The sequence below is a fragment of the Dermacentor andersoni genome, chromosome 4 (genome assembly GCF_023375885.2).
Source record: "Dermacentor andersoni chromosome 4, qqDerAnde1_hic_scaffold, whole genome shotgun sequence".
Taxonomy (NCBI): domain Eukaryota; kingdom Metazoa; phylum Arthropoda; class Arachnida; order Ixodida; family Ixodidae; genus Dermacentor; species Dermacentor andersoni.
The window spans coordinates 180365774-180434975 of NC_092817.1; the positions used below are offsets into that span (position 1 = coordinate 180365774).

Consider the following 69202-nt stretch of genomic DNA (forward strand, 5'->3'; position numbering starts at 1 on the left):
CACGTTTCTCGTGACAAAGATCTGGTACGTGATGCAGGTCCTACAGTGCTCTCGGATTAATGTGCAGAAACTGCACCGCGTGTTCGCTGTATTCGTGTGGGCATCGAGCTGGGAGCGATGCAGCCGAGATAATCTCTTCCGACGCGTGAAGGATGGTGGTCTGGGGTTGGCGCACCTTTTCTTGCGTCAACTGGTGAATAGATTCTTCTTCTTTCGAGATACAAACGACCCATTTCTGCGCACGGTGATCCAAATGAGGCTTTCAAGATCACTTCCCGAGTTTGTAGTAGGTACCGAAATAATGCCAGGATCTGTCCGTGGGTTCTTTCGGGAAATAGTTGATAGTGTTTCTTTTTTGCGTGTTCGTTTTTCAAGTGAATATTTGTGGAATGCAAAACGGAAAAAGTTATACCGTGATTTGTGTGATAGTGTATTGCTTGTACCCATGTACAGAGCCGTGTACAGTGGAGGCCCAGGCCTAGACGTCTTGAAAAGGGTGAAGATGATGCCAGTTCAACCAGCCACGAAATCTTTCTTCTTTAAATTACATACCGGTACCTTATCTGTTAAAATTTTCCTGGAACAACGTGGGTTCTACATGCCGTGGGGAACCCACTGCCTCATTTGTAAAAAACCGGAAAGCATAGATCATGTCTTCATCCACTGTTGGGAGGGGGTTTTCTTCTGGGACGTGTTGCAAAGGACTTTGAAAAAGGAGTTACCGATAGATCCACACGGAATCAGGTTTCTGGCAGTTAATGATGACGAAGGATTCCCGTACGACCTTATCATGCTAACAGGCCTCCACTGTTTATGGCGCGCAAGAATGGCGGGCTACCATTGTGACCCGGATGCCCGACCGGCGCGTTTATACTTTCGAGAATGTATGCAAAAATATGTAGAAGTGCAGAAGTTGCAACAGCCTGTTCCTGAGTGGCTGCCGAGGGTTGAACCCCTGACAGCGCTCAAGGAATTTTAATACGACAATGTCATGCCACAGTAGCGGACGGCAACGAATGTGTATATTACTGTTTCTTGTTCCGTTTTTGTATTCATTATTTCCTTTTTGTCTTTTTCTTTCGTTTCTGTGTATATCATTTAAGGAATGTGTGTTGTGGTGACATGTCGAGGATTGGCAATAAAGAAAAAAAAAAAAAAAAGACCGGGGTTCGATTCCCCGAAGGGGAGTGTTTCTTTCTTCATTCTTGTTTGTAGGCGCACGCAGCCCCGCACTCGACACTCCCCCCCAGTAGCTGTATCTATATTTTTCCACTTGTGGGTAAGATTGCGTGAACGCTTTTGCATATTTTTTTTTTCAAATCGTCTATATACTGCTTTAGCTGGCACATGACATGTCTCCTCGTTAATATAGTGGCCAGTATCCCCGCCTGTCACGCGGGAGACCGGGGTTCAATTCCCCGATGGGGAGTGTTTCTTTCTTCATTCTTGTTTGTAGGCGCACGCAGCCCCGCACTCGACACTCCACCCCAGTAGCTGTATCTATATTTTTCCACTTGTGGGTAAGATTGCGTGAACGCTTTTGCATATTTATTTTTTTTTCGTATCGTTTATATACTGCTTTAGCTGGCACATCGCATGTCTCCTCGTTAGTATAGTGGCCAGTATCCCCGCCTGTCACGCGGGAGACCGGGGTTCGATTCCCCGACGGGGAGTGTTTCTTTCTTCATTCTTGTTTGTAGGCGCACGCAGCCCCGCACTCGACACTCCACCCCAGTAGCTGTATCTATATTTTTCCACTTGTGGGTAAGATTGCGTGAACGCTTTTGCATATTTTTTTTTTTCAAATCGTCTATATACTGCTTTAGCTGGCCCATCGCATATCTCCTCGTTAGTATAGTGGCCAGTATCCCCGCCTGTCACGCGGGAGACCGGGGTTCGATTCCCCGACGGGGAGAGTTTCTTTCTTCATTCTTGTTTGTAGGCGCACGCAGCCCCGCACTCGACACTCCACCCCAGTAGCTGTATCTATATTTTTCCACTTGTGGGTAAGATTGCGTGAACGCTTATGCATATTTATTTTTTTTTCGAATCGTTTGTTTACTGCTTTAGCTGGCACATCGCATGTCTCCTCGTTAGTATAGTGGCCAGTATCCCCGCCTGTAACGCGGGAGCCCGGGGTTCGATTCCCCGACGGGGAGTGTTTCTTTCTTGATTCTTGTTTGTAGGCGCACGCAGCCCCGCACTCGACACTCCACCCCAGTAGCTGTCTCTATTTTTTTCCACTTGTGGGTAAGATTGCGTGAACGCTTTTGCCTATGTTTTTTTTTTCAAATCGTGTATATACTGCTCTAGCTGGCACCTTTCATGTCTCCTCGTTAGTATAGTGGATTCCACTTCTGGCCACCGCAGTGAACGGTCGCGGAATGTTTTGCTCCGAAGGGGCGGTTACAGCGGCCCAGCAGGGCCGCGGTCTCAGGTTGAACGACACACCGAAGGATGACTACCAGGTTATTTTGCCGCAACTACCTACAGGATCGACTGTTACAACGACCGTTTTTTTGCACGGAGACGTGAAGGCGAGGCCCTACCGAGTCGAGTATTTCCGTGAGGCACTTGACTATCTGCAGCTGATGCCGGAAGTTGAGGCCCTCGGTGCCTATCAGATGAACCACGTCTGGGCCATCACTTTCAAGGACGAAACGGGCAAACAAAAGATTTTGTCTGCTCCAGCCTTCAGTGTAAAGGACCACCGATGCATGGTAATAGACCCTCGAAATCAAGACGTCAGGATGAAGCTGTATTGGCTTCTACATACGACTCCGGACGAAGAAGTCAGAGGCGCCCTGGCGCCTTTTGGCAAGGTCAGCGAAATTTCGAGGGGAAAGTGGCGCGTTGCAGGCTGCAACGACAAAGGCTCCCACACGCGCCTGGTGTCCTTACGACTGAAGGTAGGCGTTACCGTGGAAGACCTGCCTCATCAACTTCGCGTCGGGGAAGACCATGCGCTCGTGCACGTCCCAGGCAGACCCCCGCTCTGCCTCCGGTGCCATGGCACCAGTCACATACGGCGCGAGTGCCGAGTTCCGCGTTGCAAGCTCTGTCGTCGCTATGGCCACGACGAGAGTCAATGCGCGCGTAGCTACGCCAGTGTGACCGGAACTGGGCGAAGCCACACCGTCGATGAGCACCTCATGGACCAAGTCGACGCGGAAGGGACCGTCAGTGGAGGCGAGAAGCCGACAACGTCGGGTGCCACGCCTTCTGTCCCATCCGAAAACAAGGGACATATGAAAGCTGCGGCCAGTGACAATGGAAAGAACGACGTACCACAGAATACGCCAGAGGCTGAGAAAACCCCTAGCAACTGTGCTGCCATTAGCGAAACAGTCGAGACGGAAGAGAGCGGAAGCGCAATGGAGGGCATCAACTTGGAAGAAGGAAAGTCCAACCCTGGCGTCGCCGTCTCAAAGAGACCACGGGAAATTACCACCGAAGACGACAACCGCGAGAAGGTCAACGCCGGTGAACCGCCCCAAAAGGCAGGGTCCCACCGTAGGGCTCCCCTGAAGGTGAAGCCCAACGTGCCTCCAGACAGGAGGACGACACCGACAGGGCCTCCGCGTTAGCGGAGGGCACTGTACGGGGGATGACTTTACTGCTAGACTGGAGCGGGACGCGCAGCATGGAACGTCGCCATGCCTACCGACAAGGAAAACACCTCGGCTTCGCCATGCTTGACGAAGCACCCCGAATCAGTGCGAAATAACAGTGTAAGTGTGCGTCCTGTCAATTCGGCACAATCACCCAGCGGTCCGCTTGACCTTTCGCTTTCTATGAATTCAACGTCCTTATCGGCATTAAGAATAGGCACGCTAAATGTGCGCGGTCTCACGGCAAGAAAGCGGCAAGTGCAGTTAAGACGTCTGCTAAAAGAAAATACCATCGATATTCTAGCCTTACAGGAATCAAAAATAGACAGCGAGGAGCAGGCGGACCGCATGGTCCAAACTTACGCATTAGATTTCAACGTTTGTTTGCCATGCCGTTGGAAAGTCTGGCGGTTGTGCTATCTTTCTGAAACGAGGTGTCGGAATCGTTGAAGAGGGTGTTATCACCTCTGATGACGGACGCCTAGCATTGTGTGACTTTTATTTAAACCAAGTACAATGGCGAATAGTATGTGTGTACGCGCCGAACCAAATTACAGAAAGAAAAGTTTTTTTTGATTGTTAGCTGGCTTTCTAAAGTGTGACAGGCAAGTCATTTTGCTTGGCTATTTTAATTGTATTTGCATGCCCGAAGACTCAGTTAAGAATGAACCAGTACGGGACAAAAGTGCCCTACAGCTTAAGGCGTTGGTGGATGAATGTGGCCTTGTTGATGTAGGGGACATATTCCGTGGAAATCAAGTGCAATTTACCCACTTTCAGGGCGAAAGCCACGCAAGATTAGATCGCGTTTATATCTCTTCGAATGTTATGTCTATGTGTTGTAACTATGCTGTGAAACATGTTAGTTTTAGTGATCACAGCTTCGTGATGTTTGAAATAGGTAGAAAGCGCAAAGTCTCTGCATTCAACTGGGAACTGTGGAAATTAAATGAACAGCCCTTAACCGATGACACATTTGTCCAAATAGTACGCGAGAAATTGGAAAGAGTGTCCACGAGTCACACAAATTTCATCGAAGCTTGGGAACAATTCAAGTGCGAAGTTAAACTAAGTGCAATAGACAGATCATGCATACTACGACATAAAGAAAAACAAAAGGAAAAAGAACTACGGTGCACACTTGATTTCCTTTTGAATGCAGGGACTACAATACCGGGTTTGTTTAAAAGTGAAGTCGAAGATGTTAAAAGACAGATGGAACAGATGGAAGAAGAAAAATATAAAGGCGCTGTTATTAGAGCGCGTTCAGAGAGGCTTTGGTTAGGTGAACGACCAACTAAGAGGGCGATCGGTGAAGAAAAAGGATTTGCAACAAAAAACGAAATAAATGAAATTCGCTACCAAAACGAAGTCTCGACAGATAAGAGCGTCATTGAAACAGCATTTGTAGAGCGATACCGTAGTTTGCTCGGCAACGAAGTGCAAGTAAATGATATATTTATAAACGACTATGTTAAGCAAATGCCAAGGCTTGACGAGGATATTAAACTAGAGCTTGAAAGACAAATTACTAGAGATGAAATCAAACAAGCAATTGAAGATTTGAGCAAAGGAAAAACGCCTGGGCCAGATGGCCTCGGATCAGCGTTCTATAAAGTTTTTAAGGATGAAGTAGCAGAAATACTATACCATGTTATAGCAGAAGCCTACGATAGCAAACAAATGCCTCCATCGTTCAAACTAAGTCACGTAGTTCTAATTCCTAAAACCGATGAACCTTCCAAATTGCAGTCAGTAGAGTCTTATCGGCCCATAAGTTTGACAAATGTAGATTATAAGATCTTTATGAAAGTAGTAGCAAGAAGACTCCAGTCAGTAATTACAGCTATAGTTGGCCCGCATCAAACATGCGGGATTAAAGGACGAAGCATATTCACAAACATACATACCACCAGAAGCATACTAGAAGGTTGTGACACTTTTTCCGGAAAGATAGCAATGCTTCAACTAGATCTAGAGAAAGCTTTCGACAAAGTCGCACATGGCATACTGTTCGCAGTGCTAGAACAAGTTAACGTAGGCAGCGTAATAAGTGAAGGCGTGAAAATGGCATATAAAAACTGTACTACTAAGCTTATCATTAACAAAATGCTTAGCGAAGGAATCCCAGTAAGGTCTAGTGTGCGCCAAGGATGCCCAGCCTCAAGCCTGCTATTCGCCATATATCTTGAACCGTTCTGTTTAAAAATTCTGAACAACAAAACGATATGCGGCTATCGCTTCTTAACGCACGAAATTAAAATCCTCTCATACGCAGACGACATCGCAATCTTTTGCCGAACTCAAAAAAGCATCGAAAGTGCCATTAAGGAAGCAAAAACCTTTTGCAGCCTAACTGGAAGCGCCATTAGTTGACAAAAATGCCTAGGATTCTGGCACGGTGAATGGGACGAGAGGCCGACACAAATCGAAGGTATAAGGTTTACTGATACGCCGGGCAAATACCTTGGCATTCCTTTGGAACACTATCGCGGAAACAAAGACCAATGGGTGGGTGAAATTGACCGGGTTAAATCCCAAACAACAAAATGGGGCGGACGCGATTTCTCAATCTTTACACGTGCAACTGTGTGTAATATGTTCATCGTAACAAAAGTTTTCTATATGATGCAAGTGCTTTGCATGGCAAGGATGTCTGTGCAAAAGTTACGCAGACTGTTTGCTGTGTTTATCTGGGGGTCGAACTGGGAGCGTACTAGTCGCCTGAACTTATTTCAGTTGGTTAAAAGCGGAGGGCTAGGCTTATCGCATTTATTTCTTAAACAAGTTGTTACACGGTTCTTTTTCTTGAGGCAACAGAACGATGCTTTCCTGCAGAGTATTTGTCAAGCGTTATTGAGCCAGCCATTACCTGAATACATAGTGTCATCGTATTGTACTAATCATGTTCCATTGAAAGGGTTTATGAAAGAAGTCGTTGATGCTTTTCGTTTTTTGAAAAGCCACTTTTAGACTGAATATCTCTCGGCTGTAACAAAGAAAAAATTGTACAGAGACTTGCTTGATGTGATGTGTCCTGTGCCGATCTATCGTTCCTTATATGTACTAGGACGAGAACGTAATGTTTTGAGTCGCGTTAAAAAGATGCCTGTTAGAGCGTCGACCAAGACGTTTTTCTTCTTTCTTCACACCGGCACGCTCCCTGTAAAACCCTGGCTTAAAGAAAAAGGTATTTTTGTCCCTTGGAGTACTAACTGTACAATATGCAATAAGCCCGAAACCATCGAGCACGTATTTTTAGACTGTTCAGACTCTGTTTTTCTGTGGGACATTTTACAAAGGACACTCAAAAAGCACCTTCCACTTACACCTCACGGGATTCGATTTCTGCCGTTTGATCAGACAGGGGACGTGCCGTGTGATATCCTGATGTTGTTGACAATGCGCAGTGTATGGAAGACGCGAATGGATGTAAGACACGAGAATGTTAAATCACAACCGTCAAAAGTGTACTTCAGAGACGCTATTATGTACGTCCGCGACGTCTACAGGACACTTTCCGATCCTCCTGAATGGCTACCTGTGTTTGACCAGTTGCTAACCCAAGAGCCGTACTAACCTAACAACACGAGACAAAGTACGAGTCTCGTTTTTAGTACAACCTAAGTGTATGTATGTCGAATTCCACCAAGAATTCCTGTCCATTGTACGAGGAGAAATCCGGCAATAAAGAAAACAAAAAAAAAAAAACCTCGTTAGTATAGTGGCCAGTATCCCCGCCTGTCACGCGGGAGACCGGGGTTCGATTCCCCGACGGGGAGTGTTTCTTTTTTCCTTCTTGTTTGTAGGCGCACGTGGCGCCGCACTCGACACTCCTCCCCAGAAGCTGTCTATTTTTTTCCACTTGTGGGTAAGATTGCGCATACGCTTTTGTCTATTTTTTTTTTCAAATCGTGTATATACTGCTTTAGGTGGCACCTTTCATGTCTCCTCGTTAGTATAGTGGCCAGTATCCCCGCCTGTCACGCGGGAGACCGGGGTTCGATTCCCCGACGGGGAGTGTTTCTTTTTTCCTTCTTGTTTATAGGCGCACGTGGCGCCGCACTCGACACTCCTCCCCAGTAGCTGTCTATTTTTTTCCACTTGTGGGTAAGATTGCGCAAACGCTTTTGTCAATTTTTTTTTTTCAAATCGTGTATATACTGCTTTAGGTGGCACCTTTCATGTCTCCTCGTTAGTATAGTTCCCTTCCTGGACAGCTCCTGGGGAGGGTTCAAGGGGCTTTGCAGGAGTCTTCGCCACGTCGTTGTCCTCCCTGCTAGCTTCTTCGGGATCTGCGGCGTCCAACATGGGTGAGCCCTTGGCTGCAGCCCCGGAAACGATGCCAGAGACTGCAACATGCGACGCAGGCGTGAAGGCAGCAAGCGCGTCATCGTCACTGCCGCAAGAATTTGGCCAGGAAGCATCGGACGTCGAGATGCTTATGACCGGAAGCATCGCTGCAAAGCGTGCTCACGAAGACACTGGCAATACAGGAATAACTACTGCGTCAGGCACCGGCGAACCTCCAACGAAGGCATCGACTACGCGGTGGTCTATGCTTAAACCGAAGCCGAACGTGCCGTCTGGCAGTAGGGTGGCCCCTAAAACGCGTCCGCCCTAGCGGAGGACCCGTTCCAATAGCCTTCAACGATGACCACAAGAACCCCACAGCTTCGATGTGAGTAGGACGCTTGGCCAAGCAACCCCATGAGATGGCGTCTAACTTTAAATCTAGTCTACGCGTTGCGACATTGAATGTGCGAGGAATGTGTTCGCGCAGGCGGCAGTGCCAGATTAGTCGCATGCTTTTAGAGAATGACGTTGACCTTCTGGCTGTACAAGAAACAAAAATTGACAGTGAGAAGCAAACAGAACAGATGGTTCAAGTTTATCGATCTAGATACAGTGTATGTGTGTGCCATGCTGTTGGACGGTCAGGAGGCTGCGTCATTTTTATTCGCAATAGCATATCGGTTGTAGAAAAAGTGTCCACCTGCGAAAGTGGGAGACTTGTCGCATGTGATTTTATTTTTGCTGGTCTACTGTGGCGCGCTGTGTGTATCTACGCACCGAACAAAATTCATGAACGCGAAATTTGGTTTAAGTATGCTGAAAGACTTTTGAAATCAGAACGACATGTTGTGTTTCTTGGGGATTTCAACTGCGTCTGTACAGCTGAAGATAAAACGACGAGCCTCAAAGTACGCGATAGAAGCGCTGAGCTGTTGAACGCGATAGTAATTGAGAGAGAGCTTGAGGACATTGGTTATGCAATGGCGCGAGATGGCCAAGCACGGTATACGCACTTTCAAGGTAATTCCCATGCGAGGCTTGATAGAATATACGTACCGGCGAAGTTTGTACCACTGTATTTCTCTTATGAAACACAATATCTCAGTTTTAGCGATCATAGTTTGGTTTCGATTACGATTGGCGAAAAACGAAAGAGTGTCAAGTTTAATTGGTTCCTGTGGAAGTTCAATGAAAAACTGCTGCAAGATGAATTGTTTGTCACGAAAGCCAAGGAGTATCTTTCAAATGCCCTGCATACGGAAACCAACTGTTTCATTTCAGTGTGGGAGCAGTTTAAATGCGACATTAAAATTGCTGCCATCGATAGAGCATGCGTATTGCGTCACAAGGAAAGGCAACAAGAGAAACAGTTACACAGAGAACTGGTGTACATGTTAGGGGTAGAACATGAAGTGCCTGGAGCGTTTAAGAAAGAAATACGAGAGGTGAAAGCGAAACTCGAGTTGATCGACGAAGATAAGTAGCGCGGCGCTATGATAAGGGCGCGCACTGAAAAGTTGTGGCTGGGCGAAACGCCCACTAAGCGTGTGCTAAGTGAAGAAAAGAAGCATGCTGCAAATAAGGAGATAAATGAAATTCGATATTACAACAAAATTACACGAGAAAGCGAAGAGATAAAACATGCATTTATTGAATTTTATACCGAACTTCTTGGAGGAAGAATTTATGACCCCGAGTACTTCAAAGTCCACTTTCTAACTCTTATGCCAAGATTAGAGGACACGGTTAGAGAATCACTGGAATCTGAAATTACCGTGGCCGAAATTGAAGCGGCAATCGATGACTTGGGTAATGGCAAGTCACCTGGGCCAGATGGACTGGGTGCAGCCGTATACAAATTTTTTAAGGCAGAAATGGCAGTGGCTTTACACCGAGGGATCGCTGAATGCTATGAAAAAAAGCAAGCGCCTCTCTCGTTCAGGACAGCGCACATAGTAATGATCCCCAAAACTGACGATCCTGCAAAATTTCTTTCAGTTGAGTCCTACCGTCCCATTAGTTTGACCAATACAGACTATAAAATATACATGAAAATGTTAGCTAGAAGGCTCCGAAAGGTTATTAAGTCCCTCGTCGGCCCGCATCAAACCTGTGGAATTAAAGGTAGAACAATTTTTACAAACATACACATAGCAAGAAGTATTCTCGAATGTTGTGACGCAATGCATGACCGCGTAGCTATGATTCAGCTAGATTTACATAAAGCGTTCGACAAAGTTGTACACGAAGTTCTGTTTTTATTGCTGGAGCACGTAAATGTTGGATCTGTAATTACTGAAGGTGTTAAAACGGTGTATCATGATTGCACAGCCAAATTAGTGATCAACAAAGAATTAGGTATGTCAAATCCTGTGCGGTCGAGTGTGAAACAAGGATGTGCGTTGTCCCCTCTACTTTTTGCGATATACTTGGAGCCGTTTTGTTTACGTTTGTTTGCAACACCATGTATTGGAGGCTTAATCACTTTTTTCAGCAGTGAAGTTAGGGTCTTAGCGTACGCGGACGACATAGCCGTGTTTTGCACTGATGCTAGAAGCGTGCAGGAAGTTGTCAGTGTTGCTAAGGCGTTCTGCACAGCAACTGGTAGCGTGATCAGTTGGCCGAAATGCCTTGAATTTTGGCATGGCAACTGGCAGAGCACACTCGAGGTGTACTGTAATATGAATTGGACCGCCTCCCCCGGAAAGTACCTCGGTGCCCCGCTAAATAACTACCTCAATGCTGATGAATATTGGTCTGAGGAAAATAAACGCGTCAAAAATGCTACCGATAAATGGGGTGGCCATAACTTTTCAATGTTCGCAAGAGCTTCCGTTTGTAATATGTTCTTAATTGCAAAAGTGTTCTACGTGTTGCAAGTGATGGCCATGGCAAGAACTTCGGTTCAAAAAATCCACCGAGTGTTTGCGACCTTTATTTGGGGATCGCAATGGGAGCGCACAAGCCGGTGCAATTTGTTTCACAAGGTGAAAAATGGTGGGCTAGGGCTCTCACACCTGTTTTTCAAGCAGCTGGTAAGCAGATTCTTCTTTGTGTGGGACCAAACTGATGCGTTTTTGAGAACTTTGATCCAAGCACGATTGCATGATTATCTATCTGACTTTGTCGTGTCATCTGTTTCTTTCGGAGCTGGACCGCTCAGTCCTTATTTGCGTGAAGTGGTTACTTCTGTACGCCTGCTCAAGGCAAGGTTCTCATATGAATACTTGTGCGATGTCACGAAAAAGCGTTTGTATTCTGATATTCTCGATGTATTTTTACCATTACCGGTTTACCGAGCTGCCTACAGGCTAGGTCCTGAGCGCGATGTGCTAAAGCGCGTTAAAAGAATGCCAGTGAGACCCTCTGCTAAAACGTTCTTTTTTCAATTACATACCGACACTCTCCCTGTAAAGCCATGGTTACAAAGCAAAGGTCTTTTTGTACCTTGGTCGGTAAACTGCTTAATCTGTAATGAGCCAGAATCAATTGAGCATATTTTTATTGACTGCCATGACGCCGTTTTTCTGTGGGGGTCCTACAAAGAACACTTAAAAGAGAATTGCTGATAAGCCCTTTTGGAATCCGGTTTCTTCCACGTGCTGAAACAGGGGAAGCGCCGAGTGATATGCTAATGCTGCTTTGCATGCAGAGCGTATGGAAGACGAGAATGGACATCAGGCATTGTCATATACAGGCTCACTCAGCAAGACACTATTTTGTTGAGAGCATTATATACACACGCGACTTGTTCAGAGCACTATGTGAACCCCCGGAATGGCTTCCTGTACTAGACCGATTGGCTTCTGTGAAGCCCTTTTAAACACCTTACACTGGCTTTTTTTTTTCTTTATTTCCGAAGTTCACATGAGGAACAATAAGTCACAAACGATAAAGCACTTCAGCTACGCTTGAGCTGAGGCGAGCAAAGTTAAAATTTCTTCAAACACACTAAATCATCAAGAAGTGTTACCCACTGAGGTGGGTCATGCTGTGCCCGGATGCATTCCCGTAAGTAAGCAGCGCTTTCAATAAAGTTTTCACGTGCACTGCGCGTATTAACATCTGCATGCCTTACTTGCATTCGTGTTTTCCACAAGCTGTGGAGGCCAAGAAGCATGAACAAATCATATGGCACATCTTCGTGATCAACCGGTAAAAACCTGATACCATAAGGGTCTAGTGGTAACTCTTTCTTTATAGTTCTCTGTAGGACGTCCCAGTGGAATAACGCGTCCCAGCAGTCCAGAAAAACATGTTCGACTGTCTCTGGCCTCTTACATAAAATACAGTTCGTTGTCCAAGGGACAAAGATTCCCTTTTCTTGAAGCCACGTTTTGACAGGTAATGTATTAGAGTGTAACTTGAAAAAGAATGTTTTCACGCCTGGCCTAACTGGCATCTTCTTCACTCGCTTTAAAATATTCTGCCCTGGGCCTCCACGATAAGGCGCCCGGTACAATGGCACCGGCAGCATGATATCCACAAGATCTTTGTACAGCTTTTTCTTGGGAACACTGTACAAATAGTCTGGGGAAAAACGCACTTCTAACAACTTACAAGAAAGCACAACCTCGCGCAATAATCCGGTTACAGCACCGCACAAGTTTTCACCAGAGGACACTATCTTTCTTGGGAGTAGCCTCTGCAATCGGACCTGTATAACCGTTCTTAAGAAGGTGTCATTTTGATCACGAAAGAAAATAAAGCGTGATACCACTTGACGCAAAAACAAATGAACCAGTCCAAGGCCTCCACTCTTCACTGAAAGAAACAGGTTTGTTCTCCTCGTTTTTTCCCAGGTCGAAGTCGAAAGAAAGACGGCAAATATACGATGCAGTTTTTGAATAGAGGTCCGCGAAGCACACAGCACATTCATGAGGTACCATATTTTTGAAATTAGAAATACATTGCAGACAAAGGCACGTGAGAAAATTGACAGATTCCTTCCCTGCCATGCTCCCGCTTTCTCTCTCGCCCTTGACATCTCTTCGTTCCAAAGTGGGCTGGGATCGCGATAACATTCTAGGGGCACACCAAGGTATCGCGTTGGCATGGGAGACCATTGCAGCCGTGAGAAAAATTGTGGTGTAATATCCCATTCCCCGTGCCAAAATCCAGAACTTTTTTCCCAGTTTACTTGACATCCAGTCTGGTTACAAAATCTTTCCAGAATGTTTGTAACTTCACAAATGCTTTCTCTGTTCGTGCAAAATACCGCTATGTCGTCCGCATACGCAAGAAGTTTCACCTGAGCAGATTGCAGCTTGAAACCCGTGACGTAGTCACTGTTGATAATGGCCAGACATAAAGGCTCTAGATACGCTGCAAGAAGCAGGGGAGAGAGCGGACAACCTTGCCTCACCGAAGAACGCACTGTGAGGCACTCAGTAAGGTCACCATTAACTATAATGCGTGTCATACAATTTGCGCACGCCATATTTACTCCTTCTACTATTACACTACCCAGGTTAGCGTGCTCTAGAATGGAGAAAAGAATGTCATGTGAAACGCGGTCGAACGCTTTAGCCAAGTCCAGCTGTATCATAGCTACCTGGCTTCCAAGCGCGTCAACACATTCCAATACGGTTCTGGCCACATGTATATTTGTAGCAATGCTGCGTCCTCTGATGCCACAGGTTTGGTGTGGCCCTACTAATTTGTCGATTACACTCTGAAGTCGTTTGGCTAGTACTTTCATGTACACCTTGTAGTCGACATTAGTGAGGCTGATAGGTCTGTAGGAACCCACTATCATTCGTTTCTCCGGATCATCAGACTTGGGAATAAGTACAATGTGTGAAATACCAAAGGACAGTGGATCTTTTTTGCGTTCATAGGCTTCTGTCATCACTTGTAACAAGAACTGAGAAACATCATGTTTAAAGGTTTTATAGAAGGCAGCGTTCAGCCCATCTGGCCCCGGCGCTTTTCCAGACGGAAGATCATCTATTGCTTTCTCGATCTCTTCCAAAGTAATAGGCAATTCAAGACGCTCTTTTACATCATTGTCGAGTGTTGGCATTAGTCGGAGGAAATCCCCTTCAAACCCTTGCGCATGCTCGCGCCTATTGCCGAAAAGTTCAGCAAAGTATTCCGTAATAGCGCGCTGAATCTCACTAGGGTCGCTTGTAATGTGCCCCTCGTATCTTACTTGCCTGATTTCCTTCTGGAAAGCGTAACGCTTTTCATCTGATAGCGCCCGCTTTGTAAGCGCTTCGCCTGCCCACAAGTTATCGCTCCTTGAGCGTATTATTGCTGCTCTATACCTGTCAGTGTCAATTGTTTCGATCTGACACTTCACTTCTTTTATTTCTTTACTAAAATTTCCTGGCTTATTGGTTTCCATCCTAACCAAGCACTCAAGTTGTTCGCGAAGTTCCCTTTCTTTTTCTTTCTGTTTATACCGAATTGCGCTACTTTTTACTATAGCTTTAAGCTTCACTCTTTCTTTGAAACTTTCCCATTCAACGGCAAAGCAGTCCACTTGCTCAGCTAGTACCCCATCAAGATCACTTTTAATTTCCTTGACAAATCCTTCGTCGTCTAAAATTTTCTCATTTAGTTTCCAAAGGTACCAATTAAAGCGTGATTTCCTTCCCTTCGTTCCAAAAGTCGCGCTTACAAGGCAATGATCACTAAACGACACAGGTTTTACATCATAGGCTGTGCATAGTGGCACGAGATCAGCAGAAACATACAGCCTATCTAATCTTGCGTGACTGTCGCGTTGAAAGTGTGTGTAATCAGGCCGTGTTCCAGCCGAAAACACACTTCCAACGTCCTCCAATAAATAATTATACACAAATTCAGTCAACAGTTCCGCGCTCTTGTCCCTCACTGGTCTACACTTCACTCGGTCAGTAGCAGCACATACGCAGTTAAATTCTCCCAATACAAGCAACACCTTATCACAATTCAACTACGGCTCAATGGAATCAAAAAAACATTTACGTTCACTTTCGACATTGGGGGCATAAACACATACAACGCGCCAGTGTAGGTTTGAAAAAGAAAAATCAACAACAAAGAGGCGGCCACTTTCACATGCAAATACAGATTCCACACTTATACCTAATGTGTTGCGAATGAAGATAAGGCATCCACCCGATGTCCCAACGCAGTGACACACACACACTTCAAAGTTGGCGCGGAAAGGGGGCACCATGCGGTCAGCATGTTCTTGCGACTCTATCTTTGATTCTTGCACAGCTATTAGGTCAAGGTCATTATCAATAAGCAGGCGATTAAGCTGACATTGCCGCCTTCGTGCTCCCAGCCCTCTAACATTCAAAGTTGCTACACGCAATGGGGCTCTTAGCTCAACTACCATACGTTTACGTAATAAAAAGGGGCGCGATCCGCATGGTGCCTACCTCTGTCGACCATGTGATTTTCCCGACTGGAGTTCCCCAATGATGTACGGGGGGGTCTGTCTGGCCACCCAAAGGGTTGACTGGTGCTTGTCTCGAAGTGGTCTGAGGCACCTCCTCGTCGCATCCTCCACATTGCATGCGCGCAAACTCGAAAAGTCAGCCAAAAACACCGTGTCGGTCGATACACAACCGACGCTGACATTCCACAGAACACAGGAAAAAATTTACGGAGGCAGTTTACCTGCCTGCCGTGACTCGGCCAAAAGGTTTGGACGCGGCTTCAACGACGAACGTCGACTTCCTCTCGTTTTTGGAGGCGGCTCCCCACTGCTACTACCACCAGGCTGCAGGTTCTCACCGGCGCTTTCTTCGCGGGACCGTTTTCCAGCGGTTAGGGCAGCCGCTTCATCGTCGGCGTCCATGGCGTCGGCAATCCGAGGCTCCACGCGGTCCGGGGTTTTCAGTGAAGCTTTCGTATCGGCCACCGCACTGTGACCGCTGTCGCTTTCGGGGTCACGCTGCGCTAGCTGAGATGCCACCACTGCTGGAGACGTCAACGTTGTCGTTGTCTTCTGCTTAAACAGAGGCGTAAACGAAGGCCCATCTTTAGTCTCCGTTTTCCCAGTTGTCCTCGCTGCCTCTTCTGCGTCCGCCTCATCCATCAAATGCTCCGAGCCATCTTCACTGGTTCCAGGGCCGGCGATGCTTGCATAAGTACGGGGGCACTCACCGTCTTCGTGACCGAAACGTCGACAAAACCGCATCGCGGCACCTTACACTCCCGTCGAATGTGTCCCGTACCTCGGCAGCGAAGACATAACGGAGGCCTTCCAGGCACAACGACGAGTGCCAACTCACCCCCAACGTTAAGCTGGTGGGGCAAGTCGTCCAGTTTAACGCCAGCTTTCAATTTCAGCGTGACCATCCTGCTCGTTGAGCCTTTCTCTGACACGCCGTGCACACGCCAGCGCTCCCGGGCCACCTCGGAGACCTTTCCGTACGGTGCGAGCGCGACACGCTCGTCCTCGTCCGGCACGGTGTGAAGCAGCCAATGGAGCTTGAGACGTACGTCCTGGTTCGCCGGGTCAATAACCAAGCAGCGGCGTTCTTTGACGCGCAGCTCACCGACGCCTGCAATCTTCTTAACGGCATCCGCATCCTTCAGCGTGATGGCCCAGACGTGGCTCATCCGATACGCCCCCAGGGCCATAACATCAGAGAGCAGCGATTGCCTAGCCAACGCGTCTCGAAAATCTTCCTCCCGGTACGGGCGGGCCTTGATATCCGCGTGCAAAAAAACAGTATTTAAAACTAAACGCCCGGTTGGGAGACTTGGCAGAACAACCTGGTAGTCGTTTTCCATTTCCATAGCCCTGTTACCGCGGCCAGAACTGGCCGCTGAAGCCGCTCCAACGGAGCCCGTCATCATACGTCCGTCACGCTTGGTGGCCGGAAGCAGAATCCCGTTCAACACCTTACACTGGCCGAGCTGTGGCTGGTGTTTTTAGAATATGTACATGTCGTGTATTTGATCTTCTTGTTAGCGTTTGTGAAAAGGCAAAAAAGAAAAAAAAATCCTCGTTAGTATAGTGGCCAGTATCCCCGCCTGTCACGCGGGAGACCGGGGTTCGATTCCCCGACGGGGAGTGTTTCTTTTTTCCTTTTTGTTTGAAGGCGCACGCGACGCCGCACTCGACACTCCGCCCCAGTAGCTGTCTCTATTTTTTTCCACTTGTGGGTAAGATTGCGCGAACACTTTTGCCTATATTTTTTTTCAAATCGTGTATATACTGCTTTAGCTGGCACCTTTCATGTTTCTAGAAGAAGAAGAAGCCGTGTGGAACGGCTGTGCTCGAAAATGCTCTCTGCTGGAAACAGCGTATCGGCCCCAGGCCGAGGATCGTCGACCCCGTTTTTGAACGAAGATGCAAGTTACAAAGTTGTCCTCCCGCGTCTACCAACCGGTAACGACGTTTTGAATTCTATCTTTCTTCATGCGGACTTGAGTGGCAGACCATACCGTGCTCCTGACTTCCGAGACGCTCTGCTTGAGGTAGTGAATACTTCAGATATTGTAGGTGTCGGACAGTATCAAATGAGCCATGTATGGATGGTTACTTGTGCTAGTAGTGCGGCAAAACAAACTCTCGTCGCCTGTGGTGAGCTCCGTGTCAAAGGGCTGAAGTGCATGGTGATAGATCCGGAGACTAAAAACATCAAGCTTAAATTACTATGGCTTCCACCTCACCTTGAACCACGACGCGTTGAAGAGGCGTTCCAGAGCTATGGTCAGGTGAAGTCGGTGGAGAGAGAAGTATGGAGGTGCACTGGTATGGAACAGTGGGTGACAACAAACCGGGAGGTTTCCTTGGTGCTCAAGGACACTATCACCGTAAGCTCAATACCGCACATTATGTCCATTTATGGACACCAGTGCCTCGTACTTATCCCCGGTAGGCCTCCGCTGTGCCTTCGTTGCAAGCGTGTGGGACACGTTCGTCGACAATAAAGAACACCGAGATGCTTACAGTGCCACCGATTTGGCCACTCAGTGGACGCCTGCGTGTCCACATACGCCAATAAGCTTCGTTCTGGGCAATATAACGCAGACGAGCCACAACTGGACCATCTCATGGATTCTACAGAGGTAATAGACGCCACCGGAGAGACTACAGGTGGCATTAGGGACGAAGACCAGGAGTCCTTGAAGCCAATGCCAAGCAGTCACAACAGCTCAAGTAATACTAGCGAGGCTACAGACGAGGATGACTCAGTTTGCACACCTGGCCTAGCAAGCCTTAAAGAAAAGCCCCCTGATGACAAGGAAGAAGAGGAAGAGGCGATGGACATAAGTCAGACAAGGAAACGTCCGACACCACAAAACGACGAAGCAACAGCAAGTGCACTACAGGCGCCCGAGAAAGTGTCTCCTAGTGCTAAGCGACCTCCCTCACCTGGTAATAATGTGTCGCGCCGGTTTTATCAGTGTAGTCAGGAGAGTGCCACAAAGAAGTCCAAAGGGAGCAAGACCACAGATTTACCTGTGGCCAAGGGCGATGGAACACAAAAGCTTTAGGTGAGCAAAATGGCTACCGCCTTCACCCTCCCCTTATGTGTAGCGACACTCAACGTACGTGGGCTGAGGAATATAAGACGCCAGCAGCAGTTACTACACGTGCTTAGGCAGCATGAAGTTGATGTTGGTGCAGTGCAAGAGACAAAGATATCATCTGCTGGTGATTTCAACCTTGCGCTGCAAACTTTTCAACCTGATTACGAGGTGTGTATTAGCCAAGCATGTGGTGCTTCCGCTGGATGCTTTTTGTCAATCAGAAAGCAGTCAAATCATTCTTCATTGTCGCTACGTGTTGATGGGGAAGGCCGCCTTATATGCTGTGACCTCTCTTTTCATGGCCGTATTTGGCGGTTTATTTGCGTTTATGCTCCCTCAAAAGTTAGTGACAGGAGGGCTTTCTTCCTCTCACTTGCTCCGCTCCTAGATACTGACAGAGATTTGGTACTGTTGGGAGACTTCAACTGTGTTTGTGATTCCAGAGATCACTCATACCTAACTAATCGTTATGATGCGAGTGCTACTTTCCTGCATCAGTTAACGGAGGATCAGAGTCTAATAGACGTGGGAGCCTACACACCTTCTTGGGTGCGGTTCACGCACTTTCAAGGCGTCTCCCATGCTTGACTTGATCGTGTGTATGTTTCGACGAATCTCTGGTCTCACATCCACAACTACGCCGTGAAGCCTGTATTTATCACAGACCACTGTTTGGTAGCTGTTTCATGGGGTCCTAGAAAATTTCGCAAGTTTGCTCCAAACTGGGCACTGTGGAAACTTAATACACAACTTTTACGAGAGGAAAGTTTTGTAAACAAAGTGAAAGAATTATGGCTAGAAATAACACAATGTCAACAGCTTCCATTGTTTGCTCAATGGGAAATGTTCAAAAATAGAGTGAAAAATGAGGCGATTGCCATTTTATGTGAGCTGTCTCAAAGAAAAAAAGCTGAAAAGCATTACCTTCACGATCTACTGCACAAGCTGCACGCTTTCGAAAGCCAGGAACCAGGGTTGTATAGTGATGAAATAAATACAGTTCGCGCACAAATACAGAAATATGAGACGGAAGTGTACAAAGGAGCAATGGTGCGTTCACGCACAACTCGCTTCACAGAAGAGCAGCCCACAAAAAGGGCTCTCGGTGATGAAAAGCGATATGCGCTTTCCAAGCAAATATTGAAAATTGAGTCTGGTGGGTCTATATACACAGAAACGTCCCAAATAATAAACCTATTTGAAGCTCATTATAAAGATCTTTTCACTGCAATTAAGCCTCAGAATGGATACGAAGAAAACGCTTATCAGTTTATATCGCTTATGCCACACTTAGAAGAAGACGATCGCCTCAGCGTTGATGGGCCAATCACTCGAGAAGAAATTAATTTTGCCATCGAAACGCCGCAGAAGAACAAGACGCCTGGCCCTGACGGCCTTAGTGCTGAATTTTATATAAAATTTCAGGAATTCCTGTGTCCTTTTCTTGAGCAGCTTTTCGAGGAAGCCTATCAATATGGTGAGCTTCCTCCATCTTTCTATCAGTGCCACACAACCTTAATACCAAAGAGCACTGATGATGAAATAATAAAGAGGGTAAACGGATATAGGCCGATATCGTTGTGTAACGTGGATTACACAATATTTGCAAAAGTACTGACAAATAGATTGCAGACAGTCATTACTAAATTAGTAGGTGATCATCAAACATGCGGAATTCGAGGCCGCTCTATACAGACAAATGTTCATATCGCACGTTCAGTCCTTGAGTGCATAGAGGGTAGTACGGATCAAGTAGCTCTTCTCCAGATTGACCTCGCCAAAGCTTTTGATAAGGTTCAACACAAATTTTTGTTCCAACTCATGCGACATCTTCAGTTAGGGGATGTATTATACAATGGTATAGCACTTTGTTATAAACATTGCACTACAAAGTTAATTGTGAACCGTACCCTCTCAGATATAATACAGGTACAGTCATCCGTTCGTCAGGGTTGTCCACTCTCGCCTTTACTCTTCGCCATATACTTAGAACCGCTTTGCTTAAGCGTGCTTTGCGACTCGAGCATTAAAGGATACCGGTATGCCGATGAGGAAATTAAAGTGCTAGCTTATGCAGATGACATTGCCTTCTTTTGGGTCGATAAGCCAAGCATTGCCAAGGCAATAGACGCTACCCTGCGTTTCTGTGAGACTGCACGAGCTACTGTAAATTTTAACAAAAGTAGAGGCTTTTGGCTAGGCATGTGGGCGCTAACTCCCTCTGTATTCGCGAATACTCATTGGAATCAGTCTCCGTTGCGATATCTTGGAGTACCTCTCGATAACTTCCGTAATAGTGGACCTCATTGGACGTCCACGATAACCACTATTCGTCGAAAGGTGACAACCTGGCAGGGACGTGATCTCTCCATTTTTGCGAGAGCTAAGGCGTGCAATACATTTCTCGCTTCGAAGCTTCTTTATGTTCTGCAGGTCTTGCACTGCTCACGTGTCCATGTCCAGGCATTTCATAGAATATTTGCATGTTTTATTTGGCATTCATCATGGGAAGCCATGAAAAGGGACAACCTTTTTCTCCCGCTTGAAAAGGGAGGCCTGGGTCTTGTGCATTTGTTTGTGCGACAATTGGTCATGCGTTTATTTTACCTTAAAAATGTCCGTCATCCATTCCTTCTCGCAGTTAATCGAGCACGTCTTGCGTCACACCTCCCTTTTCTTTTGGTCACGACAAACTTTGCTCAAGAACTACCGTTATGGGGCTTCCTAAAGGAACTTGTCGACACATTTCATTTTTAAAAGCCAGATTCACCCTTGAATATTTGTTTACCGTTAATCGCACGTCGCTAAATGTAGCCCTCATAGATAACCTTTTCCCTGAACCTCTGTACCGAAAGCCGTATCAGTCTCTATTTGGTCAAGATGTTCTTTGCCGTGTCCGTAGAATGTGCATTGCGCCTGCAGCGAAAACGTTTTTCTTTAAGCTGCACACCTCCACACTGCCAGTTAAAACGTGGCTTCAGGAAAAAGGACTGTTCGTACCCTGGAATACAAATTGTAGACTTTGCAATCAACCCGAGACAATAGAGCATTGCTTTATACTTTGTCGTGACGCATTTCATTTTTGGGACATTCTAAAAAGAACTCTCAAAAAAGACTTTCCTCTCACATATTATGGTATCAGGTTCCTTCCTTTCAAAAAGTCAGCCAGTAATACACCATACGATTTGTTTATGTTATTAGGACTTTATTCATTATGGAGAAGTCGAATGATCGACAGACATGCCGAGCCACCTCGCTCGACAAGGTCTATCTTCAGTGAAGAGACTGCTCAAGTCCGTAGTGTGGTTGCTACATATGATCCCATACCTGAATGGATATCTCGTCTGGACGCTTGTGTTTGTTTGCCAGAATTTTGAACTGTTATTGGACTGCATGCTGTGTGTGAATTTGTTTTGTGTGTGTGTATATTCATATGTAATGTAACCGCATTGATTTGACACTACCAATATTTCCATGCAATAAAGAAACAAAAAACTCCTCGTTAGTATAGTGGCCAGTATCCCCGCCTGTCACGCGGAAGACCGGGGTTCGATTCCCCGACGGGGAGTGTTTCTTTTTTCCTTCTTGTTTGAAGGCGCACGCGACGCCGCACTCGACACTCCGCCCCAGTAGCTGTCTCTATTTTTTTCCACTTGTGGCTAAGATTGCGCGAACGCTTTTGCCTATATTTTTTCTTCCAATCATGTATATACTGCTTTAGCTGGCACCTTTCATGTCTCCTCGTTAGTATAGTGGCCAGTATCCCCGCCTGTCACGCGGGAGACCGGGGTTCGATTCCCCGACGGGGAGTGTTTCTTTTTTCCTTCTTGTTTGTAGGCGCACGCGGCGCCGCACTCGACACTCCGCCCCAGTAGCTGTCTCTATTTTTTTCCACTTGTGGCTAAGATTGCGCGAACGCTTTTGCCTATTTTTTTTCTTCCAATCGTGTATATACTGCTTTAGCTGGCACCTTTCATGTCTCCTCGTTAGTATAGTGGCCAGTATCCCCGCCTGTCACGCGGGGGACCGGGGTTCGATTCCCCGACGGGGAGTGTTTCTTTTTTCCTTCTTGTTTGTAGGCGCACGCGGCGCCGCACTCGACACTCCGCCCCAGTAGCTGTCTCTATTTTTTTCCACTTGTGGCTAAGATTGCGCGAACGCTTTTGCCTATATTTTTTCTTCCAATCGTGTATATACTGCTTTAGCTGGCACCTTTCATGTCTCCTCGTTAGTATAGTGGCCAGTATCCCCGCCTGTCACGCGGGAGACCGGGGTTCGATTCCCCGACGGGGAGTGTTTCTTTTTTCCTTCTTGTTTGTAGGCGCACGCGGCGCCGCACTCGACACTCCGCCCCAGTAGCTGTCTCTATTTTTTTCCACTTGTGGCTAAGATTGCGCGAACGCTTTTGCCTATTTTTTTTCTTCCAATCGTGTATATACTGCTTTAGCTGGCACCTTTCATGTCTCCTCGTTAGTATAGTGGCCAGTATCCCCGCCTGTCACGCGGGAGACCGGGGTTCGATTCCCCGACGGGGAGTGTTTCTTTTTTCCTTCTTGTTTGAAGGCGCACGCGACGCCGCACTCGACACTCCGCCCCAGTAGCTGTCTCTATTTTTTTCCACTTGTGGCTAAGATTGCGCGAACGCTTTTGCCTATTTTTTTTCTTCCAATCGTGTATATACTGCTTTAGCTGGCACCTTTCATGTCTCCTCGTTAGTATAGTGGCCAGTATCCCCGCCTGTCACGCGGGAGACCGGGGTTCGATTCCCCGAAGGGGAGTGTTTCTTTTTTCCTTCTTGTTTGTAGGCGCACGCGGCGCCGCACTCGACACTCCGCCCCAGTAGCTGTCTCTATTTTTTTCCACTTGTGGCTAAGATTGCGCGAACGCTTTTGCCTATTTTTTTTCTTCCAATCGTGTATATACTGCTTTAGCTGGCACCTTTCATGTCTCCTCGTTAGTATAGTGGCCAGTATCCCCGCCTGTCACGCGGGAGACCGGGGTTCGATTCCCCGACGGGGAGTGTTTCTTTTTTCCTTCTTGTTTGAAGGCGCACGCGACGCCGCACTCGACACTCCGCCCCAGTAGCTGTCTCTATTTTTTTCCACTTGTGGCTAAGATTGCGCGAACGCTTTTGCCTATTTTTTTTCTTCTAATCGTGTATATACTGCTTTAGCTGGCACCTTTCATGTCTCCTCGTTAGTATGGTGGCCAGTATCCCCGCCTGTCACGCGGGAGACCGGGGTTCGATTCCCTGACGAGGAGTGTTTCTTTTTTCCTTCTTGTTTGAAGGCGCACGCGGCGCCGCACTCGACACTCCGCCCCAGTAGCTGTCTCTATTTTTTTCCACTTGTGGCTAAGATTGCGCGAACGCTTTTGCCTATTTTTTTTCTTCCAATCGTGTATATACTGCTTTAGCTGGCACCTTTCATGTCTCCTCGTTAGTATACATTCCACTTCTGGCCACCACCGCGGACGGTCACGGAATGTTGTGCTCCGTAGGGGCGGTTCATGCGGCCCAGCCGGGCCGCGGTATCAGGCTTACGGAAACGTCTTCACAGGATTACCAGCTTGTTTTGCCGCATCTGCCATCAGGTATGACCGTGTGTAATACCGTGTTTTTGCACGGTGATTTAAAGGCCAGGCCCTATCGAGTCGAACATTTTCGCGATGCGCTTGACCGTCATAACTGTTGCCGGAGGTGGTGGCCCTCGGGGCCTACCAGATGAACCATGTCTGGGCTATAACATTCAAGGACGAAGTCGGAAAAAAGAAGCTGCTGTCAGCGAAGGCCTTTAGTGTCAAAGAACACCGCTGCGTCGCCATTGACCCTTGCAACCAGGATATTAGAATGAAGCTGTTCTGGCTGCTTCACACGACTCCCGACGAGGACGTCAGAGCAGCCTTGGCGCCGTTCGGAACCGTGACCGAAATTTCCAGGGAGCGGTGGCGAGTACCAGGGTGCGGTGACAAAGGTTCTCACACGCGTCTGGTATCGTTACAGCTGAAGGCTGGTATGACCATGGAAGACATCCCGCATCAGCTACGAGTATCAGAGGACCATGCGCTCGTGATTGTTCCAGGCAGAGCTCCGCTCTGCCTCCGATGCCGCGGCACCGGCCATATACGGCGCGAGTGCCGTGTGCCACGCTGTGGACTCTGTCGTCGTTTCGGCCACGACGAGACCCAGTGCGTGAAAAGCTACGCTAACGTGACCGGGTCTGGCCGGAGCGACGCGTTAGACGAGCACTTGATGGATCAAGCGGACGCGGAAGAGACTGCTGGAGCGGGCGGAGACCCACGAGGCACGGAAGAGAAGCCAGTGGTCATGGCAAGCGTCAAGTGCCAACCCAGAAAGGGCAGTAGCGAGGCAGTGGCCAAGAATGAAGTGCAAAGTGAACCGTCTGCAGAAAATTCTACGGTGCGTGAAAGTGAGGGGGACGCGGAGGCTGCCGAGGGCGTTCTGCGACAGGGCAACTCTGGCGCTGCCTTCATCGAAGAATCCGGCGAGAAAATGGACCAGGCCAGCGCCGTCTCAAAGAGACCTCGCGAAATACCCGATCAAGATGTCAGGCTTGAGCAAGATGACGGTGACAGCAGCGAAGGGCCACCCACGAAGGCTTCCTCTTTCCGGCGGTCTACACTCAAGCCCAAGCCGAACGTTCCGCTCGAGAGGAGGCCGACGCGAGAACATCCACCTGAGGGGCGCCAGACGCCGACCAATCCGCCAGGTGGTCGGCAGACGCCGACCGTCCCACCAGACGGGCGACAGACGCCGACTGTCCCACCAGATAAGCGGACAACGCCGACAGTTCCCCCGCGGTAGCGGGGTGCTGTTCGGTAGAAGGCTCCGTAAGGACTAGGTGCTGCGGAACCTTTAAGTGAATGATGAGTAGTGCATTTGGTAACGTCATGCCTTCGCCGTATGAGACGGAGCTTATGATGGTGTAGGGTTTTGTTTTTTGTAAGTTTGGCGGTCTTTGATCTCCGAAATGTATTGTAGTTTGTGCTTGCTCTTCTCTTTCAATGGCAAATAATCATGGAATAGCAATACGTATTGGCACGCTTAACGTACGAGGGCTAACGGCTAGACGGCGACAAGCACAATTAAGTCGCCTGATGCTGGAAAACGACATAGATATTCTTGCTGTTCAAGAACCTAAAATTGAAAGCGAAGAGCAAACGGACAAAATGGTTCAGGTTTTTAAATCCCGTTACAACACTTGTGTTTGTCATGGAGTAGGTAAGGCCGGTGGCTGTCTTTTATTTTTGCGTAATTCAATAGGTATTGTTGCGCAGAGTGTAATGTCGGCCCAAGATGGGCGATTGGTCCTATGTGATTTCTCTTTCAATAATATTGATTGGCGAGTTGTCTGTGTGTACGCTCCAAACAAAATTAGTGATAGGAAATTTTTTTTAACTTTGTTGAGTCACACCTGACGTGTGAAAGAAATGTTGTTCTTCTTGGTGACTTCAATTGTGTTTGCATGTCCGAAGATAGGGTGCCCAGTAAAATAATACGGGATAAAAGTGCGCATCAACTCTGCGCAATCGTGGCAGACTATGATTTAGTAGACGTTGGAAGTATATTAAGCGGTAACAGTGTTGTTTTTACTCATTTCCAAGGGCAGAGTCACGCTCGACTAGATCGTTTGTACGTATCAGCAAACCTTGCGCGAACGGTCAATAGCTACGCAGTAAAGCACGTGAGCTTCAGTGATCACAGCCTAGTAACGTGTACATTGGGCACGAAACATAGAGGGTCTCACTTTAACTGGGAACTGTGGAAAATGAACGAAACGATCTTAAGTGATGAATGGTTTGTCAAAACGGTAAAAGGAAAAATGGACGTAATGCAAATAGATGCTACAACAAATTGGGCTGAGCTGTGGGAGCAGTTTAAAATTGAAGTGAAAATGAGTGCGATCGAGAGGGCTTGTGTGATGCGTCATAAAGCTAAACAAAGAGAGAAAGAACTGCAAAGCATGCTCGATTATTTTCTAAACGCGGAGTGCACAATACCGGGATTGTTTTCGAAACAGATTAGAGAAATTAAACGCGAACTTGAAAGGGTGGACGCTCAAATTTACCAAGGAGCCGCGATAAGAGCACGATCCGAGAGGCTGTGGCTGGGAGAGGCGCCAACTAAGCGCGCGCTCAGTGACGAAAAGGGTTACGCATCCAAAAACATAATAAAAGAAATTTCTTTTAACAACACAATGTCAAAAGACCCAGAAGTAATTGAAAAAGCTTTCGTTGAACACTACCGAGCGTTGCTCGGTAGGCAGGTGCCCGTAACAGAAGAGTTTGTGAACACCTTTCTAACACTTCTGCCAAAATTACAAGAAGAAATAAAAGAGGGACTCGAGAGACCGATCTCTGCGAAAGAAATTACAGAAGCCATAGAAGACTTGGGTAAAGGAAAGGCGCCTGGACCAGACGGCCTAGGAGCAGCTTTCTATAAAACTTTCAAGGCCGAAATAAGCGAGATACTGCACTGTGTAATATCAGGAGCTCATGAAACTAAGCACTTCCCTCCATAATTCAGAAAAAGTCATGTTGTGCTTATACCGAAAACCACCGATACGGTAAAGCTGAAATCTGTCGCTGGATACAGGCCCATGAGTCTTACGAATTCGGATTATAAAATGTACATGAAGGTGCTCGGAAAAGGATGCAGTCAGTTATTAAATCCATAGTAGGCCCACACCAAACATGCGGTATTAGGAATAGAACAATATTGTCGAATATTCAAATCGCTAGGAGTATATTGGAATGCTGTGATGCGAACCTCGAATGTGTAGCAATGGTTCAGTTAGACCTAGAAAAAGCTTTTGACAGGGTTGGTCACAGCATACTTTTTGCCCTGCTAAAACACATTAACGTAGGCGAAGTGATTCAGGACGGAGTAGCCATGGCTTATGAGAACTGTTCCGCTTACCTTATAATCAATAAAAGACTAAGCGAAAATATACCAGTATTATCCAGTGTGCGCCAGGGGTGCCCTTTGTCGCCCTTACTTTTTGCGATTTTTCTTGAACCTTTCTGTTTGAAGGTACGAGAAAACGAAAACATTCGCGGCTACCGTCTTTTAACTCAGGAAGTAAAAATACTAGCTTACGCAGATGACATCGCACTTTTTTGCATTGACCAAGAGAGCATTCGGGAGGCAGTCAAGGATGCAAGAAAGTGTTGCAGTCTAACGGGGAGTGCCATAAGCTGGCCAAAAAGCTTAGGCTTCTGGCACGGTGAATGGGACAGCCGGCCTGCAGTGTTAGAAACAGTACCGTTCACAGATACGCCAACCAGTTATCTTGGGGTTCCTTTGGAATACTATCGCGATACCACGACGCAATGGACTGAACAAACTGAGCGGGCTAAAGCACAAACAACGAAGTGGGGAGGCAAGAATCTGTCAATATTCACGAGAGCCACTGTCTGCAATTTATTTCTTGTCGCTAAAGTGTTTTATATGTTGCAAGTTTTATGTATATCCCGAGTGTGTGTACAAAAGTTGCACAGGGTTTTTGCTACGTTCGTGTGGGGATCAGGATGGGAGCGCACGAGTCGTCTGAATCTGTTTCACGCTGTGCAGAAGCGAGGGTTGGGTTTGTCGCATTTATTTTTGAAACAAGTAGTGTCGCGTTTCATGTTCTTGCGCGACGAAAGCGATTGTTTTTTGCGGTGCGTTATCCAGACGCGATTAGGTGACGCACTGCCAGAATATGTTGTGACGTCGTATGGCATACGTCAAGTGGTTGTCCGAGGTTTTTTGTTTGAAGTGATAAGCTCTTTCCGTTTTCTAAAAGTACATTTTTCTTTGGAATACCTGAACACAGTCGCAAGAAAGCGATTATACCAAGATTTAGTTAATATCATGTGTCCAGTACCAATATACCGTGCAGTATATGCACTGGGGCGTGAGCAGAATGTCTTAAAAAGAGTTAAGAAAAGGCCTGTAAGAGCAACAACAAAAACTTTTTTTTTCATGCTACACACTGGCACGCTTCCTGTCAAGCCATGGCTGCAGGAGAAGGGGATCTTTGTACCCTGGAGTGTGAATTGCCAGATATGTCAGAAACCGGAGACAATGGAGCATATTTTTCTGGAGTGCAGGGACTCAGTCTTCCTTTGGGACATTTTACAAAGGACACTAAAAAAAGAATTTCCTTTAACACCTTTTGGAATCCGTTTTTTACCGTTTGAAGAGACAGAAGGCGTGCCATGTGATATGGTGATGTTACTCTGCATGCACAGCGTGTGGAAAACACGAATGGCGGTGCGTAATGAGGATGTTGACGCAAAACCGGCCAAAGAATATTTTGCTGAAAATGTATTGTACATTCGCGAAGCGTTCAAAGCGCTCAGCGAACCACCTGAGTGGTTAACAGCATTTGAACAGCTTGCAAACATTCAGCCTTTTTAAACCAAAATTAAACGACAAGGTACACCCGCACATTGAACTGTCTTTTTTGTTTTGTAATCGCAGCGGAGAATAGCTGTGAATCGTGTATTTGTTATAAAACAGGCAATAAAGGAAAAAAAAAATCCTCGTTAGTATAGTGGCCAGTATCCCCGCCTGTCACGCGGGAGACCGGGGTTCGATTCCCTGACGGGGAGTGTTTCTTTTTTCCTTCTTGTTTGAAGGCGCACGCGGCGCCGCACTCGACACTCCGCCCCAGTAGCTGTCTCTATTTTTTTCCACTTGTGGCTAAGATTGCGCGAACGCTTTTGCCTATTTTTTTTCTTGCAATCGTGTATATACTGCTTTAGCTGGCACCTTTCATGTCTCCTCGTTAGTATAGTGGCCAGTATCCCCGCCTGTCACGCGGGAGACCGGGGTTCGATTCCCCGACGGGGAGTGTTTCTTTTTTCCTTCGTGTTTGTAGGCGCACGCGGCGCCGCACTCGACACTCCGCCAAGTAGCTGTCTCTATTTTTTTCCACTTGTGGCTAAGATTGCGCGAACGCTTTTGCCTATTTTTTTTTCTTCCAATCGTGTATATACTGCTTTAGCTGGCACCTTTCATGTCTCCTCGTTAGTATAGTGGCCAGTATCCCCGCCTGTCACGCGGGAGACCGGGGTTCGATTCCCTGACGGGGAGTGTTTCTTTTTTCCTTCTTGTTTGTAGGCGCACGCGGCGCCGCACTCGACACTCCGCCCCAGTAGCTGTCTCTATTTTTTTCCACTTGTGGCTAAGATTGCGCGAACGCTTTTGCCTATTTTTTTTCTTCCAATCGTGTATATACTGCTTTAGCTGGCACCTTTCATGTCTCCTCGTTAGTATAGTGGCCAGTATCCCCGCCTGTCACGCGGGAGACCGGGGTTCGATTCCCCGACGGGGAGTGTTTCATTTTTCCTCCTTGTTTGAAGGCGCACGCGGCGCCGCACTCAACACTCCGCCCCAGTAGCTGTCTCTATTTTTTTCCACTTGTGGGTAAGATTGCGCGAACGCTTTTGCCTATTTCTTTTTTCAAATCGTGTATATACTGCTTTAGCTGGCACCTTTCATGTCTCCTCGTTAGTATAGTGGCCAGTATCCCCGCCTGTCACGCGGGAGACCGGGGTTCGATTCCCCGACGGGGAGTGTTTCTTTTTTCCTCGTTTGTAGGCGCAAGAAGCGCCGCACTTGACACTCCGCCCCAGTAGCTGTCTCTATTTTTTTCCACTTGTGGGTAAGATTGCGCGAACGCTTTTGCCTATTTTTGTCTTTTTCAAATAGTGTATATACTGCTTTAGCTGGCTCCTTTCATGTCTCCTCGTTAGTATACAGTCGAGACGCGTCTTGGCTACCGAAGTGGAAGGACGTGCTATCATGTGCTCCCTTGTAGGGGCGGTTTCAGCGGCCCGTGTGGGCCGTGGTATCAGGTGTACTGAAAAGCCGGCTGAAGACTACCAGGTTGTTCTGCCTCATCTGCCCACAGGTGCTTCTGTTTTAAACACCGTTTTTTTGCATGCCAATGTGAAAGCCACGCCATATCGAGTGGAGCATGTCCGAGATAGCCTTGCACGTGTTTCGTTGCTGCCGGAAGTGGTTGCCCTCGGGGCATACCAAATGAATCACCTGTGGGCAGTGACGTTTAAGGACGAGGAAGGCAAGAGGAAGATATTAGAAGCTGAAGCGTTCAACGTTAAAGACCACCGCTGCATGGTCGTCGACCCGCGCGACCGAGGTGTCCGACTGAAGCTATACTGGCTGCTTCATGGCGTACCGGACGAAGACGCGCGAGTGGCTTTGGCGCCGTTTGGAAAAGTGACGGAAATTAGCAGAGACAAGTGGAAGGTGAAGGGCTGCATTGAAAAAGGATCAACCACCCGCTCGGTGACGCTGAAATTAAATGTGGGCCTCACTGTGGACGACCTACCACACCAACTGCGTGTTGCTGAGGATATGGCGCTCGTCCTCGTTCCTGGCAGAGTGCCGCTCTGCCTCCGATGCCGTGGCATCGGACACATCCGGCGAGAGTGCCGCGTTCCACGATGTGGGGTCTGTCGTCGCTTCGGCCACGATGATTCCCAATGTGTGCGATCTTATGCCAGGGTTACAGGCCCACTCCAAAGGGACGTAGTGTCCGAACACATGATGGACGCCGCAGATGCCGAAGAAGCTAGCAGGGAGCACAACGACGTGGCGAAGACTCCTGCAAAGCCCCTTGAACCCTCCCCAGGAGCTGTCATGAAGCGAACCTGGGGGGTGAGCCCTTGGCTGCAGCCCCGGAAACGAAGCCAGAGACTGCAACATGCGACGCAGGCGTGAAGGCAGCAAGCGCGTCATCGTCACTGCTGCAAAAAGTCGGCCAGGAAGCAACGGACGTCGAGATGCTTATGACCGGAAGCATCACTGCAAGGCGTGCTCACGACGACACTGGCAATACAGGAATAACTACTGCGTCAGGCACCGGCGAACCTCCAACGAAGGCATCGACTACGCGGTGGTCTATGCTTAAACCGAAGCCGAACGTGCCGTCTGGCAGTAGGGTGGCCCCTAAAACGCGTCCGCCCTAGCGGAGGACCCGTTCCAATAGCCTTCAACGATGACCACAAGAACCCCACAGCTTCGATGTGAGTAGGACGCTTGGCCAAGCAACCCCATGAGATGGCGTCTAACTTTAAATCTAGTCTACGCGTTGCGACATTGAATGTGCGAGGAATGTGTTCGCGCAGGCGGCAGTGCCAGATTAGTCGCATGCTTTTAGAGAATGACGTTGACCTTCTGGCTGTACAAGATACAAAAATTGAGAGTGAGGAGCAAACAGAACAGATTGTTCAAGTTTTTCGATCTAGATACAGTGTATGTGTGTGCCATGCTGTTGGACGGTCAGGAGGCTGCGTCATTTTTATTCGCAATAGCATATCGGTTGTAGAAAAAGTGTCGACCTGCGAAAGTGGGAGACTTGTCGCATGTGATTTTATTTTTGCTGGACTACTGTGGCGCGCTGTGTGTATCTACGCACCGAACAAAATTCATGAACGCGAAATTATTTTTAAGTATGCTGAAGGATTTTTGAAAACAGAACGACATGTTGTGTTTCTTGGGGATTTCAACTGCGTCTGTACAGCTGAAGATAAAACGACGAGCCTCAAAGTACGCGATAGAAGCGCTGAGCTTTTGGACGCGATAGTAATTGAGAGAGAGCTTGAGGACATTGGTTATGCAATGACGCGGGATGGCCAAGCACCGTATACGCACTTTCAAGGTGATTCCCATGCGAGGCTTGATCGAATATACGTACCGGCGAAGTTTGTACCACTGTGTTCCTCTTATGAAACACAATATCTCAGTTTTAGCGATCATAGTTTCGTCTCGATTACGATTGGCGAAAAACGAAAGAGTGTCAAGTTTAATTGGTTCCTGTGGAAGTTCAATGAAAAACTGCTGCAAGATGAATTGTTTGTCACGAAAGCCAAGGAGTATCTTTCAAATGCCCTGCATACGGAAACCAACTGTTTCATATCAGTGTGGGAGCAGTTTAAATGCGACATTAAAATTGCTGCCATCGATAGAGCATGCGTATTGCGTCACAAGGAAAGGCAACAAGAGAAACAGTTACACAGTGAAATGGTGTACATGTTAGGGGTAGAACATGAAGTGCCTGGAGCGTTTAAAAAAGAAATACGAGAGGTGAAAGCGAAACTCGAGTTTATCGATGAAGGTAAGTACCGCGGCGCAATGATAAGGGCCCGCACTGAAAAGTTGTGGCTGGGCGAAACGCCCACTAAGCGTGTGCTAAGTGCAGAAAAGAAGCATGCTGCAAATAAGGAGATAAATGAAATTCGATATTACAACAAAATTACACGAGAAAGCGAAGAGATAAAACATGCATTTGTTGAATTTTAAACCGAACTTCTTGGAGGAAGAATTTATGACCCCGAGCACTTCAAAGCCCACTTTCTAACTCCTATGCCAAGATTAGAGGACACGGTTAGAGAATCACTGGAATCTGAAATTACCGTGGCCGAAATTGAAGCGGCAATCGATGGCTTGGGTAATGGCAAGTCACCTGTGCCAGATGGACTGGGTGCAGCCGTATACAAATTTTTTAAGGCAGAAATGGCAGTGGCTTTACACCGAGTGATCGCTGAATGCTATGAAAAAAGCAAGCGCCTCTCTCGTTCAGGACAGCGCACGTAGTAATGATCCCCAAAACTGACGATCCTGCAAAATTACTTTCAGTTGAGTCCTACTGTCCCATTAGTTTGAACAATACAGATTATAAGATACACATGAAAGTTTTAGCTAGAAGGCTCCAAAACGTTATTAAGTCCCTCGTTGACCCGCATCAAACCTGTGGCATTAAAGGTAGAACAATTTTTACAAACATATTCATAGCAAGAAGTATTCTGGAATGTGTTGACGCAATACATGACCGCGTAGCTATGATTCAGCTAGATTTATATAAAGCGTTCGACAAAGTTGTACATGAGGTTCTGTTTTTATTGCTGGAGCACGTAAATGTTGGATCTGTAATTACTGAAGGTGTTAAAATGGTGCATCATGATTGCACAGCCAAATTAGTGATCAACAAAGAATTAAGTATGTCAATTACTGTGCGGTCGAGTGTGAAACAAGGATGTGCATTGTCCCCTCTACTTTTTGCGATATAGTTGGAGCCGTTTTGTTTACGTTTGTTTGCAACACCATGTATTCGAGGCTTCACTTTTTTCAGCAGTGAAGTTAAGGTCTTAGCGTATGCGGACGACATAGCCGTGTTTTGCACTGATGCTAGAAGCGTGCAGGAAGTTGTCAGTGTTGCTAAGGCGTTCTGCGCAGCAACTGGTAGCGTGATCAGTTGGCCGAAATGCCTTGGATTTTGGCATGGCAACTGGCAGAGCACACCCGAGGTGTACTGTAATATGAATTGGACCGTCTCCCCCGGAAAGTACCTCGGTGTCCCCCTAAATAACTACCTCAATGCTGATGAATATTGGTCTGAGGAAAATAAACGCGTCAAAAATGCTACCGATAAATGGGGTGGCCATAACTTTTCAATGTTCGCAAGAGCTTCCGTTTGTAATATGTTCTTAATTGCAAAAGTGTTCTACGTGTTGCAAGTGATGGCCATGGCAAGAACTTCGGTTCAAAAAATCCACCGAGTGTTTGCGACCTTTATTTGGGGGATCGCAATGGGTGCGCACAAGCCGGTGCAATTTGTTTCACAAGGTGAAAAATGGTGGGCTAGGGCTCTCACACCTGTTTTTCAAGCAGCTGGTAAGCAGATTCTTCTTTGTGTGGGACCAAACTGATGTGTTTTTGAGAACTTTGATCCAAGCACGATTGCATGATTATCTATCTGACTTTGTCGTGTCATCTGTTTCTTTCGGAGCTGGACCGCTCAGTCCTTATTTGCGTGAAGTGGTTACTTCTGTACGCCTGCTCAAGGCAAGGTTCTCATATGAATACTTGTGTGATGTCACGAAAAAGCGTTTGTATTCTGATATTCTCGATGTATTTTTACCATTACCGGTTTACCGAGCTGCCTACAGGCTAGGTCCTGAGCGCGATGTGCTAAAGCGCGTTAAAAAAATGCCAGTGAGACCCTCTGCTAAAACGTTCGTTTTTCAATTACATACCGACACTCTCCCTGTAAAGCCATGGTTACAAAGCAAATGTCTTTTTGTACCTTGGTCGGTAAACTGCTTAATCTGTAATAAGCCAGAATCAATTGAGCATATTTTTATTGACTACCATGACGCCGTTTTTCTGTGGGGCGTCCTACAAAGAACACTTAAAAAAGAATTGCCGATAAGCCCTTTTGGAATCCGGTTTCTTCCACGTGCTGAAACAGGGGAAGCGCCGAGTGATATGCTAATGCTGCTTTGCATGCACAGCGTATGGAAGACGAGAATGGACATCAGGCATTGTCATATACAGGCTCACTCAGCAAGACACTATTTTGTTGACAGCATTATATACACACGCGACTTGTTCAGAGCACTATGTGAACCCCCGAAATGGCTTCGTGTACTAGACCGATTGGCTTCTGTGAAGCCCTTTTAAACACCTTACACTGGCCGAGCTGTGGCTGGTGTTTTTAGAATATGTACATGTCGTGTATTTGATCTTCTTGTTTGCGTTTGTGAAAAGGCAATAAAGAAAAAAAAATTCTCGTTAGTATAGTGGCCACTATCCCCGCCTGTCACGCGGGAGACCGGGGTTCGATTCCCCGACGGGGAGTGTTTCTTTTTTCCTTCTTGTTTGTAGGCGCACGCGGCGCCGCACTCGACACTCCGGCCCAGTAGCTGTCTCTATTTTTTTCTACTTCTGGGTAAGATTGCGCGAACGCTTTTGCCTATTTTTTTTTTTCAGATCGTGTATATACTGCTTTAGCTGGCACCTTTCATGTCTCCTCGTTAGTATAGTGGCCAGTATCCCCGCCTGTCACGCGGGAGACCGGGGTTCGATTCCCCGACGGGGAGTGTTTCTTTTTCTTTCTTGTTTGTAGGCGCACGCGGCGCCACACTCGACACTCCGCCCCAGTAGCTGTCTCTATTTTTTTCTACTTCTGGGTAAGATTGCGCGAACGCTTTTGCCTATCTTTTTTTTTTTTCAGATCGTGTATATACTGCTTTAGCTGGCACCTTTTATGTCTCCTCGTTAGTATAGTGGCCAGTATCCCCGCCTGTCACGCGGGAGACCGGGGTTCGATTCCCCGACGGGGAGTGTTTCTTTTTCCTTCTTGTTTGTAGGCGCACGCGGCGCCACACTCGACACTCCGCCCCAGTAGCTGTCTCTATTTTTTTCTACTTCTGGGTAAGATTGCGCGAACGCTTTTGCCTATCTTTTTTTTTTTTTCAGATCGTGTATATACTGCTTTAGCTGGCACCTTTTATGTCTCCTCGTTAGTATAGTGGCCAGTATCCCCGCCTGTCACGCGGGAGACCGGGGTTCGATTCCCCGACGGGGAGTGTTTCTTTTTCCTTCTTGTTTGTAGGCGCACGCGGCGCCGCACTCGACACTCCGCCCCAGTAGCTGTCTCTATTTTTTTCTACTTCTGGGTAAGATTGCGCGAACGCTTTTGCCTTTTTTTTTTTTCAGATCGTGTATATACTGCTTTAGCTGGCACCTTTCATGTCTCCTCGTTAGTATAGTGGCCAGTATCCCCGCCTGTCACGCGGGAGACCGGGGTTCGATTCCCCGACGGGGAGTGTTTCTTTTTTCCTTCTTGTTTGTAGGTGCACGCGGCGCCGCACTCGACACTCCGCCCCAGTAGCTGTCTCTATTTTTTTCCACTTCTGGGTAAGATTGCGCGAACGCTTTTGCCTATCTTTTTTTTTTTCAAATCGTGTATATACTGCTTTAGCTGGCACCTCGCATATCTCCTCGTTAGTATCGCACTCTGCCTCTGGACACGGAGGCGTTCGGACGCAAGATGTCGAGCTCTGCAAGAGCGGTTTCTGCGGCCGCGTCTGGCCGTGGTAACAGGTCTTCTGTCGCCCCACCGGGCTATCGGTATGTACTACTGACTTTTCCATCAGGCGAAACTATGAAGGAGGAATATAGCTTTCTTTCCTATGCAAAACGTATTGTAAGCACATATAAAGAACATGAAAAGACTGTAACGTTAATGATTGATGAGATTCACCTTCAATCATTTTTTTATTACAAGGCTGGCTTTGTTACTGGTGCTGCGGTAGATTCATCGACTGCAGCAAAAACTGCCCACGTATTTATGATGCAGAGCCTGCTTTCTTCAAACAAGGATGTTGTACACATTCTTCCTGTGGCACAAATCGATGCTAAGGCGCTGCACGACTTCCTTCGGAAGATTGTTCTGGATCTAGTGGCATCTGGTTTTAGAATAATCGCAGTGATCTGGGACCATAACTCCTTAAACAGAAAAGCCATCTCCTATTTCGCTTTGTTTACCAGCATCCTGCTGACCCATCACGACCCCTGTTTTTCGTGGTGAACCCAGTTCACATACTAAAGTGTATAAGAAATAACTGGCTGAATCAAAGAAACACTGGCAAATGCATGTACTTTCCTGAACCGAAGAATGATGAGGCAGAACCAAAGATACTTACAGCATCTTTCAAGGTATTATGCCAGTTGCACGAAGCTGGAAAGCATGAGCTCTTGAAGCTAGCACGAACGCTCACTTTGAAGGCACTGAACCCCTCGAACAGGAAACGGCAGAACGCTAAACTGGCGTTGACATGCGCATATTGCAGTGAAAGCCTTGTGATGCAAGACGTCGATCTAGATGACCCTGAGAATGCATTAATCACGAAGATGACAAGGGGTGGCCTGAAGTTTCCACGAGCAGTTGTAGTTAATGCTGTACTCTTTACTGAAATTATATTGGACAAGCTCAGGACACCAGAATATGCCGTACGATTTTTCAGCCTTCCTAGACAGAAGGATACGTCTTCGGCCTTGTGTTCGCTACCCTTCATGACTTTGAGGATTTAGATGTGTGTGATTTCGGTCATCCTGAACAGGAGGTAATGGGGCATGTTTTAAGGGCTGCAGCGAATTTTCTGCTGAACAACTTGTGCCGCGCAGAAAACGACAAATTACGCGACGCCAATAACGACCGAAAATTGCAGATCTTGAAGGCCTGAGATGTTTCTCATTATTTATTTTTTATTCATGAAGCTCTGTTTTGTTGAACATCTACATATGTTTCTGTTGACAGAACCCTTGCAAAACGACACCTGTGGCGTAGCTAGGACTTATTTGCCTACATTATCAAAATTTAAACCCTGCATTTTGGCCATTTCAAATGTTAGCGTTTGTGTGCATTGTGCTACCTGTTTATGATTCGAACGCTCCATGCTACCGCGATCCATTAATTGCATGTTTTCCTTTAGAATTGACAGTAGGCCTCTCGTTTTTGACTTACTTTTCAACATTATCTCAGTATTTTATGAAGACCGAAAAGGCCTGCAAACAAGGCGGGTGGAAATAAAATAACCACAAGAAGTGGTACAACAAAGACGGAAGCTTATTCTATTTGACAATTAGTTGTGCGTGACCCTATAATGATAAAATTTTCACAATGACATGAACCTCGATATTCGTGTGTCTAGCGAGGACTGTGTTACGCAATGCAAGAGTGAGAATGATAATTGTATATGGAAGATTTAAAACGTTTGTTTCTGAATGCAGTTCTTATCATTTGTGAATAAAGTATTCTGTGTCTTCAATATGCAGTTTTCCTTTCTTTCTTTCTTTCCATCTAAGGTTAAACTGACTAACCAGCATGCAGTTTGCTTGTCTTAGTCCCGACCAAACATCACAAGCACAATAAGGCAGGTCGTGTTGCGATACACGCAACAAAAAAATGTCGCCAATCAAGTAATCTAAGGAAGGTATGAAAGAATATTGCTTTCTATGGTGGTGTTGACTGCGGTGAACCAGCGGCTCCCCCTTATTTATTGCGTCAGATATACGTGTGTGTGTGTGTGTAGTGATTATAAGGGTGAAGGGAAGAGAGAAGTGCAGTGCCGTAACTGTCTCTCAAAGGAGGACACCTCAACAGCACTGCACAGGGTAGGGGAAGTGGGAAGGAAAAGATTAAGAGAGAATGAAAGAGAGCGGAGAAAAAAAAAGAAAGAAAAAAAAGGTAAGAGGGTTGAAAAAGAAGAAGCAATGCGGGGCTTATAGCCGCGCTCTCAGTTGAGTTTCGACACAAAAGTCGAGAAGGGCAGCAAACGCTCTCTTGGCGATGGAGGCGTGGGCTGCGGGAAATAGTAGTTCTGTCTCCGTGTTGCAGGGTAGACCCACACGACGATAGGATGTACAGAGCGCGGTGCGCTCAACGTCGAACGACGGGAACGCAGCAGGAGATGTGCGAGAGTCTTATCCTCGCCGCATTCCGCACATGCGGGGCTGCCAGTTCCGCGCAGTCTGTGCGCTCGGGCGGCGGTGTTGTAGCAGCCGACGCGGAGACGGAGAAGAAAGGAGCGGTCCCAGCGGGAGAGGCCGGCGCGGGGGAGGAGGCGAGGGGGTGTCCCCGCCGCAACACGTGGGTCAGGGTGATGCGCGCGGAGGGTGCGCGTGATAGTCGTCCGTCAGATATACGTGTCTTGCTTTGGAACCGAAGCATATGCGTTGATAGGTTGCTGTCACTTTAAGGACAGCACTAATTTTCCCATGCAGTGGTATCCGCGACGCGCAAAGAGAAACCCTGCAAGCGCAACGAACCTAGGCGCGGAGACGCCGACGGCGTCAAACTGTCCGGCCCATCCAACTAGCGTGACGTCACACCAGCGTGCGGAGGCCTTACATATTTTTCTAGGTGGCTTTGGCCGTGCCTCCCAAGCAGCACCGAAGCGATGCTCCAGATGAGGAGACGCCAGCTGACATTGTTCAGCGCCTGGAGCCGCAGTGGATGGTGGTCCGGTCGACCCGGGCCAAGAAAGGGAAGTCCGCCCCAGCGCAACGGTCAGCGTCGCTCACCCGAGAAGGGCAGGCGACGCAGTGACCAACGCGACTGGCGTCGCGGGTGCCCGTTGGAGCTGTCGTGCCGACAGGGACGCTCAGTTGGTGAGGGTTGCTATTTGCTGGGGGCCTTACTGTTGTTTTACTCTTGCTCTTTGAAATGGCTGTGTCATTAGCTCCATTGCGCGTGGGAACCCTCAACGTTGGAGGTCTCAGGGCGAGACGGCGGCAGCGTCAGCTCCGACGCGTAATGTTGGAAGAAGATTTAGATATATTGGCGATGCGAGAGACTAAAATAGAGAGTGAGAGTCAGACTGATGGTATGGTTGCACAGTTTAGTGACCGCTATACTGTATGCGTTAGTCATGCTGTTGGCACAAAGGCCGGTTGCTGTATGTTTATTAAGAAAGGTTTGGGTATAGTTGCGGAAAGAGTTATAAGTTGTCAGAGTGGTCGATTCGTGCTGTGCAATTTTGCATATCGCAACATAAAATACCGAATATTATGTGTGTACGCACCAACGAAAGTGAATGACCGGCTAAGTTTCTTTCAAGAAATATCGCAGTATCTGAAAACAGAAAGATGTTTGATAGTGTTAGGAGATTTCAATTGCGTTTTGAGCTCGGACGATCGTTCGAGTGATGGATACTGGGCTAATAAGAGCGTTGTCTTTCTGAGGGGGGCCATTGGAAGAGCTCTGTTGGAAGACATTGCACATTACGCGAAAGGAGGCAATAATCGGCATTATACTCATTTTCAAGGCAATAGCCATGCAAGGTTAGAAAGAGCTTATCTTTTGCAAGAAATCGCCACAATGTGTGATGATTACAAGGTGCTCAACATAGCATTCAGCGACCATTGTTTAGTAGCCGTCACGATAGGGAAAAAGATCACCGCGAAACATGAAATGGGAAACATGGAAATTAAACGCGAAACTCATAAAGGACGACCAATTTCTAGAAAGTGTACGCACAGAAGTTGCTAAAGCAAATAATGACTGAGAAAAAGGATGGGTTGAGTGATGGGAGCGATTTAAAGAAGTCGTAAAAATGAATGCCATAGAGCGAGCAGTAGAAATAAGTTTTGAAGAGCGCCAAGCGGAAAATAACCTTAGAAAATGCTTCAGAAATTGGGGGACGCCGAAACTGCAACGCCAGGCACCTTCATGGAAGAAATAGGGGAAACAAAGAATAATATTGAGGCTATCGACACGGAAAAATACCGTGGCGCACTTATTCGCGCACGAATGGGAAGATCTTGGCTGATAAAATGCCAAAAAAGCGTGCTTTGGGAACTGAGAAAAAGTATGCGAGGAGAAACGAAATAGTCGAGATTGAATACAAAGAGAAAATATCTAGAGATGCCGAAGAAATCAATTATGCGTTTACGGAATATTAGAGGGAGCTGTTACGTTTCGCCTACAACGCGCGGTATAGCCGGCACGGATGCAACGGACGCCGGGGCTTCGTTCAAAGCGGCGGACATTTTGGCCTGTTCAGCGCTGCCGATACGCCTCCCCGCCAAGCGCGTCCAGGCATGTTTCAATGCCACGTGTCTTCAAGTGTGCGTGTGTGTGTGTGTGCATGTTGGTGCCCACGCTTGTCAAAGCGCGGCAGCCGGGGAGAGGAGCTCCCCAAGTGTGAAGCGAGGAGGTCTGACCGGCGCCGGCCCGGCGGATGCGTCACTACACTCGTCCCAACGTGTCTTTCAGCCTGTCCGTGCCGCGCATCACGTACGCCTATGACGAGGCGTTCCTTCTTCCCCTCGACTCCGAGAGTATAATAGCAGCTGCTCCAGGACCCCGAGAGAGGCTCCGTTTTCTTCCGTTGAGTTACGTACTCTCCCGTCTCTCCACTTCGGTCGACCTGACCGCCCGCTCTTTTGCGATGCTAGAATAAACAAGTTGTTCTGTTACCAGTCGACTCATGCTTTGCCGCGACCTTCGGATGCGTCCAGTTGTGCCCCAGGCCGCCAGGCCAACGCTACCCTTGGGGCTTGCGACCCATTTGCAACAACGGGCGTCAGCGCCGAGATTACAACAACTCGTGCCAGCGGTGCGATTCCAACAACTGGCTGGTAGCGGTGAGATCGCGACAATGGAGGCCAGCAGCGAAGATATGCGGTCGACTGTATGCTGAGCAGCACAACGACCATCCGGGAGCAGTGCAACGAGCCCTGTGTGATGACTGGTTGCCTGCAGCGGAACGACTGCGCTGAATTCTTGGCTGCGAGGTGTGGTGAGTGCGAGACTTTCTTCTTCTGAGTTTTGCCAGGCTTTTGTTAGTGTCAGAAACAGAGCTGGTAATTGTGGTTGTCGTTGCTGCCGGGTTAGTTTGCGGCAAGAAAATAGTAGGCAGTAGAGAAAGCAGCATTCAGAGCAGCCATGGATTTGAAGTCGTTGCGCAAACCGAAATTGCTGGAGCTTGCAAGAGAGTTGGGTCTGGATGTCTCAGACAAACTCAGAAAACCAGAACTGCTAAGGGCTATTCTGGAGTTAGAAGCTGAGGATGACGAGCTGTCGGAATGCCTTGAGACATTTTAGGAGAGGGCAAGAAGACATGAGCGCGAACTTAAAGAGCAAAAAAAGAGACAGGAGTGCGAACTTAGAGAGCAAAAAGAGAGACAGGAGCGCGAACTTAGAGAGCAAAAAGAGAAACAGGAGCGCGAACTTAAAGAGCAGAAAGAAAAAGAAGAGCGCGAACACGCTTTGGAAATGAAGCGTCTCGAGGTAGAGATGGAACGCGCTCGTAATGGAAGTCAGGCACACGGTGCAGGAGAACGAGTATCGTTCAAAATGACTGACTTGATGCGGCCGTTTAAGCTTGGAGAGGACATTGGTTTGTTCCTGGTTAACTTTGAGCGAACGTGCGAGAAGCAGGGGTTCTCTCGGGAAACGTGGCCACAGCGCTTGCTCACTTTGTTACCCGGCGAGGCGGCCGACGTAGTCGCTCGCTTGAAGAGAGAGGAGGCAGAGGATTTCGACAAAGTGAAATCGAGTCTGCTAAAAAAGTACAGGCTGTCAGCGGAGGCGTTCCGTCGGAAGTTTCGGGAAAATGAGAAAGGCAGAAGTGAGTCATATACAGAGTTTGCCTACAGGCTAATGTCAAACATGCAGGAGTGGCTCAAAGAAGAGAAAGCGTTTGGTGACCACGAGAAAGTTCTGCAGTGTTTCGGGCTGGAACAGTTTTATAGTCGGTTACCTGAGAACGAGCGGTACTGGGTCTTGGATAGGCCAGACGTTAGTACGGTGGCTAAAGCCGCTGAGCTAGCCGAGGAGTTTGTGACACGTCGGGCTCGCGGAGCTAAGGACGGTCAAAAGGGTGAATTTGGCTCCAAGTTTGAGAGGCCGAAGTTCACGCCCATGAGAGCAAAGGGGAACACACGTAGTGCGGATGCGAGTGAAAGCAGTCCGACCGAACGTAAGGAGACGGCGGCAGCCGAAGCCGAACGCAGAAAGCGGTTCGAGATGAGGCAAGCGCGCGTGTGTTATACGTGCCAGAAGCCGGGTCACTTTTCGGCGCAGTGTCCAGAAACGAAAACAAAAGTCGTGTTTTTGTCATTATGCAGCACTGACGAGAACATGAAGCTTCTCGAGCCTTACATGCGAGACCTCCTCGTGAACGGGAAAGGGTGCCGAGTGCTTCGCGATTCCGCAGCTACGATGGATGTAGTTCACCCCTCTTACGTAGAACCCGATATGTTCACGGGCGAGTGCGCATGGATCAAGCAAGCCGTGGAAGCTCATAGCGTGTGTCTGCCCGTAGCAAAAGTGCTTATTGAAGGACCTTTCGGAGCACTTGAGACGGAGGCCGCAGTGTCATCTATGCTGCCCCCCCCCCCAGTACCCGTACCTATTTTCGAACAGGTCCGATCACCTCCTGCGCGAAAAGGGGCTTTTGTTTGGCGAGGCTAGCGTTCAGGCCTTAACCAGATCGAAGGTTCGGGAGCTCGCTGCAAAGGCGGTAGTTGCGGGGCCAACGTTGTCGTACAATGAGAAAGGATCAGAGGCGCAGCAAGCTGATATTCAGAGCACGTCCGAACTGAATAATATTGAGCCTGTAGCGTTGAAGGCACCAGATACTGGAGAGGAAATGCCCGACACGGGAAAGTTAGAAGAGCTATCTGCAGATTTGCTCATCGCGCCTACGTCAGACGGACTCATTAGCCTGCTAAAAGTCAGCCGGTCGGCTTTGATAGCCGAGCAAAAAAAGGATGGCAGCCTAGAAAACGTACGCTGCATTATCAAGGAATGTATCGCCAAGAAAAATGCTCGTTTTGTGGAAAGAGGTGGGATCCTGTACCAAAAGTATCTAGACCGCAGGGGAGTGGAGTTCGATCAGCTGATCGCGCCTCAGTGGTACCGTCAGGATCTGTTGCGCTTGTCGCATGGGGGTTCGTGGTCCGGACACCTAGGAGTTAAGAAAATTAAGGACCGTATCTTGCAAGAGTACTATTGGCCAGGGTGTTTTCGGGACGCAGACCACTTTGTGAGGACATGTGACACCTGTCAGCGGGTGGGCAAACCAGGGGACAAATCGAGGGCGCCGTTGAAGTTGGTACCTATCATTACGGAGCCTTTCAGACGGCTCGTTATTGATACAGTGGGACCTCTGCCGGTAACAGCCACGGGGTACAGACACATTTTGACTGTGATCTGCCCAGCGACAAAGTTCCCTGAAGCAGTGCCGCATAAAGAACTCAGCTCAGTTGAGATAGTCAATGCACTACTGTCCATATTTGCGCGAGTTGGTTTTCCTGCGGAAATCCAGTCAGATCAGGGCACGGTGTTTACGAGCGCTTTGACGACAGCCTTTCTCGAAAGGTGCGAGGTAAAGCTGTTACACAGCTCAGTGTACCACCCACAGTCGAATTTCGTTGAGAAGCTCCACTCCGTCATGAAGCGCGTGTTGAAAGCATTGTGTTTTGAACAACAAACTGACTGGGAGCTGTGTCTGCCTGGGGTGATGTTTGCATTAAGGACCGCGCCGCATGCGGCTACGGGGTTTTCGCCAGCTGAGCTGGTGTACGGTCGCTCGCTGCGATCTCCGCTTCGCATGCTTCGAGAATCGTGGGAAGGCCGGGGCGACGACCCAGTCGTGGCGGAGTACGTGCTTAGGCTCCTCGAACGCTTAAGAAGGGCCCAGGAGTTGTCAGGTGAAGCAATGGCAAAGGCCCAGCAGAGGCCCAAGGTTTATTATGATCAGACAGCCAGGGCCCGTCGTTTTGAGGTGGGCGATGAGGTCATGATATTGCGCACGTCGCTAAAGAACAAACTCGACGTGCAGTGGGAGGGCCCAGCACGGATTGTTCAAAAACTGTCGGACGTTAACTACGTGGTGAGTCTGCCAGGAAAGCGGAAAGCACAGCAAGTTTACCACTGTAATCTGTTCAAACCCTATAAACAACGGGAAGCAGTGGTGTGCATGATGGTAAACGTTCCCGAAGAGCTTCCGGTCGAGCTTCCGGGACTAGGCTCAGTGACGAACAGGAAAGACACCGATCAAGTCATTAGTGACTTAATCAGTAAAGCATCGCTGTCGCCTGAGCAGAAAACCGAACTACACCAGCTTTTACAAGAGTTTCAAGGTCTGTTCTCTGAGAGGCCTGGTAGGACTTCTGTCCTTACTCATGACATAGAACTTGCCTCCCCAGAGCCAGTACGATCCAAGGCGTACCGGGTGTCACCCCGCCAGAGCGATATTATGGAGGCTGAGGTAAAGAAAATGCTACAGCTCGGAGTTATTGAGGCGGGTGAGAGTGATTATACCTCCCCTTTGATTTTAGTTGAGGTACCGGGCAAGGAACCTCGTCCTTGCGTCGACTACCGCAGGCTTAATTCCATCACTAAGGATCAAATTTATCCGATCCCTAACATCGAGGAGCGCCTTGAGAAAGTTAGTAGCGCTCAGTTTATTTCCACCCTAGGTCTTGTCAGGGGTTATTGGCAGGTTCCACTTACAGAAGAGGCTAGTAGGTATGCGGCGTTCATTTCACCAATGGGAACATTCCGTCCTAAAGTGTTGAGTTTTGGTTTGAAGAACGCGCCATACTGCTTTTCAAGCCTCATGTATAAAGTGTTGCGGGGACAGCAAGAATTCGCTTTAGCGTATCTAGACGACGTAGCGATATTCTCCGCATCCTGGCCTGAGCATATGGCCCACTTGCGGGCAGTGCTAACCCGCCTGCGCGATGCGGGCTTGACAGTCAAGGCTCCCAAGTGCCAGTTAGCACAGGCCGAGGTTGTCTACATCGGTCACGTGATTGGACGGGGTCGTCGCCGCCCCTCTGAAATAAAGGTGGCCGCTGTGCGAGACTTCCCGCAACCGCGCACGAAGACCGATATTCGGTCGTTCTTAGGTGTCGCCGGCTACTATCAGAGGTACATCCCCAGGTACTCTGATATCGCGGCTCCCCTGACGGATGCTCTAAGAAAAACAGAGCCCCAAACAGTCGTATGGGACGAGACAAAGGAAAGAGCTTTTAGCGCCCTAAAGAGCGCCCTAACAAGCCAGCCTGTGCTACGATCGCCAGACTACACAAAAGGGTTCGTTGTTCAGTGCGATGCTAGTGAGCGAGGCATGGGCGTTGTACTGTGCCAACGGGGAAATGGAGAAGTGGAACACCCCGTCCTGTGTGCTAGTCGTAAGCTGACCAGTCGTGAGCAGGCGTACAGCGCCACCGAGAAAGAGTGTGCGTGTCTCGTGTGGGCTGTTCAGAAATTGTCATGCTATCTAGCCGGCTCGAGGTTTATCATTGAGACGGATCACTGCCCTCTCCAATGGCTGCAGACCATCTCTCCCAAAAATGGCCGCCTCCTGCGCTGGAGCCTCGCTTTGCAACAATATTCCTTTGAGGTGCGTTACAAAAAGGGGAGTCTCAACGGTAACGCCGATGGCTTAAGTCGAAGCCCCTAACGTAGGAATCAGCCTCAGAGTTGTTTGTTACTGATGTTTTTCTTCCTGAGGCAGGATTTTTAACATATTGCTTTTGTTTAGTGTTTCAAAGTGATGACGTGCTTTCTAGGGCAATTTTCCTATTTGTGGACGGGTTCTGAGTGCTGCTAGACTACTGTAAGGAACTAGGCAGTGGTATAAAAGGGGAAAGAGCCTGGCAGGACTTGGTGAGGGTTGTTTCGTGCTTGCTGACTGAGCGATTGAGTTTCGGCGTAGTTCTAACGCTTGCCGGGAACGAGAACAAAAATGTCAACTCTCCCGAAGTCACTTTGCAGTGTCCTGTGTGAACCTGAACGAGAGAACGAGGCCTTCTCTGTGCGCTGCGCTCAAGAAATGCCGAAGGACGCCCGACTTCGGTTATGAGCATCATCGAGCGACATCCCTCCGGACAGCGGATGCAGTCCCCTGACCATCGGGATCTCTTTCCCCCGGCGGGGCGGTCTGTTACGTTTCGCCTACAACGCGCGGTATAGCCGCCGCGGATGCAACGGACGCCGGGGCTTCGTTCAAAGCGGCGGACATTTTGGCCCGTTCAGCGCCGCCGATACGCCTCTCCGCCCAGCGCGTCCAGGCATGCTTCAATGCCACGTGTCTTCAAGCGTGCGTGTGTGTGTGTGTGCATGTTGGTGCCCACGCTTGTCAAAGCGCGGCAGCCGGGGAGAGGAGCTCCCCAAGTGTGAAGCGAGGAGGTCTGACCGGCGCCGGCCCGGCGGATGCGTCACTACCCTCGTCCCAACGTGTCTCTCAGCCTGTCCGAGCCGCGCATCACGTGCGCCTCTGACGAGGCGTTCCTTCATCCCCTCGACTCCGAGAGTATAAGAGCAGCTGCTCCCGGACGCCGAGAGAGGCTCCGATTTCTTCCGTTGAGTTACGTGCGCTCGCGTCTCTCCACTTCGGTCGACCTGACCGCCCGCTGTTTTGCGATGCTAGAATAAACAAGTTGTTCTGTTACCAGTCGACTCATGCTTTGCCGCGACCTTCGGATGCTTCCAGTTGTGCCCCAGGCCGCCAGGCCAACGCTACCCTTGGGGCTTGCGACCCATTTGCAACAACGGGCGTCAGCGCCGAGATTACAACAACTCGTGCCAGCGGTGCGATTCCAACAGAGCTCTTCAAGTGTAGAATACCGAGCAAGGCTGGGTATGAAAGCCATTTTCTAACCACTCTACCTAGGTTAGACGCCGAAGCAACAGATAGATTATCAGAAGATATCACAGCAAAGGAGATCGAAATGGCCATTGAAGACCTTAACCCTGGAAAATCACCAGGACCTGATGGCCTAACAGCAGTTTTTTGCAAAGCCTTTTGCTCCAAGATAGCCATCTTATTAGAACGTGTTTTTATGGAGGCGTATCAAGAAGGTCGTTTGCCACCGTCCTTTAAAGGGAGTATACAGTCTTGATACCAAAAAGCGATGACGCAAATAAACTTAACAAAGTAACGGGCTACAGGCCAATTACGCTGGCAAAAGTAGATTATAAAGTTTTAATGAAGATATTTGCGCGGAGACTACAAGGGGTTATTGGTGCTTTAGTAGGACCGCATCAGACCTGCGGGATAAGAGGGAGGTCTATATTTACTAATATCCATGTGGCTCGCAGCATTCTTGAAGCTTGTGATGCAGATTTTAGGAAAGTCGCTATGTTACAAATTGATCTAGAAAAGGCGTTTGACAGAGTATGTCGTAATCTCCTGTTTACAATTCTTGGTTATGTCGGTGTTGGATCACGGATAACAGAGGGAGTTAAAATGGCATACAATAATTGTACAACTAACCTCACTGTCAACCATAAGCTAACTGAAAGGATTGAAGTGCGTTCCTCTGTTCGTCAGGGGTGCCCCCTGTCACCGCTTTTGTTCGCAATATATCTAGAGGCTCTCTGTAAAAGAATTATTGATATTCCGGATGTGCGAGGATTCAGCCTAGAAGGGTGTGAGGTGCGTTTATTAGCTTACGCTGATGATGATGTTTTCTGTGATGATAAGGAGAGTGTTCGAGCTACCATGACAATTATGCGTGAGCTTTGTGACATGACGGACAGCAATATAAACCTGAATAAGTGTGTCGGCTTGTGGCACGGCCGGTGGCAAACAACGCCGCGTGTTTTTGAAGGTATGCAGTGGAAGCTCACGCCTGGGATTTATCTTGGTGTACCGTTAGCACACATCGAGACACTAAAGACTTATGGAATGGCAAAGTGCAGGAATTAAAAGCTCAAAATGATAAGTGGGCCGGACGTGACCTCTCTATATTCGCATGTGCGGCTATATGCAGAATCTTCCTGGTGAGCAAGCTGTGGTATCTTATGCAAGTCCTGAGCTGTTCCTGATTCAACTTCAAGAAATTCCATAGAGTATTTGCTGTTTTTGTGTGGCAGTCTGAATATGAAAGAACAAGCAAGAAGAACTTGTTTCGCAAGTTGGGTGAGGGGGGGCTTGTCATTACCAAATTTATACTTAAAGCAACTGATTTCCAGATTTTTGTTCTTACGAGACACGACAAATCCTTTCTTGCAAACAGTTATCAAGTCCGATTGAGCAATGTCTTACCTAACTTTGTTGTCTCGATGAGGGAGGGTGGGTGTTACGCAACGAGTAAATTTTCGCGTGAGGTGGTCGTAGCATTTAGATTTTTAAACCACCACTTTTCCATAGAATATTTGGCTACAGTCAGTCGTAAGCGGATAAGCTCGGATTTAATAGATATTATGTTCCCAGAACCATTATATCGATTAATGTACCGCGAAGGCCAAGGGAAAGATGTGCTAAAACGTGTGAAACGAATGATTGTACCAGGGGGAGTGAAAACATTCTTTTTTAAACATGCCTGTGAAAACATGCCTAGAAGAAAGAGGGGACTATTTACCATGGGGGGCTAGCTGTTTGATTTGCAAGAAACCAGAAACGATGGAACACGTTTTTCTAGACTGTTGGAGTGTGGTCTTCTTTTGAGATATTATCCAAAGAACTGTTAAAAAAGAATTGCCGTTAACAGCGCATGGTATCCGTTACCTATCCACAGGACAAGACAGTATACCTTATGACATATATATACACTATATAGACCAGAATACGCTAGCCTCGCACCCAGACTAACCGAACGCATACTCTCGCACCCGGATTGCCCGGTCGACCAGCGCCATATTGTACTGGGCTGCCAAAGTGTGTTCGCCGGCGACCTGTAGACATGGCAAGCGCCAGCTCTAGGACTCCAAAGTGCGGAAATGTGCCCGTTCACGCGCATCCAAAGTACAAGAAGTCATCTGGGCATCATTGCGTCGTGTTTGGATGCCAAAATAACCAGCCGGAAAGGAGCAGGTTGCTTAGCGCTGTTTGCGAAGAGCACAATACAAGTAGGGAATCGTGCCGGTGCGGTGTTTTCAGCCTGCACCGATTTCCATCCGCAACGAAGAATGACAAGCTGCGCCACCGGTGGATAGCTGTAGTGAATAGAAAGAACTACCAACCCAGTAAAAATGCACGAGTGAGTATTCGATCTGTGTATATTTTGGTGCCACGTTCAACTTTGCGCCCTACGAACGTAATATGTGTAACACGCAGGTTTGCTCCGAGCACTTTCTGGACAACAAGCCTGCAAAGCAGAATCCCGCGCCGGTGCTTCGCCTTGGCCATAACAAGAAGGCAAGCCTTTTCGTGTTTTCATTCAGGCAGAGCTCCCGACGGTTAAGCGGAACAGATGAGTTTGCGGTTAGCGATACTTGCAGCTGGTGCACGGCATGACCATTAAGCGTGAACGACAAGTTGTAGGCAATAGTATGTTGCCCTGCTGGTGAGCGTTATTGTTAATGAAAGTAAACCGAAGTCCGCTCGTCACGTAGCTTGCGTCCACAAAAACGTAGACGACTGCTCGTCGCCGAAGGTGTTCTTGCAGCGCGCCTGTCTTTCCGAGCTGGTGTTGCAGGTGTCATTCGTAACGAATTCATTTGAGCCTCCTGAGCTCTAAACTGCATGCGGGCTGTTTGGCGAGGAAAATAAGGTGCTTAATCATTGTTTTTTTGTAACAAAATTTTGCCCGTTCTCACCAGTTTTTTTTTTTTCTTACTGTTTTTTCTGAGGGAACGCCAACAATCCGATATGGCCTCGCGCAAGCGAAACAGTTCTGATACCAGGTAGCTGCAGTTGCTGAGGCTAATTTTGTGGAATGCAGGTGCGGTTGTTGTCTTGTACCAAAGGGGTCCCTGATGATGCAGTTTTAAGTAGGAATGGTAATTTTATGTGCCCTGTCATGGTTTGTGCAACTGTACAACACCTACATCTGTCATGCTCGCCCTGTTAAACGGGTTTTGACTGCACATGTAGTTGAACATTATAACTACTGTAGTTCCTCATTTTCCAATGAGTGCAGGTTTAGCATCATATGCTGCTTGTTCGCGTGCTTGTGTTCTGAATGTTGTACTCTTAAGTGGTTGTACGATACAATTGGCCTGGTGTATTTTCCATTTCATTTTGAGAGGACTTTATATCTTCGCAACAGTGATGGCATGGGAAAGAACTACAGCCCTTCTTACTATAACATCTATTTTGTTTTCAATGTGCAGGTGGTGAAGGGCAGGCGTCTGCTAATCAGGCAGTCAAACGACCTCGCCAGTTGGTTGCCAAACGCGGCCAACGTAGTATTGACCATGACAAACACGACCAAACTGAAAGTGCAGAGGACAATGTTCTGCGTGCTTTAATAAAATGTGGCACCAACACAGTGCTGTAAAATCCTTCACAGGTTACGTGCCAAAAAGATCACACGTGTTCTAGCATATAGCGCGCGGTTTGTACAAACGTAATAGCGTACTTACCCGATATATTTGCTTCTGCACAGCACTCAGTGTGACCATTGCGGACTTGCATGAGGTCTTGAAGTTTGATTGAATCGAGACAGCGAAAATGACAGGTTAGAAAAAACGCGAAACACGCCTTCCGCCCAGCTAAAAAGCCCAAGTTACGCTTTCGCGCCGGGTCGCATCTCCCAGCGTGGCAGCCCAGGCCTGCTACTTCGCGGCGCTTGGGATAGATGGCGCGACCGGCGCTCATCAATATGGCGGCGCGCTTAGAATTCACGGCGTTCTGGTGTATACACGATGGGAATAAAAGCGCAAACGTGTTCGCACAACCTTACTCGCAAGCACGCGAAAGATACAGACAGATACTGCAGATAATTGTCGCGGGCGCACCTACGTGTGTCTAAAAAAAAAGAAGTAAAAAACATTACTCCTCGTCGGGGAATCGAACCCCGGTCTCCCGCGTGACAGGCGGGGATACTGGCCACTATACTAACGAGGAGACAAGGGAGGCGTCAGTTAAAGCACTATATACACGATGGGAATAAAAGTGCAAAAGTTTTCGCACAACTTCGTTTGCAAGCGCGCGAAAGAGAGATACAGATACTGCAGATAATGGTCGCGGGTGCACCTACGTGTGTCTAAAAAAAACGAAAAGAAAAAAAGAAGAAGTAAAAACATTACTCCCCGTCGGGGAATCGAACCCCGGTCTCCCGCGTGACAGGCGGGGATACTGGCCGCTATACTATTTTTTTTTCTTTATTGCCAGTCCTCGACATATCACAACACAAATTCCTAAATGAGATAAACAAAGACCAAAGAAGCAAAAAGGAATGAATACACAAACGGAACAAAGAACAGTAATAATTACATTCGCTGCCGTCCGCTACTGTGGCACGACGTTGTCGGATTAAAATTCCTTTAGTGCTGTAAGGGGTTCAACCCTCGACAGCCACTCAGGAACAGGCTGTTGCAACTTCATCACTTCCACATACCGTTGCATGGATTCACAAAAGTACAGACGCGCCGTTCGGGCATCCGGGTCACAATGGTAACCCGCCATCCTTGCGCGCCATAAACAGTGGAGGCCCGTAAGCATGATCAGGTCGTACGGGAAACCCTCGTCGTCATATACTGGCAGAAACCTGATTCCGTGGGGATCTATAGGTAGCTCCTTTTTTAGAGTCCTTTGTAACACGTCCCAGAAAAAGACCCCTTCCCAACAGTGGATGAAGACATGATCTATGCTTTCTGTTTTTTTACATATATGGCAGTGGGTTCCCCATGGCATGTAGAACCCACGTTGTTCAAGGAAGATTTTAACAGGTAGAGTACCGGTGTGTAATTTAAAAAAGAACGATTTAGTGGCTGGTTGAACTGGCATCTTTTTCACCCTTTTCAATACATCTAGGCCTGGGCCTCCACTGTACGGGGCTCTGTACATAGGTACCAGCACAACACTGTCAATAAATCACGATATAACTTTTTCCGTTTTACACTCCACAAATATGCACTTGAAAAACGAACACGCAAGAAGAAAACACTCTGAACTATTTCCCGAAAGAAACCACGGACTGGTCCTGGCATTATTTCGGTACCTACAACGAATTTGGGAAGTGATCTTGACAGCCTCATTTGGATCACCGTGCGCAGAAATGGTTCGTTTGTATCTCGAAAGAAGAAGAATATATTCACCAGTTGACGCAAGAAAAGGTGCGCCAACCCCAGACCACCATCCTTCACACGTCGGAAGAGATTATCTCGGCTGCATCGCTCCCAGCTCGATGCCCACACGAATACAGCGAACACGCGGTGCAGTTTCTGCACATTAATACGAGAGCACTGTAGGACCTGCATTACGTACCAGATCTTTGACACGAGAAACATGTTGCCCGCTGTAGCTCTCGCGAACATTGACAAGTGAACGGCGTTCCATCGGTCGGCTTTTTCTTTTAGTTCTTTTGTCCGCTCCTTCCAGTACTCGCTACTGTCGTTGTAGGCATCAAGGGGGGCTCCAAGGTACTTAACTGGCGTCGTGACCCAGTTTACGCTCGAAAAGTGGTCTGGTGTAGACGCCCATCTTCCATGCCAAAACCCCAAACATTTCTGCCAGTTAACGTAGCTGTTAGTGACGTTACCAATTTTTTTGACGATATCAACAGTATTCAATACACTTTGTTTGTCTTTACAGCACACAGCCACATCGTTAGCGTATGCCAGTAGCTTCACTTCTGCTGATTGAAGACTAAACCCCTTAATACATTCATTTTCGATGATGGCCAGACATAGCGTTTCTATGTAGACACAAAACAGGAGTGTACTGAGTGGACAACCCTGGCGAACGGAGCACTTCACGTTAATGGGGGCCCCCAACATCTGATTAACTATAAATCTGGTATAGCAGCTCCGGTACGCCATGGTCACCCCTTCAGTGATTATGTGGCCAAAATTAACGTGTTCAAGGGTGGTAAGCAATATGTCGTGAGAAACACAATCAAATGCCTTCTCCAAGTCTAGCTGGAGGATGGCTACTGCATCGCACATGGCGTCACAGCACTACAGCACACACTTCATATTATGGATGTTAGTGAAAATGGTTCTTCCACGAATACCACACGTCTGGTGTGGGCCAACTACTTCCTGAATAACTGACTGGACCTGTCGTGCCAACACCTTCATCAATATTTTGTAGTCGCAGTTAGTAAGCGCTATGGGTCGGTAGGAGGAAAGTTGCTTGAGCTTTTCGGTCTCTTCTGTTTTCGGTATTAGTACTGTATGGGACTGGCCAAACGATGGTGGAAGTATTTTCAGTTCATATGCTTCATTGAAAACTGCTGTTAAGATAGGAGCTAGGTGGCTTTTGAACGATTTGCACCAAGCGGCACAAAGACCGTCTAGACCTGGCGACTTCACAGGATTCAGGTCTTCGTTGGCTTTCATCACTTCATGTTCTGTTAATGGTCGTTCTAAGGTTTCTTTAACCTCACTCGACAGCTGTGGGATTCATTGCAAAAATAATTTCTTGAAATCGTGCATGTTGACAGGCCTGAATGCGAAAAGTTCTTTGTAATGCTCAAAGAAAGCACCCCCTATATTATTGTTATCCGTTAATACCACCCCTTCATATTCGATAGCCTCAATCTGCTTACGTCTCGAGTGCCTTTTTTCTAGCCCCAGTGCTCTTTTCGTTGGCGTTTCCCCGCATGATAGCCTTTCTGCTCTGGCGAGCACTAGCGCACCTCGGAAGCGCTCTTCGTCGAATACCTCGAGCTTCTTCTTAACGGCGCGCATATCTTGTTGGCAGGCGCCAGGTTGCATGCATTCAAGCTTCGCAAATTTTTCTAGCAATGTTGTTAAATCCTTTTCTCTGGCCTTTTGTTCATATCGCAGTACGCTACTTGTTTCGATTGCCTTCAATTTAATGCTTTGTTTCAGCAACTCCCATTCCTCACCAAATTTCATAGAACTGTCTGTTCCAAAAGAATTCAGAGCAGCCACTACATTTTCGTTAAACGTTTCATCCCGTAACAGCTCTGCATTCAATTTTCATAGTTCCCAGACGAACTTGTTTCGTTCTTTCTTCCTGCCCACCGTGCATTTTACCAGGCAGTGGTCAGAATATGATATGGCCGTAACTGTGTAGCACTGGCATTTTTCAACTACGTCATATGAAAGATAGATACGGAATAAGCGTGCGTGACTTGTGCCCCGAAAATGAATGTAGCTTACGTCTCCGCGACCGCGAAAACACTCTGCGATATCTTCTAATTCGAATTCATGTGTAATCTCCGCCAGGATATGCCTACTTTTGTCACAAACCACGCGACGCGTAGACCTATCCTCAGCTTTCAATAAGCAGTTGAAGTCGCCTACACAGGCTATCATTTTTTGCACATGTAAATGATGCTTTAAACTCAAAAAGAAATTTGCCCTCTCTTGCACAGTATTAGGCGCATAAATGCAAAACACGCGCCATTGGACATTACAATAGCTGAAGTCACAAAAGACAAGTCGACCAGAAGTACAGGAGAAGTAACCATCTATGACAAGACCAGGGAGCTTCCTCACGAACAGCACACACCCTGCCGAAGTCCCTAAGGCGTGGCTCACTACCGTATAGTAGTTATACGTGAACCTTTGCACCATGCTCCCGGTCTCCTCCTCGCCGTCTACCTTCGTTTCTTGCACGACTAAAACGTCGAGGTCGTGGTCCACTAGTAGTCTGTAAACCTGACTCTGTTTCCTTTTGGCGGCCAGACCTCGAACGTTTAGCGCGCCGAGGCTAAGCGACGGGTTGGTAGCCATTATTGATGAAAACCCGAGGGGAGAAGGCCCGGAGCATGGTGCTCACCTTAAGGTCTAGCTGACCGCTAGACGCCTCCGTGGCCATCCGGTGGCCGTCGCCCGGGTTCCTCTTTGGTCGGCTTCGGGGTAAGCCTACGGTCAGTCTCCAGGTTCGGATTAGGCTTGAGGGTGGAGCGCCTTCCGGGTAGCGTCTTAGCGGGTGGTGCCTCGGAGTCACCGCCGGCCTTTCCGTCGACTTTCTCTTCGTGCTGCAGGGATCTCTTGACCGGTGCCGAGACGGATTCGACGCGGACGCTAGCAGGGGTCGCGTTGTCGTCCGCCTCTGCCTGCGTTGCTTCCGTAGCTGGCTGGTGTGGCTCTAATTTTCTTGCGGGGCCGTCTTCACGGTCTCGACTGTAGCTGCTGGTTCCTTGGGGGGAGGGATATTATTCCTTCCTAATTCGGCCTGCTTGGTCGTCGCGCCGGTTTCTGCCGCCACTTTGCCTTTTCCAGCTCCCGTGGCCGCTTCCTCCGCCTCGGTCACGTCCAGCACATGGTCTAACGTCGACGGCTCGCTCTCCGCCGAACCCGCGGCTACTGCGTATGAACGCGCACAGTCCGCGTCGTTGTGTCCAAAAAGCCTGCACCGCGAGCAACGGGGAACCTTGCATTCACGACGAACGTGGCCAGAGCCCCGGCAGCGCAGGCACTGCATGGGACGACCAGGGGCTACGACCAGCGCAAGCTCGCCGGCGACGCAGATCTGGTGGGGCAGGTCGTCGACTTTCATTCCAGCCTTCAGCTGCAGCAGCACTGCTCGGGTCGTCGAGCCCTTGTCGGAAACGCCATCCACTCGCCAGCGCTCCCGGGTCACTTCCGTCACTTTGCCGAAGGAGGTCAGCGCGGTCTTCACGTCTTCGTCGTCCACCCCATGCAGAAGCCAGTGGATACGAAGCTTCACCTGTTGTTCCTTGGGGTCGATGACCAGGCAGCGACGCCCCTTCACCTGCAGCTCCTTCAGGGCCGCCAGCTTTTGGGCAGCCTCGGCTGCCTTCATCGTCACAGCCCATACATGGTTGATTTGGTATGCTCCAAGGGCGACGACGCCAGAGAGCATACCAACAGCTTGAAGTGCGTCTCGAAAATCTTCTACACGAAACGGGCGAACACGAGCGTCGCCGTGCAAAAAAAACTGTGTTTAAAACAGTACCTCCTGTAGGTAGCCGAGGCTAAATTATCTGGTAATCCTTATCTTTTTCTGTCGAAAGCCTGCTGCCGCGGCAAACAGCCGCATATGTCGCTCCATTGGAGCCCATGATCCGGCGATCCGTTCAGCTCGGGAGCTGGAAGCAGAATCACTGCACCACGACCACTATACTAACGAGGAGACATGGCAGGCGTCAGTTAAAGCACTATATACATGATGGGATGGGATTCTTGTAGCCAAGGTTTCACGGGAAGAGTTCCAGTATGCAATTGGAAGAAAACGTTTTAACCCCAGATCGCACTGGCATCCGTTTCACTCGCTTCAATACATCTGCTCCTGTGCTTGGTGAATACATAGATCGGTACATAGGAACAGGCATACAAACGTCAACGAGGTCCGTATACAATTTTTTGCTTGCAACAATAGCAAGATAATCAAATGAAAAGCGAGCATGCAAGAATTCTACGGACCAAGCTACCACCCGTAAAAATCCGCGGAGACTTGCGCCATTTGCCGTTCTTGAGGTTACGATAAATTGAGGTAACGCATTTCGTAAACGTAGTTGGGCACACTGTTCGCAAGAAGGGATCCTTCTGATCTCGTAAAAAAAGAAATCTTGAGACAACGTGCCTAAAAAACAAATGCGCCAAACGAAGGCCTCCTGACTTCACCGACCGACAAAAATTAGTGCGGCTCGTTCTCTCCCATGTGGATCCCCATATAAAAACAGCGCATGCTCTGTGTATCTTTTGGATGGTCATTCTTGACATGCACAGTGCTTGCAGTACATACCAGATTTTTGCAAGAAGGAAAACATTGCATACGGCTGATCTCGCGAAGATCGATAAATTTCTACCTCCTTACTTCGTTGTTTTAACTTTAACTTGCACTAGTTCTTCTTGCCAATAGTCTTTTGTATCATGATAATATTGCAGAGGTACCCCAAGGTACCGCGCAGGGGTCGTGGTCCACTGCATATTTCCGAAAAATTCTGTTTTATCTTTCCAATTACCATGCCAGATGCCGAATGACTTACTCCAGTTTATCGCACTTCCGGTCACCTTGCAGAATCTGTTCGCCACTTCTACTGCATTAGAGATGCTTTGCTTGTCTCGACAGAATATGGCGATATCGTCTGCGTTCGCGAAGGTTTTAACTTCTCTGGAGTCCATTGCAAATCCCCTTATGTTATTACTACTAATAACCTTTAAGCAAAATGGCTCAACGTACAATGCAAAAAGTAGAGACGATAAGGCGCATCCTTGGCGGAGTGCTGACTTAATTTCTATCATAGCCGTAGGCTGTTTGTTAACTATTAGTTTCGTAGATACGCCAGCGTAGCACATTTTAACACCTTGCAAAAGAACAGAACCTATCTTGGCATGTTTTAAAACAAGAAAAAGGATTTCATGTGCCACTCTGTCAAGCGCTTTTTCAAGATCAAGTTGCAACAGTGCTACCTTTTCTGAGAAGGCGTCACAACTTTCCAGTATTGTTCTCGCTACATGTATATTGGTGACAATGAATCGTCCTGTTATGCCACTTGTCTGGTGCGACCCTACTAATTGCTGTATCACATTTTGGAGTCTGCGTGCAAGAACCTTCGTGTATATTTTATAATCTGTGCTTGTGAGACTTATCGGGCGGTACGCCCCTGTCGACAGTAGTACATGAGGGTCGTCGGACTTCGGTATCAACACCGTGTGACTCTGACGAAAAGAAGGGGGCAGCACGCAGTTCTCATACGCTTCCGCAATTACTTTATGAAGGGCAGTGGCTATGTCTTGCTTAGAAGCTTGGTAGAAAGCGGCGCTGAGACCGTCTGGCCCTGGCGTTCTTCCGGAACTTAGTGAGTCGATCGCCCATTTTATTTCTTCTAAAGTAATCAGTTCTGCGAGCCTTTCAGTTACTTCCCTTTCAAGGCTTGGCAATAGCGACAGGAATTCAGTATCGAATCCTTCATCGCGAATGCGTTCTTGCCCTAGTAGTTCGCAGTAATGCTCATAAAAGGCCTGTCTTATTGTTTCTTTATCTCGTACAACCTCACTGCCGTATGTTACGGCTGTTATCTTGTTCCGCGAGGCATAAGCTCGTTCGTCCCCGAGTGAGCGGTTTGTCGGCTGTTCTCCGCACCATAACTTTTCTGCGCGTGCGCGTACGACGGCCCCTTTGTATCTTTCAGCTTCGACTAGTTCTAACTGGGATTTAATTTCTTTTATTTCCTTCGTATACTTTCTGGGACTGACATTCTCAACACTTAAATAAAAATTTAAATTATTTTGCATTTCTAATTCTTTTTTCTTTTCCTCTCGGCGCAAGGCACCAGACCTCTCTATGGCTAACATTTTAACGTCTTGATTGAAATTCTCCCACGCTTCTGCATAACTTTTGCGTTCTGTCTCGAACCATCCGTGAAGGCTATCATGAACACCCATCAAAAATAATTCATCTTCTAAGAGCTTAAAGTTAAATTTCCACAACTCCCAGTTAAAACTGGTCGGCTTTTTCGGACCAACTACAAAGTTGACTAAGCTGTGATCGGTAAAGGAAACTTCATATAGAAACCACAATGGTATTATATCCGCTGAAACGTAGGGGCGATCCAACCTGGCTTGACTATTTCGCTGATAGTGGGTGAATGGTGGCGTCTCTGCATTGGACGTCACATCCCCAACATCCCCTAAATTGTATTTTTCCATCGCTACGTTCAAAGTCTGCACACTTGCATCATGAATAGGTGCCATGGGTTTCCCACTCTGTCTTTTACATTACAGACGCAATTGAAATCACCCATCATCACAACAATTCGATCACACTGCAAATGGTTTTCAACACTTTCAAAGAAATTCTTTCGGTCGTTCACCTTGTTAGGCGCATACAAGCAAATGACGCGCCACTTAATATCACAGAAACATAAATTAGAAACAATAAGCCGCCCTCTATCGTCTGTGAACGCAGTTTCTACTGAGAGGCCTATAGCGCTTCTCAGAAAAAGCGCACAACCACCTGAAGTACCGCATGCGTGCGAAACACACACGTAAAAACGTGACCTAAATGATTGCAACATTTGATCTGTCCCTTCTTCACTATCGACTTTTGTTTCTTGTACACCGATTACATCAAGATTCTTTTTCATGAGCAGGCGACAAAGCTGATATTGCTTGCGCCTTCCTGCAAGGCCTCGGACAATAATTGTACCAAATCGTAAGGCTGTGTCCAGACGTATTTTCATGGTAATGTGAGCCGGCGCGTGAGACTAAAGTCCTTCTTAAACAGACTACTGACACTCACTTTGTTCGAATGCGACGTCAGATTTTACATCCTCCCCTCCCCCACCTCAGTACTCACACATACTGCGAACACTTGCTGGGGGCTCACGTCGGTCCCGACGCTGGCCCTTTCCTGCCAGGTGGGGTATTAGGCGTCGGCTTGAAGCTTGACCGACGGCCACTCGGTGTTTTCGCAAGCGGTTCCTCGTGGCTTGATCCAGTTGATCCTCCGTCCTTTTTCTCGTTAGCTTCGAGTGGACGCTTTACCGGGCCCGCTCCTTTAAGGGGCTCCGTCGTGTCCATGGGACTCGGAGATTGTCCGAGCGATTCCGCAGGCACGTTGCTTGTCTTGTTCTTGTCATTATTTTCCGCGTGCTGCTCTTTTTCTTTAGCTCGAGCGGGCTTCTCCTCTAATTCTTTGGTGTCCGCTTTCTTCGCTGGTTCACGGGTGCCTTCCTTTGGATCAGGACGTTGCACCACGCCACCTTTTCCAGCCGTCTCTTCAGCATCGAATGCGTCCATTGTGTGCTCCTGGATGACTTCATCACTTTTGGATGGTCCCGCCACATTCGCGTACGTTTGCACGCGCGAGCTTTCGTCGTGCCCGACGCGTCGACACAAAGCACAGCGCGGTAGGCGACACTCTCGCCTGATATGACCTGTGCGATTACACCTCAGGCAGAGCGGGGCACGCCCAGGCGCAAGCAGCAGTGTCATGATGCCGGCGACCCGAAGTTGATGCGGGAGGTCGTCTATGGTAACTCCGGGTTTCAGCTTCATCGATACGATGCGGGTTGACGAACCTTTATCGGTGATGCGTTGCACACGCCAGCGTTCCCTGAAGACCTCCGTAACCTTCCCAAAACGCGCGAGCGCGGCGCGGACGTCGTCATCTTGCACGTTGTGAAGGGGCCAGTAGAGCTTAAGCCGCACATCCTGGCTGGCTGGGTTAACCACCAGGCAGCGACGCTCCTTAACCGTAATGTCTCCAAGGGCCAGCATTTTCTTCATAGCATCTGGGCTTCTGAAAGTAACCGCCCACACGTGGTTCATCTAGAAAGCCCCCAAGGCGTCAACCTCGGGAAGCAGACCCAGACGAACCAGCGTGTCTCGAAAATCTTCGACTCGGTAGGGCCTTGCCTTTACGTCTCCGTGAAAAAAGAGCGTGTTGGCCACGCATGGTCCTGTAGGCAGAGGCGGCAAAATAACTTGGTAGTCCTGGCTATCCATAGCAGCATTCCTGTGACCGCGGCTCGTCTGAGCCGCAAACACCGCCCCAATGGAGCAAGGCATTCTGCGTCCGCACCGAACGGTAGCCGGAAGTAGAATCCACTATCGTATCCAGCTTTTCTGGACACAAGGGTTTAGTTCGCGTGAGTGCCACCACGTGGCGTACTGACCTTAAGCTTTTCAAACTTCCTGCGGTGACGCGTGATGACGTCAACAAAACAAAAATAATATAATTAAAAGCTTTCCCTGCGCATTCAACTTCGCCACAATGCATGTCCCGCCGGCGTTATCAGTGTTCTTGATAAAGCGTAGCCGCTCGTCGCATGGAAATTACTCGTCATCCTAAGAGCGTTTAGTCGCGACGAGCAATGGTTGATTCTGGGCTTTTGATACGGTTCTTTTTTTTTCTTCTTGTTATTTTTTCTTTTTCTTTTGATTCTACGTAGTAAAGAAGCTAGGCCAACCGTCAGAAGCTCTTCGTGGCAGCCTTTCGTCAGTCGGCACGCATTGTTAACGTCCGAACATCGCACAGCGTTTACTAGAGACGCCGTCGCGGACGGATTTTGATTTTCACGTATCGAATTCGTTAAGGTGCACACAATTATTTCACTAGCGACATTGCAATGCGCAGTCATGGGCTACCGCCACAGCTGCACATCTAGATGTGCTTAAGCATTAAGACATATACATGGATATGTTGGTTTTTAACCTTGACACAAAAGTCACGACCCAATAATTCAGCAAACTTTCCCTGTGTCGTCGCAGGGTGTGAGACCGGGCTAGTTTGTATTCCATGCTGCAGTGACTAGCGCAAGAGTGGACACGGGACACTAAAGAGGCGACACCGATAAGCGCAAACTTCCAACTGGGCGCTTGTCCTTATAGCCTCTTAGTGTACGATGGGAATAAAAGCGCAAAAGCTTTCGCACAACCTTACTCGCAAGCGCGCGAAAGATACAAACAGATACTGCAGATAATTGTCGCGGGCGCACCTACGTGTGTCTAAAAAAAAGTAGTAAAAACATTACTCCCCGTCGGGGAATCGAACCCCGGTCTCCCGCGTGACAAGCGGAGATACTGGCCACTATACTAACGAGGAGTTCTTTTTTTTCCTTTATTGCCGGTCATTGGCCCGGATAAAAAATACACATTCACAAATGATCAAATGGCACACTCACAATATGTTAAAACCGACCGCAGAACTTGTGCGGCTGCGCTTGTGCTAAAATTCTCTTATCGCAAATAATAATTCCACAAATGGCAACCACTCTGGGATGCACTCCACCAAGTTTTGTTCCTCCACAAAGTTCAGTGTGCTTTCTTTGAAATACTGGCGAGCCGCTCTTGCATCGAGATCGGTGTGCCTTACCGCCATTCTACATTTTCAAATGCTATGCAGGGCCATAAGCATGATCACATCGAATGGGGTACCATCATCTCTTTCTATTGGCAAGTAGCGAATCCCATACGCATCTAGGGGGAAATCTTTTTTGATTGTGCGCTGGAGCACATCCCAGAGGAAAACGGCATCCCAACAATGCAGAAAAACACGTTCAATTGTCGCCTCCTGCTTGCAAATTGTACAATGAGTGCCCCAAGGAACAAAGAAACCTCTTTCAGCCATCCACGGTTTGACAGTCAGCGTTCCGGAGTGCAATTTAAAAAAGAACGTCTTAGCGCCTGACGGTACTAGCATCGCCTTAACGCGCTTCAGAACATTGTGCCCATGGCTAGCTCTGTAGAGAGACCGATATAAAGGCACAGGAAGAACAACGTCACACAGGTCCTTGTACAGTTTTTTTCCGGTTGACGTCACTCAAATATTGAAGTGAAAAACGCGCTGACAAAAACCTGCATGAAACCACAACTTCACGCAGAAAACCATAAACACCCCCTGGCAAACTGCCCGCTGAGACAACCATTTCGGGCAAGTGTTTGCCCAGGCGAAGTTGGCAGACAGTGTATAAAAACGGGTTTTTTGCGTCCCTGAAGAAAAAAAAAAGCGATTGACTACCTGTCTGAAAAACAAATGTGACAATCCAAGTCCTCCATTTCGAACTCGAAGAAACAAATTGGTGCGACTTGATCTCTCCAAAGACGATGCCCACACAAACACTGCGAACACCCGGTGAATTTTTTGGATGTTTACCCTTGAGCAATGCAAGACTTGGAGGATGTACCAAAGTTTGCTCACTAAAAATATGTTGCAAATTGTGGCTCTGGAAAACATAGACGAATTCCAGCCATTCCATTTGTTTACCCTGTCCCGAAGGTTATCCACTTCACTCCTCCAGTACGACTCACTGTCTTTGTAGCACTGCAGGGAAACACCCAAGTATTTCACCGGAGTCGTAACGAAACTCATGTTGGCAAAAGTGTCTGGGGCCCCACGCCAATCCCCGTGCGAGAATCTCAGGCACTTACCCCAGTTTACCACGCTGCCGCTTAAAGCACAAAAACTTTTAACGCATTTGACAGCCTGCGTTATACTGTCCGCATCAGTGCAAAACGCAGCAATATCGTCTGCATAAGCCAAAAGGCGGACTTCAACCTCGTGCAGTTTAAACCCGCGGACACAGCCATTCTCCATGACACTCAAACAAAAAGACTCAATATACAAGCAAAACAACAGCGGCGAGAGAGGGCAGCCCTGACGCACCGAACGCTTAACTTGGATTCGCGCTCCCACAACCTTGTTGACAATAAGCCGCGTCGAGCAGTCCCGGTACGCCATGGCAACCCCCTCTCTAATTATTCTACCCAAATTCACATAATCTAGAATGCACAAAAGAATGTCATGAGGCACCCGGTCAAACGCTTTCTCGAGATCAATTTGGAGCATTGCCACTCGTGCACCCATGGCATCGCAACATTCGAGGATACTGCGTGCTACGTGTATATTTGAGAAGATAGTTCGGCCTTTAATGCCACACGTTTGATGCGGCCCCACAAGCTTCGCAATGACAGTCTGCAACCTCTTTGCTAAGATTTGCATCATTATCTTATAGTCTCCGTTAGTGAGACAAATTGGGCGGTAAGAAGTTACTCTTCGCAATGCAACGGGATCTTCTGACTTGGGTATAAGAATAGTGTGGTAAGATGAGAAGGACGAGGGTAGTACTTTGAGCTGGAATGCTTCGTTATATACATCCACTAAGGCTGGTGAGATCGCACCTTTGAAATATTTATAAAAGGCTGAGGTTAGACCATCAGGGCCAGGGGACTTCCCCGGATGCATACTTTCAATAGCACTTTTCACTTCCTCTTCCGAAATTGGTTCCTCCAATATTTCTTTCGTACTTTCATCTAGCCTTGGCATCAGTGACAAAAAGTCCTTTTTAAAACGATCAATGTCGACGGCGCAATAAGTGAATAAACCACTGTAGGGCTCGAAAAAAGCACGCTCGATATCTTCTGCTGCGTCGCTAACTTTTCCGCAATATTCGATTTCCGCTATCTGATTGCGGCGCGCATGCCACTTTTCTGATCCTAACGCTCTTTTCGACGGTACTTCTCCTATTATCAGCCTTTCAGCCCTTGCCCGCACCAAAGCACCGCGGTATCTTTCGATATCGAACTGTTCTATTTTATGTTTAAGTGCGCGAATATCGTCCATGAACATGCCGGGCATCCTACATTCCTCACTGATCAATTTTTCTAAATTCCTGCGCGTCTGTTTTTCTTCTGCACCTTTTTCTCTGCATACAGCGCTCGCACGCTCTAAAGCCTTGATTTTAACCGCCTGCTTGAAGTTCTCCCATTTTTCACCAGATGTCGTGTTATCAACAGCATTCATTTCTTCAACTTGCTTCGTTACATCCGCTGTAAACATTTCGTCGCTTAGTAATTTCGAATTAAATTTCCATAGTTGCCACTCGAAGCCCTTTTTCTTTTCTTTCGTGCTTGCTACTCAAAAGCTGACCAAACAGTGACCACTGAATGAAAGTGCGCTCACATGGTACTCCTTACAAAGGGGTATCAAATCAAGGCTCACATACACTCTGTCAAGACGGGCGTGGCTGGCTGCCTGAAAGTGGGTGTACTGCGTAGTCCTCCCACCCCGAGACATTCAGCCACGTCTTCCAAACCATCGTCCCTCATCATATCGCTTAGGGCAATGGTGCTTGCATCCTTGTACGGTCGGGCGCTAGTTTTATCACGGGCTGAAAGAACACAGTTAAAATCACCGGCAATAATGAGGAGCCTATTACACTGGGTATACTGTTTTAGCTGATCGAAAAATCTGCGTCTTTCCTCAGCGACAGTCGGCGCGTACAAACAAATAACACGCCATTCCAATGACGATAATAAAAAATGGCAGACAATAAGCCGACCTGACGGGCATGACGTCACAGCTTATACTTTTGCTCCAAGACTATGTCGGATGAACAAAGCGCACCTGGAAGAAGTTACCACAGCATGGCTCACTATATAACACAGTATCGAGCTAAGAATTGACGCACCATACCCCCGGTTTCGTCATCGCCCTCAACTTTCGTCTCCTGTACTGCTAGAATGTCCAGTTCATGTTCGCTAGCTAGTTGATGGAGTTGACTTTGCTTCCTCCTTGAGGCAAGCCCACGTACGTTTAAAGTGGCCACACGAAATGACCTATCCATAGACATCATTCCGAGGCGGTGAAAACCCGGGGGCATGACGCTCACCTCACTACTGCGCTTTTTTCCTGGGTGCCTTGTCACGGTGCAGTCCTCAGGGAGGCAAAGGCGGCGTTTCCGCCGTCTTGCGCTCCGTCGAAGTGTTCGGCCGAAGCCGAAGGGAAAGACGCCGCACGGGAGTCGTTTTCGCAGGCGCCTCGTCCGTTGCGACGGCGCTGGGCCACTTCTCCTTTTCGCCTGCTTCGTGGGGCCGCTTTGCGGTCGCACTGGCACAGTCGCTATCGATGCCTGTCATCGGCACTTCCTCGGGAGTAGTCTCTACAGCTCCGCCGGAAAAAGTGTGGCCGGTACTACTTGGAGCAGCTTTCTTACTCCGGTCCTCCACGGCTTCATGCAGAAGCCCGGCTTCGGGCTTACCTGGAGCTTCAAGGAGGGCGTCCTGTGCAGTTTTCGGGGTACCCTCTTGGGTAGTCGGGTTTCGGCACACTCCTGCTGTTTCCTCGGAGTCTGCCTCATCCATAAGGTGGTCCAATGCATCGTTTGCCTGGACTGGTCCGGTCACGCTGGCGTACGTCTTTGGGCAATCCGCGTCCTCATGGCCGAAGCGGCGACAACGACTGCAGCGAGGCACTTTGCAGTCCCGACGTATGTGCCCGGTGCTCTTGGAGCGCAGACAGAGCGGAGCGTGGCCTGGAACAACGACGAGAGTCAGCTCTCCGGCTATCTTGAGCTGGTGTGGTATGTCGTCGACTTTGACGTCGCCATGCAATTGCAGTCCAACTGAGCAAGTCGTCGAGGCCTTTTCCGTGACGCCTTGCACACGCCACTTCTCCCGCGTCACCTCCAACACTTTCCCGTAGGCTGTCAGGGCCACACGAATGTCTTCGTCGGTCACGCCGTGCAGCAACCAGTGTAGCTTTAAGCGAACCTCCCGGTTGTTTGGATCAATGAGCAAACATGGGCGATCCTTTACCTTCACGTTGACAGCGGTGAGCAATTTCTGAGCGGCGTCAGCACTCGTCATTGTTACAGCCCACACGTGGTTCATCTGATGCGCCCCCAACGCCAAAACGTCGGGGAGCGCACCTAGATTGGCCAAAGTGTCCCGGTAGTCTTCGACACGGTAGGGCCGAGCTCTTGGGTCGCCGTGTATGAAAACGGTGTTCGCGACGATGCGTCCGGATGGCAGATTTGGCAGAATAACCTGATAATAACCGCTCCATGGGAGCAAGCCATCCCGCTACCGTTTCGCTTGAAAGCCAGAAGTGGAATGCACCTCGCATGTGTCCTCGTTAGTCCTCGTTATACTAACGAGGACACATGCGAGGTGCCAGCTAAAGCAGTATATGCACGATTTGAAAAAGAAAGAAGATATGCAAAAGTGTTCACGCAATCTTTTTTTTTCTTTATTGCCACATTTCTGGTTGATAACTTTTCACAACAGAGGACAATCACTGTAACGAAAACCAAAGTACAATATACATTTGCTGTGTGTGCACGTATTCAACCAGTATCGTACTGGCTTAGTCTAATCAAAATTCGCGGAAATACACCAACGGCTCTACTCTTGGGAGCCACTCGGGTGGTTGCTCTGTCGCTTTATGGAGGGCGACAAACCAGTGCATTTGTTCTCTGAAATACATTCGTGCAGGCCGCGCATCATTATCAACATGGTATCCTGCCATTCTCGCGCGCCAAATACAGTGGAGGCCCAAGAGCATAATTAGGTCAAAAGGCACCCCGTCCTCATTATCTATGCTTAAGTAACGAATGCCATACGGGTCTAGTGGAAATTCTTTCTTTAGTGTCCTCTGCAATACATCCCCGAAAAACACGCCTTCCCAACAGTTTAAAAAACATGATCTATTGTCTCTGGCTGCTTGCAAATTAAACAGTGTGTTCCCCCCGGTAAATACACTCCCTTTGCCTCCAAAAACTTCTTAACTGGTAATGTTCCCGTGTGTAATTTAAAGAAGAATGTCTTTGTTCCTGGCGGGACCTGCATTCTCTTTACTCTTCTTAAAACATGTTTTTAAAATGTTTTAAAACATGTTTTTAAAGCATGTTTTACACATGTTTTAAAACATGTTTTAAAAAGGTGTTCACGCAATCTTACCCACTAGTGGAAAAAAATAGAGACAGCTACTAGGGTTCAGTGTCGAGTGCGGCGCCCTAGTAGGAACAACCAGGAAGGAAAAAAGAAACACTCCCGGTCGGGGAATTGAACCCCGGTCTCCTGCATGACAGGCGGGGATACTGGCAAAAAAAAAAAAAACTATACTAACGAGGAGACATGGGATGTGCCAGCTAAAGCAGTATATACACGATGTGAAAAAAAAAGATATGCAAAAGCATTCACGCAATCTTACCCACAAGTGGAAAAAAAATAGAGACAGTTACTGGGGAGGAGTGTCGAGTGCGGCGCCGCGTGCGCCTACAAACAAGAAGGAAAAAAGACACGCTCCCCGTCGGGGAATCGAACCCCGGTCTCCCGCGTGACAGGCGGGGATACTGGCCACTATACTAACGAGGATTTTTTTTTCTTTATTACCGGTTTGGCACTTCCAAACACAGAACTCATAAATACAATTCTACAAGTACAATAAAAGACGCGTGAGCCTTTTCATGGCTGGAGTGTGAAGCTAAAATGGCTTCAGAGAAGCCAGCTTATCAAGCACAGGTATCCAATCCGGTGGGTTCCTCTGTATTTTGAGAACATCTCGTATGTACACACAGTTTTCACTGAAGTTTTGCATGGCCGATCTTGCGTTGACATCCGCATTTCTGACCGCCATTCTCGTTTTCCACACACTATGCAAACACAGTAACATGAACATGTCGCATGGCATTTCATCAGGATCTTCACATGGCAAGAATCGGATACCAAAGGGTGTTACTGGCAAATCTTTCTGAAGTGTCCGTTTAAGGATGTCCCACAGGAAAACAGCATCGTGACAGTCCAAAAAGATGTGTTCTATCGTTTCCTCCTTTCGACATATCAGGCAGTGTAATCCCCATGGTACAAAAATACCTTTGTTTTGAAGCCACGGTTTTACAGCGAGCGTACCCGTGTGCAGTTGGAAATAGAATGATTTAGATGACGCTCTTACTGGCATTTTTCGAACTCGTTTTAATACGTCCAGTTCTGGTCCTAGTTGATAGATGGAGCGGTACAACGGTATTGGTAAAAAAACATCAATTAGATCTTTGTACAATCGTTTACGTGCCACTGCGCTCAAATATTCTAAGGAACACCGTGGCTTCAGTACTTGACATGCGGACACTATTTCGCGCCAAAAACTGCTCAGTGTTCCACGCGTATCTGCATTTGATGACACAATATAATCCGGGATATGATTACACAGCTTAATGTGTATAACAGTACGCAAGAAAACATCGCTTTGGTCTCTCAGAAAGAAAAACCTTGAAACTATTTGTTTCAAAAATAAATGACACAGACCAAGCCCTCCGTGTCGCACCGAAAGGAACAAGTTACCGACTGGTGCGTTCCTAGGTAGAATTCCATATATAGGTGGCAAACACTCTGTGTAATTTTTGGACACAAGTTCTG

General features: G+C 48.0%; 25 non-coding genes across 25 annotated transcripts; 22 read left to right on the forward strand and 3 right to left on the reverse strand.

The window, feature by feature from the left end:
• The first annotated feature begins 1357 nt into the window (after positions 1-1357).
• TRNAD-GUC (transfer RNA aspartic acid (anticodon GUC)) lies at positions 1358-1429 on the forward strand. The gene has a single exon. It is a non-coding gene; the product is annotated as a tRNA-Asp (tRNA).
• Positions 1430-1601: 172 nt separating this feature from the next.
• TRNAD-GUC (transfer RNA aspartic acid (anticodon GUC)) lies at positions 1602-1673 on the forward strand. Its single transcript has one exon. It is a non-coding gene; the product is annotated as a tRNA-Asp (tRNA).
• Positions 1674-1843: 170 nt separating this feature from the next.
• Positions 1844-1915, forward strand: TRNAD-GUC (transfer RNA aspartic acid (anticodon GUC)). The gene has a single exon. It is a non-coding gene; the product is annotated as a tRNA-Asp (tRNA).
• Positions 1916-2087: 172 nt separating this feature from the next.
• On the forward strand, positions 2088-2159 carry TRNAY-GUA (transfer RNA tyrosine (anticodon GUA)). The gene has a single exon. It is a non-coding gene; the product is annotated as a tRNA-Tyr (tRNA).
• Positions 2160-7321: 5162 nt separating this feature from the next.
• On the forward strand, positions 7322-7393 carry TRNAD-GUC (transfer RNA aspartic acid (anticodon GUC)). The gene has a single exon. It is a non-coding gene; the product is annotated as a tRNA-Asp (tRNA).
• Positions 7394-7560: 167 nt separating this feature from the next.
• Positions 7561-7632, forward strand: TRNAD-GUC (transfer RNA aspartic acid (anticodon GUC)). Its single transcript has one exon. It is a non-coding gene; the product is annotated as a tRNA-Asp (tRNA).
• A 9226-nt stretch (positions 7633-16858) lies between these two features.
• Positions 16859-16930, forward strand: TRNAD-GUC (transfer RNA aspartic acid (anticodon GUC)). Its single transcript has one exon. It is a non-coding gene; the product is annotated as a tRNA-Asp (tRNA).
• Positions 16931-21891: 4961 nt separating this feature from the next.
• On the forward strand, positions 21892-21963 carry TRNAD-GUC (transfer RNA aspartic acid (anticodon GUC)). Its single transcript has one exon. It is a non-coding gene; the product is annotated as a tRNA-Asp (tRNA).
• A 170-nt stretch (positions 21964-22133) lies between these two features.
• TRNAD-GUC (transfer RNA aspartic acid (anticodon GUC)) lies at positions 22134-22205 on the forward strand. The gene has a single exon. It is a non-coding gene; the product is annotated as a tRNA-Asp (tRNA).
• A 170-nt stretch (positions 22206-22375) lies between these two features.
• TRNAD-GUC (transfer RNA aspartic acid (anticodon GUC)) lies at positions 22376-22447 on the forward strand. The gene has a single exon. It is a non-coding gene; the product is annotated as a tRNA-Asp (tRNA).
• A 170-nt stretch (positions 22448-22617) lies between these two features.
• On the forward strand, positions 22618-22689 carry TRNAD-GUC (transfer RNA aspartic acid (anticodon GUC)). Its single transcript has one exon. It is a non-coding gene; the product is annotated as a tRNA-Asp (tRNA).
• A 170-nt stretch (positions 22690-22859) lies between these two features.
• Positions 22860-22931, forward strand: TRNAD-GUC (transfer RNA aspartic acid (anticodon GUC)). Its single transcript has one exon. It is a non-coding gene; the product is annotated as a tRNA-Asp (tRNA).
• A 412-nt stretch (positions 22932-23343) lies between these two features.
• TRNAD-GUC (transfer RNA aspartic acid (anticodon GUC)) lies at positions 23344-23415 on the forward strand. The gene has a single exon. It is a non-coding gene; the product is annotated as a tRNA-Asp (tRNA).
• A 5525-nt stretch (positions 23416-28940) lies between these two features.
• Positions 28941-29012, forward strand: TRNAD-GUC (transfer RNA aspartic acid (anticodon GUC)). The gene has a single exon. It is a non-coding gene; the product is annotated as a tRNA-Asp (tRNA).
• A 170-nt stretch (positions 29013-29182) lies between these two features.
• On the forward strand, positions 29183-29254 carry TRNAD-GUC (transfer RNA aspartic acid (anticodon GUC)). The gene has a single exon. It is a non-coding gene; the product is annotated as a tRNA-Asp (tRNA).
• A 170-nt stretch (positions 29255-29424) lies between these two features.
• TRNAD-GUC (transfer RNA aspartic acid (anticodon GUC)) lies at positions 29425-29496 on the forward strand. The gene has a single exon. It is a non-coding gene; the product is annotated as a tRNA-Asp (tRNA).
• A 170-nt stretch (positions 29497-29666) lies between these two features.
• TRNAD-GUC (transfer RNA aspartic acid (anticodon GUC)) lies at positions 29667-29738 on the forward strand. Its single transcript has one exon. It is a non-coding gene; the product is annotated as a tRNA-Asp (tRNA).
• A 169-nt stretch (positions 29739-29907) lies between these two features.
• On the forward strand, positions 29908-29979 carry TRNAD-GUC (transfer RNA aspartic acid (anticodon GUC)). Its single transcript has one exon. It is a non-coding gene; the product is annotated as a tRNA-Asp (tRNA).
• Positions 29980-35237: 5258 nt separating this feature from the next.
• Positions 35238-35309, forward strand: TRNAD-GUC (transfer RNA aspartic acid (anticodon GUC)). The gene has a single exon. It is a non-coding gene; the product is annotated as a tRNA-Asp (tRNA).
• Positions 35310-35481: 172 nt separating this feature from the next.
• On the forward strand, positions 35482-35553 carry TRNAD-GUC (transfer RNA aspartic acid (anticodon GUC)). The gene has a single exon. It is a non-coding gene; the product is annotated as a tRNA-Asp (tRNA).
• Positions 35554-35726: 173 nt separating this feature from the next.
• Positions 35727-35798, forward strand: TRNAD-GUC (transfer RNA aspartic acid (anticodon GUC)). Its single transcript has one exon. It is a non-coding gene; the product is annotated as a tRNA-Asp (tRNA).
• A 168-nt stretch (positions 35799-35966) lies between these two features.
• TRNAD-GUC (transfer RNA aspartic acid (anticodon GUC)) lies at positions 35967-36038 on the forward strand. Its single transcript has one exon. It is a non-coding gene; the product is annotated as a tRNA-Asp (tRNA).
• Positions 36039-51455: 15417 nt separating this feature from the next.
• Positions 51456-51527, reverse strand: TRNAD-GUC (transfer RNA aspartic acid (anticodon GUC)). The gene has a single exon. It is a non-coding gene; the product is annotated as a tRNA-Asp (tRNA).
• Positions 51528-62042: 10515 nt separating this feature from the next.
• TRNAD-GUC (transfer RNA aspartic acid (anticodon GUC)) lies at positions 62043-62114 on the reverse strand. The gene has a single exon. It is a non-coding gene; the product is annotated as a tRNA-Asp (tRNA).
• Positions 62115-68092: 5978 nt separating this feature from the next.
• Positions 68093-68164, reverse strand: TRNAD-GUC (transfer RNA aspartic acid (anticodon GUC)). Its single transcript has one exon. It is a non-coding gene; the product is annotated as a tRNA-Asp (tRNA).
• Positions 68165-69202: the final 1038 nt, after the last annotated feature.